This window comes from Streptopelia decaocto, assembly GCF_964273445.1.
Source record: "Streptopelia decaocto genome assembly, chromosome: 3".
Classification (NCBI taxonomy): Eukaryota; Metazoa; Chordata; class Aves; order Columbiformes; family Columbidae; genus Streptopelia; species Streptopelia decaocto.
In genome coordinates, this window is record NC_138656.1 from 67,315,221 (window position 1) to 67,387,309 (window position 72,089).

At 41.2% G+C, this 72,089-nt stretch overlaps 1 protein-coding gene across 5 annotated transcripts; it reads right to left on the reverse strand.

Annotated features, from left to right (window-relative positions):
- Positions 1–5,160: 5,160 nt before the first annotated feature.
- Positions 5,161–59,963, reverse strand: PKIB (cAMP-dependent protein kinase inhibitor beta). 5 transcript variants are annotated; one of them, XM_082047936.1, is made up of 3 exons: positions 56,283–56,329; positions 10,580–10,755; positions 5,161–6,092 (listed from the first exon to the last, which is right to left on the reverse strand). In XM_082047936.1, the coding sequence occupies exons 2-3, from the start codon at positions 10,725–10,727 to the stop codon at positions 6,007–6,009; spliced, it is 234 nt and encodes a 77-aa protein (XP_081904062.1). In that variant the 5' UTR covers positions 10,728–10,755; positions 56,283–56,329; the 3' UTR covers positions 5,161–6,006. The 5 variants fall into 5 exon arrangements, with proteins under 5 accessions (XP_081904062.1, XP_081904064.1, XP_081904063.1 ...); XM_082047938.1 differs by lacking the exon at positions 56,283–56,329 and adding an exon at positions 25,717–25,734; XM_082047937.1 differs by lacking the exon at positions 56,283–56,329 and adding an exon at positions 13,042–13,059.
- Positions 59,964–72,089: the final 12,126 nt, after the last annotated feature.

Consider the following 72,089-nt stretch of genomic DNA (forward strand, 5'->3'; position numbering starts at 1 on the left):
AGAGGCGGGGTGGCGATCCTGCGAGGAAGGCGCAGGCTCGGGCGCCATCTTGTGTCCACCGTGGGGGGCGGCTTGACTCCCTGTCGGCCTCGACGGCTGCGGAGCCCTCGGGCGAAAGCTGCTCGTCCCCGTAGAAAAAAAAAGGAGCATTATTGGAATTAGAATTTTGGAATACTGCTAGAGATTAGTAGCAGTTTACATGCTCCTTTTTTGTTTGCCCTGCTGATTTACAAACATGCCCAAGGGATCTGGAAAAAAATAAAATATGTAGGAAGGTTAAACCATTCCCTCTCAGATTGGCTTTTCTGTACATTGTATGGTAAGTACTGGATTTACAGCATGAATCGGTGCCCAACAGATTCCCAGCAATAAAGCACTAGTAAGGATTGACTAAATCCTCACATCAGGTCCCTTTATATTGCAGGTATTTGCTGAATATATGTTTAATCCAGAAAAGCTGAGAGCACCCAGCCTTTGTATCTCCAGCCAGAAAACCATTTTCCATCAAATCTAAGTTGCGGTGGTCTGGTGTTAGGACGTGGCACAGGACAGAGCTCTGGGCCCTCTTGCAATACGGACTGGCCCCCACCAGGCTGAACAGGGAAATGAACCAAAGTCATAACATAGCAGCTCTGAGCATTTATTTCTGATTAATATCCAAAGCAAAACAGCTTAATAGAAGGTGAAACTAAGCTCTTCTTTAAAAAAGAAACGTCAAAATCAGTCATCTATGGCAGTATTGACACCCTAGCCCAAATCGCAGACCCGGTATCTACAGCTGCGTAGGCTGCAAGCCAGACTTAAACACCTGTTTTATGACAGAATTTACAGGCTGAAAAGGCTTTTGGTGAGTTCACCCCTCAGTCCCAAGCCCAACATCCTTCCTTTGTCCGTGCAGTGTGGGTGAGCTTCCACCAAGAGGTCTGGGTTCCATAACCAAGGCGACTTGCTGGCGAGCTGGGCTACCTGCCCGAGGGGGTGAGCAACACAGAGCAGCAGTAAGGAGCATCATATGTCTCCGAACGGCAGCCCTGTGGGGTGGCTTCAGCTGGCAGTGCTTTCCCAAGCTGACATAAGCCATTGGAGTAGTGTTCTCAGTGACACGAGATGTCTCCTGTTTGCCATCACACAACATTCTGAACAAACACACACACACACACACACACACACACACACACACACACACACACACACACACACACAGAGACACCAAGGTACTGCACCCTTAGCAATACCCTTGGAGTGAACGTCTCAGATTAGCTGCAGACTGTTGACTTCTCACCAGGCCAGCTCACACTCTCTTTGCATTTTCTCTCTAAAGCAGCTGCCTCCCAGCTGGTTTTGAGGTCTCTTACACTGTGTCCATCCACTTATGTGCACAAACTACCTGGCAGGCTGAGAATCCCACTAGATGGCAGAACAGTTTAAGCCCTTCCTGTTTCTACCCAAACCACTTCAGAGCAAGTGCCCTGGAACTCCAGTGCGCTCAGCCCCACTGGCCTGTGCTGTGTGGACCCTGGGGAACCAATACATACCACAGTGGGTCTGGGGCTCATGTTCGCATTGCTCAGCAAACACAGCCTGTGCCAAAACAGTGGAGAAATCCATGCAGAAATCTCTGTTCAATTCATTTTCATGGGCTTTATCACACGCGGAGCACCAGCAGACAGAATCATAGAATGTCCTGAGTTGAAGGCACCCACAAGGATCATTGAATCCAACTCCTGTCCCTGCATATGAGAACTCCACAGTTCAAACCATGTGTCTGAGGGTGTTGTCCAGTCTCTCCTTGAATACTGTCAGGATTGGGCTGTGACTACTTCCCTGGGGAGAAGAGAGGGATATGAACTAGGCCTAAGTAATTTGATAATTCTTGCAGCATTCCTCTTTGTATACATGGTACATAAAGAATATCTGGAATACTGGTGGTAAAGTGTACTTTAAACATCTTCTAACCACTGCTCTGTTGTCATTTTTAACTAATGCAAGTGCAATTATATTATTTTGTATGATCACCATTGTTTGAAAATTGCACAACAGTGAAGTGTCCACTGTGGGTCAGATCGTAGGTCCATATAACTAAACGTGATATCCTGGATAGTGCAAACATATATTAAGTTTCCACTGACTAGCCTCCCTGCCTTCAACCATTTGTGTTCATGGACTTTCTGAGTTGGGATAAATTTTCTGTATGATTAGTAACTCATGACTTTAAACTAAAGTTCTATATAATTCACACTGTAGTTAGTATAAAACTAATCTTTGTCTTCAGTGACATCTAGAGCTGGCCTGTATGTTGCTGTACTATCAATTGTTAGAAAATGTCTTTTAAAATATACCACTTTGCAAACTGCTTTGCCACTCATTTCATCCATCCAAGCTCAGCCTATGCAGTATTATACCAGAATTATGGTATATGGCACAGGTGGAGATGGATGTATGAGGAATCATAGTAAATAAGCCTAATTTTTAAAAATGCTTAATTACTTATCTTAATCTCTCTAAATGTGAACATTTTTATAACCACTCAACTGCCTCAAAACCTATTTAGCCCTTTATTGCCTTCCAGATAACAAATTGAACTTTCCTGTTTTATAGCAACAAAAGATACACCTCAGCATGTTCATCTATCTCTTAAATGAAGCTTCTGATGAAGGGCTGACCCAAATAAAATTACCTTCTTAATGACGTTTGGGAAAGATTGAGGCCAATTTTCTATTTATTTAAAGTACCAAAATTGTTTTATATATGCACAATGAATTTACAAGAGTTTTTCCTGCTTTTCTTTGCCTTATTTTTATTTTTTTTAATCTGCAGAGTGGCTAAGAATGAATAATTGCTTAATTATGTTCTGAAATTTGGACACAGTAAAGTTACCTTTTTCGCTTGGTACTGAAATGAATGTCTTCATAAAAGCCCAGGATAGTGCTGTAAGCTGATGAAAAAGATGCTATTACTTGTGCCTCACTTGCTGGGATGGAAATTGGGATTAATGCATTATAATACCAGATTAGCCTTAATAGAAGTTTGCTGCAGTAATTTGTCAAGGTAATTAAGTATGTACCTAATTTTAGGCACTAAGTAGTTCTGTTGACTTCTGTGAGACTAGTCTGCATTTAAAGTTAAGTATGTTTTAAAATACTCTGCTGATTCAGGGCCATAACTTTGTTGCCCTGTGGATGAGGAGAATGCACTGTCAACAATTACAGTTGAGGGTGGTATGGCCTGGGTAATGGTTGAAACTGGATAAACTGGCTCAGTGAGAAACTGAGTATTCAGAGGCACTTCATTTGGTCTTTACAGGCTCAGCCAAATTTTATTAGGGCTATTACCCATACTCAATATAGAAGAAAATGAACCAGAGCTTTCCCAGCTTCAGCTGTGATTAAAATAGTAACCCTGCCTAAACCCCAGACTGTTGGACAGCATGGCATAGAGACTTCCAGACAGCTCTACAGGGACTAGCTAGCTCTTGTCTGGCTGAGTCAAGCATAATACACAATTAATAAATTCTGCTGGACCAAAGTTTATATGGTACAATGTCTCCCGCATCAATCAGTATTTGTGGTTGTTTATACTGATCAGAAATATGCAGCTGGCTCTGAACGGGAAAGGTTTATTTGACATTATCCAGGGCATAGCTAGATATTCCTCTTCCATGTCTGAACTAACTACAAAAGAGCTCTCTCATGCAGCCTAGACTAATAATTGTTTAGGCACAAACTGTACATGCTTGTGGCAAAGAAGTATTTCTGCATCTGTAAATTGGTTAACCTGCATCTAGACAATACACAGGCAAATGAGGACTGCGTAATATGCGACCCACATATTATAGATCAAAAATGTTCATCCTGCTTTTGAGTTGCATTTTAAATCTTCCTGTTAGTCTTATATGTTTTTTCTGTTTTTTCTGTTAAAATTCTTCTTTCCATGAAGCATTTCCTCAATGACAGGTTCATGCATCTCAGATGCAAAGTGAGCACCAATTTTCCAGTGCACTCTGACTACTTCTAAGCTGTATGTCTGTGAGCAGTTAACTAACTCCATGTATGTATACAGCTGTGGAATGGTTTTTATAGAGTTTAGCATACAAATAATTTGCTAAATTCAGATGGTTCATAATTGGTGTCTTAATAGTAAAATACTTCAAAGCATCTTAGGCTAACTAACACAATACTTAAAAAGTATCTTTTCCTCTAACCCAAATGTCAGTGTCTGTATTCTGTAAGAGACGAATCTAAATATATCCAGCGCTGCAACTGTGAAAGGGGAGAATTCAATATAGGCCATGACCCAGAAGAGCACTTCAGCATATGCTCCACTTAAAGCATATAAGGAATTTTGTTGCAGTAATACTCAACTACTTGATTTCCATGGGATCATTTTAACTTCTTAAAATTGGATAATTTTATGTCCTGTGATGCTATAAAGGAGGTTGCTATATGAGAATGGGACTGCAACCCAGAACAAGGGTGTGTACCACAAATGTAGTTAGCTCCCAGGCCCTCTCCACTGCAGTTTTCAACTCTGGCTCTCCAGTGTCAGCTAGTTCAGTCTCTCAGACTTTCCTAAACAACCCATTTTGCTCCAGTGGAGTAAGTTATTTTACCTTTCCAAACCTGAAAGTAATTCTGGGATGTTGCACCTGTTAAATTAATACAGGTAAGTGGAGGGAACCAAGTGTTTGTTCTGTTGGATGTGTGAGTCAATGCACACTAAGGATGGCCAGCGTGCAGAAAAGCCTCTTACTAGCTCTCTGACACTAATATTTTACAGATGGAATGCCGGTCAGATGTGGAATGTACCCATCAGAGATGATTCCTCTGTCTGGCTGCATCCCAGCAGAGAGGTTGTGTGGTCAAATAAAAGCATTGGATTGGCAGTGATGGTTGGTTTCAAGGAAGTACCTGAATGGCTGCTGTGCCAGGCTGCTGTAAAGGTGCATGTCTGCACCTGGATCCTAGGTTTCCTACAATAAGGGAATGAATGCTAAGTATTTTCAGGAGCATGACCTCCATAACAAGACAATTCACAGAATCACAGAATCCCTTTCAGTAGAGAAAAACCTTTGCTTAAAAATCTTTGTAAAAATCACAACGATTGAAACATTTTCATTGTCACCAAACAGTAAGGCAAAAACTAGATGAAATAAAAGAAATATGTGTTATGAAGTTCTAAGTCTTGTCATACAGGGAAAACATTAAGGAATGGACAGAAGACAGAAAAGATGATAGCTATTTAATTTCCACAGTGAGATTAAACAATTGTAATCACTTACAAACATGGGTACTTTATTTTAAATACACATGAACAGCTACAATATTCAGCCTGTAAACAGAAATGATAGAAGTGGCAATGCTTTTAAAGTGGGAGAACTGAGATGATCTACCATAATTAAATAGAGTTTAAAGAGAGTCTGAAAACAAACACTGGTGTTGAAGTAGTTTACAAAACCTCTTGGATACAGGAGGAGGAGAGAAAAAAATTGTGTTTTTTTTTTTTTTTTATTTCTCACACCATTTACATTTGCCTAATGAGAACAAAAATCTCAGGAAATAAATTACAGATAATGTCTGTAATCTAATATATACTTAGTATCATATTATGGTGGGGAGAATGAATACACCTCTGTGTTAGAGAGAAAGAAGCTATTTTGGTCAACTGAGAAACAGGATTTTTACTTTGAAGCAATCATTAGTTGGTGGTACATTTGCTAGATATATTAATTGAAACTGTCAAGATTAGTTAGGATGAATACTACAACCATAAGAAAACTCAAAACAAGAGATACATTCCTTAATTGTCTTTCCATTTGGATGTGTAGAACATTGATTTTGAAGGACAACAGTAGAAAAAACAGTAGTTCCACATCAATGTCATCTAGGTACAAGTGTGTTGCAAAATCTTGTCTGTGCTGCTAAGGTTGCTACCACACTTCAGATGGGGTGACATGGGGAAACTGGAAAGTCTGTCAGTGGGTTTCATTAATCCAGCAGTCCTTAGGTGTTAGGAATCATTGCTTTTTCCTTCTGCCTCTTGACTTTCCAGTAAGGCTTTGGATGATGGCACTTCTCCACCCTCTGCTCCTTCATCTAAAAAAAGATGGAATTAAACATTTATACAACACACATTCACACAGCTTTTTTAACACAGCCAAATATTTGGGTTCACTGATCACCTCTGGATTGGCTTTTTTATTACCACACTCATGGGTGTTTTAGAAAGAGAGATTAACTCAAAAGATAAAGAACTTGCAGAGGCATCTTCCAAAAGAAATTGCTTATTGGTGTTGATTTGCCTGTTCCTTGCACATGCTTATTAATGTGCATTTGGCTGTAGGAAGCAGATTGGAGATAACTTTTTATTATTGTTATTCTTTTTTTTTCTGGGTCATTTCCAAAGTCAAGTTAGAATATTGCATTCTTCCGAGCATTTTTTGGTTTCAGGCAGATAACATTACAGTTTATGAACATGCCAGCTATCTGGCTGACCTCCTTTGCCAAATAATACTGAGAAGAATTCACCGTCTTCACAAGATGAGAGGATTTTTTGCTACTTTGATTTAGACGTTCACTCTTCCATAGGTTAGAGTTGAACGCTTACATGACTAATACAAGTAAATGCTACCTAGCATACATGGTCATTAGATGAAGAATTCCATGCTGTTGCTTTTGATGCTCAAATTCTCTCCCTGAGAAACAGGAACCCCTCTTGCCTTCATTTCCTTGCAAAGCATAATCATTTTCACATTACCTTCCAGTCCCACATGGCATTTACCAGTACTTACAGAACAGTCTGTACGCCCAGATCTAAGACAGCCCATAGCTTTGGGGGTCAAGGAGAGGTCCTGTCAGCATATCTGGCTGCACCGTCTTCCACTTTAATAGTCGTAATCTAAGGGGTACATTTACAGCTATTTGTCCTGGAGACTTGCCGTAAAATATCACAAATAGCCAAGAGTTAAATACCTTGGTCTCGACCTATCACAACAAGCACACCCTGCTGTAGACAATTCAACAGTTAAAGCTTTTTGCAGAAACCACGTAATGTTTCAGGTCTTCTCAGAGGCTTGGAGGCTTCAGAGTTTTATACTGGTAAATTAAGAACTGAGTTAGCTGACACCTTTCAGCATGATGTGGCACAGCACTATTGAGGAAAGGGAGACAGAGCGACCTCCTCTTTTGGCTGTCTCTGGGGGGCTGGATGTGGAGTCTTGCAGACAGGGTGGAGGAAACCAGTTTGTTAGAGGAAATCTAATCTGATAGTTGGTAGCACTTAGGTGTGCAACAGGTGCTAAGCTGTTGAGTGTATGAAGATAGTTATACACAGCCACCTAGAAAAAATTCAGCAAGCAATAGAAGTTATTGGCAGAACAGTGCCCTAAAGCAGACTATCAAGTGTGAGAGGCCAGCGTAGCCTCTTTGCTCTCAAACTTCTTGCAGACTCCTTTTCAACCTCTGGATCACCAGTGACACCAATGAACTGTTTAACATGGTTCCAGTATGGCCTCCCACCACAGCACCTGGAGAAGGTCTCAGCCTTCCAAAACTTCGGCAGCATCAGAGAATGATCAGACAGGAGAGACATGGTCTCGTTTCAGAGCTAAGTTCTGAGACAAACAGGTGGTGCAAAAAATCTCTCCAGTCCATCTCATGAGAACATTAATTTGGTGCAGTTTGCAGAGTACTTGGCAATTTATATCTTAGAGCTCCAGTCCTTGTATATTCATAAATAATAAAGTCAAGTCTCTTTCTCTCTTCGAAGCCAGACAAAAGGTATTAGCACATCCTGTTCCTGACCTTCCACTATGACAGCAGCTGACAGCATTTTAGAAAGAGAGGAAACGTGTGATCCAATGAGCATTAGCTAAATTCGAAGCAAGATGGAGAGAGTCCTCCTCACCATTTCCCATAATCTTCACTGAATCTTTCAGAGTGGAAACAAATGAGGGCATGCTTTATATAGCCACATGTTCCATCTTCACCACTTTTCTCATTTACTCAACCTCTTTGTTCTGAGCTGAAAATGGCTTTCATTTTTTAACAACTTATTGTTAAAGCCAGAAACAGGCAAAAAGAGATGCCTGTGAGAGTGCCAAACATCTCACAACCAACCTGTTTCCCTGTTACAGTATTTGAATGTCCAAACTTTCTTTCAGTTTTGATGAATTCTTCTCATTTTGTGTGCTGTCTCATCCGAAGTTTAACTTACAACACAACGAGGCTGTAATTCCCGGTTGATACTTGTGGAATTCCCACCCCCAAAAAGCATCCAAACAGTCCAAACAGTCGGAGTGGACCTAACTTATCTTGTATTCATTTCCTATTATCACTTCTGCAAACTCCTGATAACAGAAACTGTTCCTCCAGGCATGCTCTGGCACAGCTGCCATCAATGACAAAAGCAAAGGATAATTCCATGTTCTTAATTGTTCTTCAAATCCTGGCAGTTCTGGTCCTTGTGTTTGTAACACAGCAACAGTACATTTTGCTACAACTAATGTAGCTATGTTTTATTTCTCCTTCTTAATGCACTGGGCACCAGGAGAGAAAGATTATTCTGTCTGGAAGGCTAAGTACTTATTTTATGCTGTGCTGTAACATTTCTTTTAACAAGACTTTCACTATTTCATGTTTATTTTTATCCATGGGGGAAAAAAATCCAAGAGAGAAATTCTGCTTGCTTTAAAAAGTATATTCTTTCCAACTGCTAAACTTTCCGGAGGCCAAAATGGAACAAATATGAGGAACTTATCTACAGCTGTTGTATTCTTTTGTGCTTTGTTTAACATGGTGCATCTCCCTCAAGGTTCACTCTTCTGAATAATACAAAGATTAGTTACACATAGTGTAGCAATGAATATTTCAGTGGGCTGGACTGGTTACCTCCATAGCTCCTGACACTAATAACAATATAAATTCCTGTCTAACTCCCCTTTGGTAAGGGAAATGTTTCTCTCCTGCTGGAGCCTGACCCCTGGTCATGGTGCATGAACTGTGCCAGGCGGAAGATCTATTTGGAACAAAAAACCCCAAAATATTTGAAAACCAAAGCACTGAATGTTAAGCAGCTGTCTGTATTTCAGAATGGATTTCCAGTGCTCCAGTCGCACACACCAGAATGAGAAAATCTGTAGGGACACACTTTTCATATTCCTAAGGAAAAATCTCTCATCAAAATAAAGGAGTTTTTACTGCACTCACAGGGCTCCCAGCTTTTCTTTGAATGTAGTCTGACACAGTGCTCACCGTCCTTCCCACCTGCTCTTCCAGATTCTCCCAGTTCCCTTTACCACCACCCTGCACCCTCAGAGTATCTGACCTTGTAGTTTTTCCCTTCTTTATTTCCACCCTCTCTCCTTCACAAATCATTGCACTTTCCTTTTGCAAAAATAATGCCTCATTCCAGCACCCATTCAGATTCTTATTTTCCTCCATTTCCCAGGTTCAAGCCACGATGTGGTCATTCATTTGGTCCCTTCTCACTCCTCCTGGAAGTGCTGTTTCTACCTGCCCTCTTCTTCACCAGCAGTCCTTCGACAGGGCCATGTTGTGTTTGGGTTACAGAACCCCAAATATATGAATATAAATTAAATCACCAAATCAAGAACAGCTTGTAATCAAAGGAATCCCCCCGATTCCAGCCTTCATGGTGCTTGAGGAGGCTGTAAATTCAACATCTTATAATTGCTTTAAGCAATGTACAAGCAAGACATGCATCCTCAGAGCCTGAACAACCTTCGTGTAACCTACTTCAGTTCAGATTCATGGACACCCCAGCACAGGCCTCCCTCCCACTGTGCTGTCCCCACACCATCACTGCTCCTGGATGTGGGACCACGGGCTGTGGTGGCGTTTGTCACAGCAGCAACAGTCATGGGCATGAGAAGAAAGCTACTTCCAAATCAGAACATAAAAAGTAGGGGTAACCCAAGCTCAGGGCCAACCTATAATTCTCACTTCATAGGCATCAGAAAACAGATTTTTCTGAATATTAAAATCCCCCTGAAAGTAAAAAGAACTCAAATGTAAAGCTGGTGTTGATTAGACCTGTGCTAAATTAACAGAGTACCTTATTAAATTAAAGGACATGACAAAATAGGACATTAGTCTCTGATAACAAAGCTAAAAGCCTACTAGCAGTAAATCACTGTAGATCCTACTCTTAATGTATATGCCTGAGTTAGGATGATACCTGTAATTGGATTAACAGTGCAGCTTGCTGTGTAGTGGGAAATTATCTCAGTGCAGGAGTAGAACTTAATTTATAGCTGGAGTGATGGTTTTCCAAGCTGCTCAGCAATGCAACTGTGTTTGCTCTTCCTTAGGGGAACTGGAATTCATTTCCCAGCACCTTTCCTCAGGCTGCTGAACACTGGGTGGATACGGCAGACAATCTGGGTTAAAATTAGTTTGTCTCATCAGAAAGTACAGGCGGTAACTGCTTTGGAAGGTTGAATTTTATCCTAATAGAAGAAAGGAATATTAGTATTGACGTCAAAACTGCATGGTGGCAGGAGACTTAAGGAGCAAAGGATGACTGCATAAAAATGTCTGTTTCTTGAATGTGCAGACATTACCTTCTGAAACGGAGAGCTCGGCCAGTTTGTGTGGCAGGTCTGAAGTCCCAGCACCAGCAGGAGAGCCCAGAATATCTGGTAAGGCGTTCCGGCGGCCTGCCCGTCCGGATGCTGCAAAATCTGTGACCACAGGCTCCACATCAGTCATTGCTGACTCCGTTTCCTCATAGCAACATCTGCATACGGAAAAAATAGAAGAAAAAACAGATGTAGCCCAGATGGATGCTAATCACCTGCTCAGCAATACAATAGCCATAGGCTTTGCCCAACGGGTCTTTTGTTATTAAAAGCCATGTATTTAAATTCTGAGCACTTAGGCTTTATTTGTGCCCCAGAAGAAGACAAAAGAATCTCTGTGCATTTCCTTATGTTGCCATTTGCGCATCAGACTAGCACAATGAGCAGCTCTGTACCTGCCAGAAACCTGTGGACAGGGCCAGCAACAGCTCTTTCTGCCAACCACTTGTGTGTCTTTTTATGATCTGATCCCTGTTTTTAAAGTGGTTTTGCCATACAACCACTCAGAAGGGAACTGAAACTCTGTTTTGTAATACTGTCTCTTATGAAGCAAAGCATGTTTTCTTTATTATGAATCTTGTTTAGATTCTTATTTAGAACCTTGTTAAAACAAACTCATTTCACAGAGGAGCAAACTATACAAAAAATACCTCTCAAAAATCAAACTAAAACTCTTCATAAAATGTCTTCATCCTGCAGATATCAGACCATTTGTTTTCCTCACCTCCTTTTTAGCTTGGTTTAACCTCAGCTTGCGCATGTGATTTTTATCTCATAAATAACTGAATTCTGGGAATAATAGAACCAACAGTGCTCTGCTCCCTTGATCCCTGTCTCAAAGCCCATTGAACTGGATGGGAAAGCTCCTCCTGACCCAAATGGTCTTTGGATCAGGCACAGAGGTGTTCAGAGGCTCATACCCCAGAGCAGCAGCTGGAGTGAGAACACCTGGAGCAGCAGGAGGCGATACTCAGCTGCAAGTGGCACACAGGGATAGTGTGTGCAAACTGCCATTAGAATCACAAAAGATGATCATATCAGAATTGTACACTATTTTTTTAATAATTAACATATTAATTTCTAATAATTTGACATGAATTGTTCAATTGAAAACAATATTTACTTGCTCTATGTGAATGCAGTTCTGTGTGCAATGTGGGAACAGGAATGTTGTCTCTTTGTGTAACTACGGTCAGTGCTTTGTGTAGGAAGGGATACAGATGGGGCTGGGGCTTTCAGTGGACAATTGACTGTATTTAGAATAAGAATTGGATAAGGAAAGTCTCAATCATTTTATCATTTCATGTTGTTCATATAAGAAGCAAAGTATCATAGTCCTCTTTCTAAAATACTGCTAGGATTGGGAAATATCATTGTTCTTATTTCATGGACAGAAAAACTGAGGAAAAGAGGGATCAAACATTACTTGCTCTGATGTGCACAAAGAGAGGGGCAGAACTTTGATTACTGATGTTGACCTGGTGTTTGTACCACAAATATGTTCCATTCCTCCTTCAAAGTGCCTTTCAGCTGTGTCACTCCAACAAGAAGAATAAATATTCTTAATCTTCTTTGTATCTCTAAATACTTCATAATAAAAGGAATGAATCCTTCTTGGCAAGAAACAAAGGCATAAGTAAAATCTGCAAGCCTGAAAGATGAACATGCAAATAAACCACCTTCTTTAACTGAAGCCAGTAACTGAAATTTCTGACCTGGAGATTTAGCGGAAAGTTCCTGTCTCGCATGAATACAGTCAGGTCAAGTCCAAATTAATCTCTTCCACAAGTAGCACAAATATAAAGACTATACGTGGACATACAAGGATGCAACTTTGAGAAAATATACAAAGTGTGTATATCAACATTCTCGGTTAGATACAGCATTATGCTATGTATTCATTAAAATGGGTGAGGTCAGCACTTGACAACAAATATCAAAATAAAGAGAACAAATCCATATTTACAGACACAGTCTCATGGCGTTTTGTGGGTGTTCATTTTTACTCAACTGTAGGTGCCCTAAATATATTTCTCTGCATGCTCACTAGAGCAAGTAAAGAGACCGTAAATTACACTTCAGAACAGAAAATACTCAGGATCTCCTTTTGCTTAGTAAAGCTGTTAAAATTTGCTCCCAATGTCAAAATATCAGTGTTGCTCCAGTTTCTGCCCATTTCTTTTCAGCCATTTAGTTGGTGAGACAGTAACACTGTTGTGAGCCGACTGCTGTTCACATAAAGATGCACAGAATGACATTAACATCAAAACACACCAAAGACTTTCTCAAACCCGTATTGTGGACTTGTTGGGTTTTTTTCTCTTTTCTCTCCTGCATGGATGTTTTGGTCCCTAAATGGTTACTTCTAAAACAGAGAGAATCTGCTCTACAACTCATGCTATATGAAACTACTCTCTTCTGTAGTACAGTTTCATCTTACCCACCTTGTGCACTTGTTTCAAATTCCTCCCTTTTCTCTCCAGCTCGTCTCTTTCTCCCCTGATGTTATCTCCCTTCATTGTATAATATGAGACAACCCAGGAAGATGATGAAGGACACAGTCTGACTCTTTTGTGTACGTGAATTTTGATTTATGTGCTTGATTAAAAAGTGTGCAGAGATAAATCTAGAACATCTGTCAGACAGAAAATCAGCTGATCATTATCCATCAGTCCAGTGGCCAGAACTCAAACGTAGCTATCTAAAAATAATAAAAGTACAACATCCTTTATATCTGTAGCAGTTACCATTATGTTTTCTTCACCTTTGTTTTTTCTATACTACACTTAAGGTATTAGAGGCTGAGAAGACTTGAGTTCAAAAGCTCAGGGCTACCCACTGCACTGGCACAGGATATTCTAAGTGTATTTGAAAGATGACGGACTACCCCAGCAGGCTTAGAACTGACATTACAAATAAAAACTTAAGTCCATTTAGGTACATATAAATCAAAACTTAAGTCTGTTTCCAAATATGACAGGCCATATTCAAACCAGATTGCTGCTGTACTTTAGATAGATGGTATTTTGTTCTTTAACATTCTAAAGATTTTGTTCAATTTCATTCTGGTGCTCTCTTACAATAGTATTTTCTAAGGCCTACATCCAAGTAAGGATGCAGAGTTTCTCCACTCTTCATCTGTTTCTATCTTTAACTTTTTTTAAGATATCCATCAGGAAATAACTATCTTTTTGGCATCTTTTTGCATCTGTTATGTGTAGCATTTTTCGTGCTTCCTTACAGAGTAAATAATCGCCGTGTGCACAGCATCTATTTTCCCAGTTCCACTCCTCCTCCCACTGACAACATCTCCTTCAGCTTCACTGATTTCACTGTAGCCTCATCCAAGTAAAAGATACTTCCATCTTGCCAATGCCTACATGCAGTTGCTTCTCTCAGCTTCCAAATTACTGTTGTCATTTTTCTCCCGTGTCACAGCTCGCCAGACTAATGATGTGCAGCTCTAAAAGAATAGTGACAGATTTCCAGAGCAGAAGGTTCTGTACTTCCCCGGCTCCCTTTTTTCCATGGCAGAAACCAGGCCTCCCAAAAGCTGAAGGTGACTGGGTGGAAAAAAAGGTTGAGCAGGGATGCCAGCTGTTTTCAGAAAAGCAGCAGTAGGAAGGCAGGTGGACCTCCCAGAAAAGCCCACCTGCTAAAATTAGAGACCGAAGGCTTTGACTGACATCCCAGCTAGTTCTCCATCAGTACTCCATGGCACCAGACTGACTTCACAGCGCCTTACAAGGCCATGAGATAGCACTAGGGGGTTTTAGGGAGTACTGGGTTAATTTTCTCATAACAAGCCAATGAAATCCCTGCAGGACCACCCGGCACGCACAATGTACCACTGAGGTGTGCAAGGGGGAAGGAAACACTAGGCTCATGAAAACTAGCTACAAGCAAAAGTAAAACTCAGTTACTGGATCTATCAGACATATAAGTAAGTGTCCTCAGACAAAGCAATCACAGGTAAACTACCAGTGGGATTTTCTCTAAGCAAGAGAGCTAGTTTGTTAATCTTTGAATCTTCCTTTGTTGGCAGCATTTCCAGCCTCTTGAGGGAAAATGAGTCACAGGAGCTGATGAGAATTTATTTAAGTAAATGACAAAGGAAAAGAACAAACAAGTCTCCTGAAACACCTCATGTTGAGAATAAAGGGAAAAAACAGTTTACGGTGCTCAGTTGTAGCAGGTGCCACAGTCCATATTAAATGTCAGGGCTGTCTCTTCCTCACCCTATCTGTTAGGAAGTAGATAAATCACCAACATATGCATTAGTGAAAGCTCTTTTTTCTTCTGATCTCTTTACTGTCTTACACAGAGACAAAATACTGGTTTTGTTCTGCTTAGAAGGACAAACTATTCCTCAGGAAATGTCAGAAGGTTCCTGACACTGCTATTGTTGCAAGTCCATGGAGGAGACTAAAATACCGAACACATCACTTCTTGCCACACAGGTGCTTGTCTCCTCTCAAAAACTTTCCTCTTAGCTCTTACAAATAGTCTTTGTCTGCAATATCAGAGAAAGCTACAGTTCCCAAACAGTGTTCATTTTGAATGCCCCTTTTGTAGGAACAATCTGGAAAGCATGAAATCCTCTCACAAACACCTGAAAAATGTAAGAGAGCCAAGTAGGACTCTTAGAGCCAGATTGATTGATTTTGTGTCTTGATCTTACTTTATTCAGAAAAAACTTTAGTCCTTTCATTTGTGTGTAGTTGGATTTTATTTACTTGTAAGTAACGAGTATTCTCTATGCATCTTTACCCCAGAAGTCTACAGATTCAGAAGCTTCTAAGTAAGGAGAACAGAAAACTTATAGTATGAAGTGGTTTGCCCTGTGCGGCTGAGATGAAAACCACATCTCCTCGCTATGCAGTTGCCATGCTTTCACATCCTCTGCTGCAGCTGCACCCTGACAGCTTTGCCTCCTCCTCCCAAAAATCGTGGAATAGGAACATTTTCATTATACGCGCTCATGTAATCCTTACGCTTTATCCTGAAGTATTACTGGACCACAGAAAAGGAGAAAAATTAGGAACATTCATGCTTTTATGGAAGACAGTCTAGAGATTATGGTGATAACTAACAGTAACCTGCATAGCAATTTCTGTGAGAAAAATTTCTGTTACACATTTTTTCTCATCAGTAACATTTGTAACACACTCATTAAGCCTCGTGCTGGGAAGCACACAGAAAAATAAGCAAGTGGTCTTTACCATACCTATATCAAACACAGGAGTCCTGATTCTGTTTGGGGTTTAGGACAAGACCACGTTTCTTAATACATGAAAGCAACATAGCCTAACTATATAGCTAACTATACGGAAGTTAGAAGTGAATCACCCTGGGGAAAAAAAAAAAAAGTAGATTTGTTAGCTTTCAGGTTTTTTAATGCATCACTAAAGTTGAAACAAGAGTTCCTTTTATTATTTCATGTCAGAAAGATTATTTGGGTTTCCCGTATCAACAGAGATGGCCTTTCTAGTGCATGTTCTCTGCAAAATTCATGAGCTGTTTTCCCATACAGGGAAACTAAATTATATCCCATCTCCGTAAATCTACAGTGCAGAAGCATGTCTGAGTCCTTCTACATCTTCTGCCTTGGTATGAATATTACAGCCGATAAAACACATGATATTTTTGGGAAGATATTTGAAAGTTTGGTACATTGCATAACATGATTTCACTTGTGGTTCTTTGCAGTGTACACAGCTGGACAGACATTAAACACCAATGTCTTGTGTGTTTTTTCCTGTCTGGATATATGACCTACTCTACACTCTTGCACTAGGGACAACATCCTTACTGATAGTGTGCAAAAATGGCTTCCATACATGATTTTCCCAGTCCTAAACTGGTCAGCCTGGGATACTAAGATTACACCATTCCTCCATCTCCTGCCTTGGTGCTCTCAGAAGCTCTGAATGAAGGGCCAAGATCTTGATCATATGGCTCAGATGCTCATCAGTTTGGGGTACAGAATCTGAAAATCTTGGCCAAAGCTATAGGATAAAGACAGGAGCTGACAGATTTTGTCCCTTGGTAAGTCAAATTTCTAGATAAATCTTGTCTATGCTTTCATAAGGCATGAGGAAATAATTTTATTAAGTATTAAGGACCATCACAAACCACATCAATCTTCAACTCCAAATGCAACACATATCTTTTGCTGTCTCCTAAAAAGCGTAAGTGCACTTGTATAGGTACTGCAGCTGAAAGGGCTGGAGTAAGCCAGGACGGCATGCCAGTGTTACCAGGTATGTATGGCATGAAATCACTTTCTATACAAATTAAATAGGATGGACTTTTTTCTTCCTCATACTGGTACTTCAAAAAATTCAGCTCAATATCCTGATCAGCTCCATAAAGCCAGTATTATACTCATGGAAAAGACAAGAGGAAAAAAAGCCACATAATTTATTAGTCATACTGTTGTTAGACTTCAGGAGAACAAACAGATACCATGGTGTGGTTCACCCTTTACAAACCTGAACAGAATAGGACAGCTTTACCGTGAGCTGTGTTTGAGTACGCAGAGTGATCTGATGTACGGAGAACACATTAAGAAGCCAATAGCAGTTCTAAGTAATGGTACAATTTTCCTATTGTGAAATAAAATAACGAAGAGAGGGGAAGGGGTCATGATACTGACCACTGAATCAGAAGTTATCTGTAGCGAGTAATAAATGAAGTGACATTGGCTGAAGGCAGTCAATACAAGCGAGCAAGGCACTTTCCAAATGTCTCTGAGTGACCAAAAGCAATGATAGACATAAGCTTTAGTTGACTTCATGGGAAACACAATTCAACAGGGAAGAAACTCTAATGCACCAGCAATGCTGGAAAGAAATCAAATGCATCCCTTACTATGGAATAAGAAAGGAAGCTCAATGGAAGCAAACCAACCAATCAACCTAATTATTTCTCTTTTATTTTGGCCGTTCATCCCTCCTAGAGTTTTAATTTCCTATTGCAAAATGTATAAACATCCCATGCCTCATATACACACAGTATGCTTTCTGAGTTCAGCCACAGAGCTCCACCCTTCCAAATCCTTCCTTAAGATTTGCATCTGGCCTGAAATCCAAGAGAAGTTTGCCCACCCACAGGAACATACCTGAGGAGTAATTTAGGAATTATTTAGTAATCATTTTGAATGCTAATTTTGCAGTAGCCCTGCAACTACAGCATTGCAGTTAACTTTGTATTTATGGTATTTCACATTGCCAAAGGCACACAAGGAAATGAGCATTCTTACTGTACCACTTAGTTCTGTTACTAGTCATACATGCACTACACCTTCCCTGCAGCCTCTCTGATCTCCTTGTTCCTCAGCCTTTGAACTGAGAATTCTTTAGGGAAGAATCAAAGGACTTTTCTCTCTGCTTTGGTACCTGCTGTCCCAGCAAATGCTTCCTGCAACACAGACAAGTCAACAGCTCCATAAGCCAGCACATGCATCTGTCAGTACTGTATTCTTTATTAGAAGCAGCAAGGGATTTGCTTCTCTGTTTGCCAGCTCTGGGGAAGAAAACTACTGACAAAACCACTGGGAAAGGCTAAGGCAGCAAACACACTGGAGTCCACTTATGCAGTGCCCTCTAGTAAAGCAATGAGCACAGTGCAACATAAAAAGCAATTGAGAGAAGATGAATTTACAATTTAGCAGAGGTATGAGAATGGGACAATCCTATGCACATAACCAACACACCTATGTACCAAAATTCTCTTACTGGATAAGGCCCCAAATCTTACTGACATGAATGAGGAATGTTGCCATGTAGTTCAGAGTCAATCAAAGGGTACTGGTACGGACAGGAGGTCCCCAGGAATGGAGATCCTCGTGGAAGTGTTTACAGAAGAGAAGGAGTTGCAGAGGAAGAGGAGTTGCCTGGTAGCTGCATGTGGGCACAAAGGGGTAAAAGGCAGGAGCACAAGGATGACAGAGAAGGAAGAGGCGTGGGGAGCCTGCAATGACGGCTTAGTACACAGAGAGAAGATTAACTGAGGGTCTGTCTGAGATAAAAAAAATGACATGGCAAGCTAAAGCGACACAGGAAGAAAGAAGCCTCCGGAACCTTACTGAGGAAAAGGAATTAAATCAATAATCTGGAGTGTCTTTGCAGGACAAGGGTTGTGGAGGCAGGGAGGAGGAGAGGCTTGGTGGGGTTTGGGGAACATTTCAGGGGACCAGGTCTGCTGGAGGATGCGCGTAGAGATACGCACTACAGAGACCCTATGGATTAGCAGCAAACTAGCCAGGTAGCAGTAAAACAGGCATTGTTTTGCTTAAAACGTTATGTGTGTAATTATTCCAATATGCCCACATGTAGAAAACCTGAAGAGTCTGTAAAAGAAATACATGGACAGTTTACTACACCAATTTTTTTTAATTATTTTTGAGGTCAATAAATTATTTTGTGACAATGAAGTGCCACAACACTTATTTAACTGAATACCTAGCTATTTGTGATGATCTTTGCAGACAGATGTTGTACAGACCCCTCAGAAAAACAAGCAACTGCAATGCAAGTTTCCACACAGACATGCCACCATGAAGCCCCGCATAACTACTTCCCCCCATAATTATTTATTTTGTCTCTTGCTTCAGTTGCGGGGTCTTCTATCCCAGAAATGATCTGCATTTCCTGAACTATTCTTCAGGCTAATCCATGAATGCTTCTGGAAAACCAATCAAAAATACTTCATGTAGCATTCTTCACTGGATAGGGTGTCGGAAAGAAAATAGTGTGTGCGCAACTCAATAAATGTTTAGTTAGTTAATAAAATATTATTTTATTAACTCAGTTCAAGGGTAGTAAAAGGTCTTTGATTTTCTAAATATAAGTGAACTATTGTAGGATAATTCTATAAAGGCTTCTCAGATGGAAGGAGAGCTGGTCTACCCAAAAATTTTTCCAATGACTGTTTTCTAACTAATAAAAGACATTTTCTCTTCCTAAAAACATGGTCTTGACTGTGTCCTTAGGTGACCACTGATGCTGGAAAGTTCTACAAAATAATTTTGGTTCAGTTTCCCCTCAGAGGAAGATGAACCAACAGAGATCACTGTACTTTTCACAATAATATGATGACTTTAAGTGAGCCCAGTCAGAAAACCGCCATTTGGGATGTGAAGTCTAATACAAACCAAATGGAGCTAAGACCCAGCTGCAAGTCACCTTGGTACACTGAAACACCGTTTAATGAGTCACTGAAGTTTCCTATTGCTGTGTTTGACATGTCAGTGACATGTCAGCATTCACAAAGATGAAAAATCAATAGGACATGTAGCTACATTTTGAGAAGTCACGTCACACAACTTTTCTGCACTGTCTTCTAAAATTGCATTTTTAATCTAGATCCTAAGTTGCCTGCTCTGTATGTTCCATTTATATTTAATTTATGCTTTAGCTTATGTCTTTGCTTCAGATACAATATTTCTTCAATATTAAATGAATAATTTTTCATTTTCGTTCAACATGATGCCTACTCTAATACAATTCCACTCAGGTCATATCCTCTAGAGCATACCTGTTCAATCTTGGCAGTAGTCCATTTTAATGACTTTAATGAAATTACAGGTAGAAAAATCCGCCCAATTCTGCAGTGACTCACCAAGAAAATAGACTGAGACTTGAGAAATGTGTCTTCTCATAGCCTTATAATTTAAGTTAAATAATTACTTTGATTCACAAGACTTCCCAATTATATTTACAATAGACTTTAACTTACTAAATTCAATCAATTACAGTTCACTGAAACATTATCTGGATAGTATAGGTTTACATTTCGATCCTGCATTTATGCATGTGCTTAACTTCATCTAATTGCAGGGCTTCTGTTCCTTCCATTGAAATTTGATAACACAGACAGGAGATGGCACTAAGTATGTGCTCATCAACGTTCAGGAGCAGGCCACTTGGTCAGATTTGTCCCACTCAGATTTGGAGATAAAGAGTCTCCAGTGGTTCACATACCTGCTGACACAGTCCCTGGTTATTTGTCTGCACCAGAGAGTCTGTGACTGCACCTCAATGGCCAGAGACTGCGTGGCATTTACATGCACACACAGGTACAATGACCAGAACAAGGCAAATCGCAGATTTACTCCTCTGATAGAAAATTTTGAGACCGGAGGAAAAACTTAACAAACAAAATTTTCCACAGAACAGGGAATATGAGAGAACAAATATATGAGAGCATCTTGTCATTAAATTTTCTGCGAATAAGCCTGCTATACCTTGCTCCAGTGAATAGCACTGATGAAACAGAATTTCAAATAAATGAAAAAAATAACCCCAAACACACAATGTCTTGGGGACTAATTATGGAAACGAACAGTCTATATCATTAGCCACAGTATACACTAAGAACTTTTTCCTTGCAGCTTATTTTGGATTAATTTTATGTGAAGGGTTTATCCACAGTACTACACTTGCTCTTGCCTTCCTGTTTTTAGATGACTCCATTTGTTGCCTCTGCATCTCTGCTGAAAGGATACGACTGATCACAGTGATTTATAAACCCCTGACTTTCATGCTATTTCAGACTGTCTCTTTTTCCTATGAGAATAGGCCTAATAGGTGAAATTCATACTAGTTATAAGCCTAAACCAGTCAGTGGAATTACACCTGGGATTCATTTAGTTTAATTTCTTTAGCCTTTCAATATAATTCTATTTTATGAAAGTATGAATCATCTCTATTACCCTCCAATGCCCTTACCCTAGGACATTAAAACAGCCTACCTGTCTTAGAGCTTCGTGGGTATAGACTAGTTTGGTAAAACAGACATATTTCGATCAAAAGTCTAGTAAAATATACTAAGGAAATTATTTTATTGTCTCCCTGAGCTTACTTGGCAATTGGGAAAAATTATTGCCTCTCAAAAAAGTAAGCCCTAAAAGCAAATCCCTACTTTCAATTATTATAGCCTATGTATTGTTTGAGAACAAACACCAAACAGTAATTTCCAAGGCATGTACTGGGCTGGCAGTCAGATAATTTCCACACAGATGAATTAATGTATTTCAAATCAATTAAAATGACCTCTAATTAAGGCAGATGGCTTTAGAAGAGTCTTTTACATTATGGTAAATGATCCTTCAGTAAACATGCCCTCCTATTGAAATACCTGGATAAAGTGCTTCAAATAAGGACCAAAAAAAGTGTATTTATATTCCAAATTATAATGAGGCAGTGAAAACACCCAGTAGATATAGGACCATTTAAAAGATGACAGAGTAGAAAGTTAACGTGTGTTTTTTATAAATGACTTGAATCAAGTACAGCTTGACCCTTAAGCTATTTTCAGTTGGAATGCCACCAGGCACAGAATTTTTATTTAACTTCCTTAGCCTACATGGGCCGTTGACACTTAAGGAAGAACAGACAGGTGGAACCCAAAATATAAGAAAGCCATCAAGTCTTGCTCCTATTTGTCATACAAACAACATTAGTTGGGAGGTCCACATACTGAATGTTTTTGTTTTAGAAGTTTAACACAGAGCTTTCTTTTTCCGTCACCTTTATTATTTTTAGTTTAACATTTAGTCTGCTATATTCTGACGGAGAGGTGGGTTTAGTTTTGATGTGTCAGACCACATCCATTCTCCCAACAAGGAGTTGCAAAAACAAGTAAGATTTGTCTGAGCAAATGCTTTTACTCTGCTTTCCTTTGGAGCAGAATTGGGTAGGATTCTCCTACTGAAAACTGTTTTCTGTTGTAAAGGAATCCACACTTCCACTGCACAAGGGTCTGTTAGAACCATGCCATTCCTGAATCAGATCAACTTTAACAGAACTTTTTACTAGGTCCAGGCAAGAGAGAGCTTGCCAGCTCTGCTGAAGAGTTACTTGGATGTGGTAAGGGGCTGGCATGGGTTGGGAGTACAGCCAGGTTGAATGGATACAGTGAGTGCTTTAATTGCGAGGCTCTTCATTACTTCTGAAGTTCCCATTTGCTGGTTATATCCCCGCAAGCACACCAACATGACCTCACAGGGCTTCCTCACCCTGGAAAGAGCCTGCGTACAGCCCTGGTGGTACAGGACACTTCCTAAAATGTTAGGAGGCCAGGAAAGCCCAGACCTTGCTTGGCTTTATCACAGGGTGGTTCCTGTGTGCTCTTATCCAGCACTGAGACCAAGACGGTCAAACCCAAGCAGCCACACAGGCCATGTAAGGAGACTGGGCATCCTGCACATCAACTCCTCCCTCCTTCACCCTGAAAGGTGCAGCACCAGCCCTGCCTCCCCTCTTCCGACCTTCCCGTGGCAGTAAATGCCTGCTCTCCTCTTTCTCTGCCCTTCTGCAGCATCAAATTCACCCCCCAGCAACACGCACCCCCAGGACACTCTCACTCCACCCAGAAAGTCCCAGTGCCCCCACCCAGCCCCACAGCACCCCAGCAAGAGCCGACCCCGTCCCCACTGAGGCTCTTCCCCGGCATCACCACGCGTAGGCTCCCCGCAGAAAGGCAGACAAAGGAGCAAAGACTCCCAGAGCGGGGGAGTCAGTCACATCTGCCATGTCACTCGCCCAGCTGGAGGCACGGTGATGCCAAGGAACGAGGTGCCCAAAAGAACCCATTTCCACTCACATAAAGAGAACTGCTCAGTGCTGGCGTTTTGTAGCCTTCAGATTTTAAATTGGAAATACCCCATCCTTGCAAGCTCCTCTTAGGATTTTGCTGCCTCCACGGCGTTTGCCCAGCTTGTGTACATACCTGTGTAACATGTTGTTTGAGTTCAGGAGCTGCTGCATGCTCAGAAACAAATTTTTCCCATCTGCTAAGCTAATGACCTCTTCTAAAATGGCTATGAGCTCTGAACATTTCCTTTTTTAGCTTTGCCAGCATAATCATATTACAGCCTCACACCTGGCAGTGTAAATTAATCTCTCTCTTTTTTTTTTTGTTTTTTCCCCATGCAAATTCCTCAGAAGTGGCTTTTTTTTCCCCCCACCACATTGTCTTATTAAGCACAGATAAGAAGAGAAGGAGGAAAACAGGCAGGCATTCATTGAGCGGGTCTTTTTGCAAACTGTTAATTCTATTTCTAGACAGATCGAAACCAACAGCAGTACTGTTCTGGAGGACACATTCTACAAAGATGAACCTTTCCCACAAACACACAGACCTAATTGCATTTCTTAATGGAAACTTCAGGGGAGTTTTGTTTGTGGAAGTGTGGAGTTAAACTTTTCAAAACAAAATCTGGAAGTGATCCTGACTGACTCCAGTTCTTTGGTGGGGTTATGCTGATGTTGTTGTACTCAAAACATTTACTCCTTGTCTTATGTACTGGCATTTACTTCTGCATTAAGAACTGTATCTTCAAAAGCTGGTCAAAAATAAGAAGGATGCTTGTAATGCTTTCCCATTGAAAACATATCCTTAGAGACGGTGGATTCCCTTTTACTAAACTTCACACAACACTGGAGGTGAGTAGAGCCTACACCTCCTCCTTAGAGTCTTGCATGAATCTGGGTGGAGAACTGCAGATGTTGCGATTTCAGGGGACTTTTTTCTGCAGATGACCTCCTGTTCTTGAAGAGCTACAAAAGACTACAGGCATCGTGGGAAACACTCTTACACTCAAATAAATCTCTGCAGATATCCCTCCACAAAAGCCCTGCTCTTTTATTCATATTGGGGGGGATCAAGATTTGTTTCCACCTTAGAAGTTTCAACACTCCTCTCTAAACTGCAAAGAGTCCACCAAATTTGTGACAACTGAGAGAAGACCTGACAGGCCAGGTCCAAGCACAAGCAGCTATTTGTGCTCAGTTCAGAGCTGTTTGTGGACAGTGCTCCATCTCAGACTCCTCCTAGTCACAGAGAGCTCCAGAAGCCTGGCTGTGATGACTCTACAGGGCAGACACGATAAAATGTGTTTGAAGGGCCACATGGATGGTGGGTTCCCCCGGTTTAGCCTGATGAATCCCTCTCCCCCTCTGAAGAAGGAAGAAAGGCACCCACAGAGAAACGGAACCCATTGCTGTACTTCTCATTAGGGAACTCCCTAAAGTACTGACTCACAGCCAAAGAACAGCATTTGAATATATAATCTAGAGTATTTTTTTTTCAATCTAACCACATTTATTATACCAAAGAAGAATCTTACTTAAGTGTTTCAGCAGAGAGCCTTGAAAGATAGAGATGACTTCTGAGGTGTGTGAAGCCCAGCAAGCAGGAGAACATCATCAAGGCTAGGAACATTTAAATAGGGAACTTTTCTGTTTGCTTAGTTTGTTCAAAGCAGTAGGAGACAAGCACAGCTCTTTAAAGTTCATTAGGAATGATAAATGCTTATGAAATGTTGTCACAATAACTTAAAAACAGCCTGAAAGAGGTAGAGAACACAAATTGTAGAATACATCTAATGAGAGCATAAGAAAAAAATCTACTTACAGGACAGCAAAAAGGGGTTGATGAATACCAGAGACACCCAGAAACAACTAGAATGTGATCTCAATGTCTGGCTTTCAGCTGACTACAGCAAAATGCCAAGGGAAAGCTGAACAGTTGCCAAGAGGGAAATGAAACTTGAATACATTTAAAATAAATACACAGACTCCAAAATCACATAAAATTACACATGCCTTACAGGCAGACTTCTGGACTTCAGTCTTTCCATTCAGGGCATTTCTGGTACAAAAATAAGTCCTTAACAACCAGATCATAAAACTAATTCTCCATCCTCCCATAAAGGAGAGCAAATCTCTCTGCGCCAGCAGTGCTGCTGTGTTCACCCCAAAAGTGGCAACAGCTGCCTGGATGCCATGTAGGAGAGCCAGCCGTGTCTGTGCGATGGCATCCTGCTGTCTGAAGCAACAACACATAACTCTGGCATAAAAATGGCTTTCACACTGTAATGAGAGAAATCATATTTTCTCACCGCATTTTCAGCAAATGTCTACAACAGAGTTAACATTTCAGTGTCTACAAACAGAGAGTTTCACAGCAGACAAGAAAGCTACTTGGAAATAACCATACTGCTTTATTTTCTATTAGCTGTCAGACGATTTGCATAGAGAAACAACCAGGGGGTCGTCTAGTATGGTCAGCTGGCCAATCTGCCCTGTTCTGCTCCCAAAAACGCCAAGTACCTTAAAGTTCACCATTCAGGTATGCCTGCAGCCCCACAGCATCGTCCTTCTTGGAGAGTGGCTGGGTGTGAGCTGCAGAAGAAAGCCACCGCTCGAGCTGTGGGCAGTCATGGAGAGGAACAACCAGGAAGGTGCCAGCAGCTCTGGCTTCCACTGTCTCCTCAAAAATAACCTGCCCTCACACAACTATCAGTGAAGTAAATCAACACTGGAAAAAACAACCAGAAAGGTTTGAAGCTATACAAATAAAAAAAGCTGTTCGTGTGGTGAGTACGTCAGCAGGGGAAAAAAAAAAAAAAAGGAAAGGAACACTGAGGAAGAATTAACTTCTCAGTTGAGGAAATGACTCAACATTTTGTAGAAAGTCAAGATAGTCTCCGCCTGACATTTTTCAGGGTCAGTCACCCACTGGTAGGGAGCTCCAGGGAAGGTGGGGTTTTATTACCACTGGATAGGTTTCTTCCATCATAGAGGACCCAAGCTGAGTAAAACTCAACTGCTGCAAATGCAGAGCAATCAGGGTCTTACCACATATTCTTCACATCAGCCAATTACTTATTTACTAAAGTACTGTGTCATCTCTGTTCCAAATGTTTAACCTATAAATAAAGATTAAAAAAGGAAACAATTTGCTTAAATGGTTATATTAAGTTAGCCTTCAAATCAGTTATGTATTTATTTGGGTACAGTATGAAACCACATTAAAGTCTACACTGATCTATTCCACAATTCAGCACTTGCCAAGTATAACATTTTCTTCCCCGTATTCTCTCTCAGATTAACATTCTTCCCTCTGCACTTTCATATTAAGTGATAATACTTCATGAAACCCAGCACAAACTTTGCGAAGGGGTCAGAGAACCCCGGCCTGTTCCACAGGTACTAGTTAGAAAAAATGCTGCTCCAGAAAGTTATTAGAATAATAATACAAAGATCAGCATTTTGAAGTTGGTAGGGGTTCATCATGGTGAAATTACTGGATTTCAAAACACTGCAAAATAAACTACACCAATTCTCAACCTCCACCTCAACATTTCTGCAATGTTAACTGGTATAATAAAGAAAGCAAAAATTTACAGGAAAAACTGCAATCCTCACTGAAGCTTTTATCACTCTGTAAAATTAGTTTTCCTCTTGTAGTTGTCGATTATGGCTATTTTATTGGTTTCACTTAATTAACTATCCAGAAGAAACTTCAATGAGTTAACTGTCCTTGGCCATTGGTTACAAGATACGCTTCATTTATTTTACAAGAATAGTTGGCAAGGCAAAGCAAGAACGGGTTTCTAATTAAGAACCAGGATCTGAAGAGACTAGTGTGAATAAAGGGAAACAAAAAACATTATCGGGGTCACAGCTGCAGTAGCCACCATGCTGATGCACACACACACCCCCCAGCTGGGGTGATGCAATGGCTAGAGCCCCATTAACCCTCTTTCCAACCTATCTTCTCTCCTTCTATTCCCCCTCCCTTCAATAAATCATGCCTGGAATCAGCCAGAAAGCACATTATCTCAAGTTAACATTATATCTTCTTCCAAATCTGTTGCTCACCTGAAGACCAAAACCTGTGTTTTTACTTCAGCTGATATATTAGTGAACAAACCACTGGTACAGTCAGAGCTCTGAACCACATGCTTAGCCTGAAATGCTTTCTTTGCACATATGCCCTTTCAAACCTGGCATTTTCTGTGTTGATTTTCGCTGCTTTATAGTTACCTACATGCTGAGGAGAGAAATAAGACAACAAGCACATAACAGAAGGTCTGTTGATGGGTTCTCTCTTTTCTATTTGAAAGTGAAGAAGCATATATATTGTACATCTTTGCAGCTCTTCAGGATTTCTACCAGCTAAAGGACATTTTTTCTGAACCGTTACTGCAGCTTGCAAAGCTGTGACTCAGCAACAACACTTGCACACTCAGAAGTTTGACAAGTGGCTTGGTAACAGATAAACTAATGAACTTACAGCTTCCTAATATGCAGCAGGAACTTTTAATGAAAGTATGCCCACTACATATGTAAGGATAGATTATTTGCTGTAAACTAAGAAAAACCTTTTTGGGCTTGCAGTGCTGACAGTATTCAGAATCTCCCAAACAACATAATGTTTGGGTTGTGGAAAGTCTATTCTGGCATATCATCACTTATCAAGAAATAACTTTCACATTTCTCATTTGAAGATGTTTATTTGCCAAATAATATTGCTCAGACCTTTATTTGCTGACTTTTCCTACAATAAGAAGAGCTGTTTATTAATTTCTTGACAGATTAAGAAAGTCTTATCAACTGAAGTTCAGTGCATTTGAGAAGCAGTCAAGTCTGAACCATTCCTTTTACAGACCAAGTTTTCTTGTATGAAGTTTTTAAAGAAATGAAAACCAGACCATGAGATACATCATTGGCTTAATGTCCAGAATGCTCTTAGATTTCTAAATAAAATGCTTACCTTATAAAGGCATTTCAGGTTATTTGTAATTTGCATTTGTTTTGTATTATTATGTATGGATACCTCCACATTTCCTACACTAAGTCTAGAGACACATGTCACCCAAATTCTTTTTTCTCTAAATGCTGTTTGTCATAGCCGTTAAGGTAAGATGACTTCACTGGCTATGGAACTGTTCAGACTCACACCAGCACTGGTAGAAAACCAACTTTCTCTCTAAAGTAAATAAAGACGGAGTCAAGCCTACTGCAGACATATGCGAAGTCAAGCTTTTTGTAGACTGTCATGATGAAGGCCCATTACTGTCCCTGGACCTCATCTAGCCTCTTTTCTTGTTTCACACACCACAATTCTTCATAGCATCTAGGAATGGATTTTTCTTAGTTTTTCAGCCAAGAGTGGATGTATATATGAGAGGTGCCATAATACCTTTGCTTGAGGTACCAGACCTGCAAAGCAGAAAGAAGCTAAACTGCAGAACTGAATGCCAAAGTTTCCTCTACCAAGTTGGATGCTTCAGAAAACTGCTTCCACCTGCAAAACTCATTGATGACAGGAGAGCCCCCTGGAAGTAACCAACAGGTAACCCCTGGGAGAAGGGCAAGCCCAGGGATCTCTGCCTTGCTCTGGGTTGCCAGGCAGCACTCACATTACTCACTGCTCGCTTCAGCTGATGAAGAAATCATCACCTCTGCAATGACTCCTTCAAAACACCAGGCAGGGTTCATTCCTCCTTTGGAAAACATGCCCAGAGGAGAATACCTAGTGATTTGAAGGAAAACTGCCTTGAGCCTCTGTCTCTTGGGTGAATTGTTTGATCCCTGGGGAGGAGATCAAGTTCAGCAATAGCACTTTCCACTGTGCACAAGCGTTGTAACTGAAATTCTGCTCTTCTGATGTCAATGCAAGTTTTGCCCTAGTCTTTACACCTTAACCTCTAATACAATGCTCTCTTTGAGGGGAAAAAAAGCATATCACAGAAGCTGGTGGTCAGGACTGACATTCATCAGGCCACCGCTTGAAACACAGAGGAAAAATATTATGCTTGAAACCTACAGACTGCTTCTGTAATTTATGCACTAAATATTTCTTATACAAGAGGAAAGACGTCTTGGAGTCAGTCTAACATTCACAACTTCCACATTTCCAGATGAGTGCCATAATGATTGTGCTCATTTTGTTGTCCCCACAAACCATGAATTCTTACCTGTCCTCATCTCTAATGAGCTCCCAACTGGCTGGAAAAAAAAAAAGTGTCTGCAGCACTGAGCTGTTAGAAAGGGGTTAAACCAAACATGAGTAAAAGCAAAACAAAATTAAACCAAAACACTGCATGTTTATTTAAATAAGGCTTGACACTGAAAACATTGGCCATGCTGCAAGGAACTACTGAGTATTTCTCTGAAATAATATTTTCCTTGCATTGCCAGTATTACATTAGCAAAATACTGTTAAAGAGGACCCCAACAAGAAGCTGTTCTCTTAGAGACAACAGTTGCCAAACATCTTATGACATTTACATTCTTTTTTGTAACTGAAAGTAAATGAGATGAATCACAACACAGGCCTGCTAATTTGATGACAGGGCAGTTGTAATTGCCTCTGTTGCTATGTGCTATGTTGACTCACTGCAACTAATAGTTTGACTTCTCTTATCTCCCTCCAGGTATGGTTATTAGAATTTGTCCTTGCTATAGTGAGGAGTTAGCACACCTACAAAGAAAGGAACACGATGAAAAGAAAGTTGAAGGGTCAGTTTTTAATTATATGTATTATTTGCCTGTACTCAAATCAAACAGTGATTATTTACTCTGGAAAATTTTTTAGACAGTTTTAATACAACTAAACTCAGGAAAAAAATATGGCTCTTGCCAGCCTTTAGTGAAGTTTAAATGCATTCCATACATTAGTTTGTCAGTAATACTGGAGATAGAGTCCTGAAAAAGGTAAAGGAGGTCTGTGTAAGCAGTTAGACACAAAGTTCTTGAGAAAAACAGACCACTAACAGGTCCAAAATAAATATAAGATAATTATGTGATTATTTTGGAAACTTGTAAGCATCAGAGCTTCTGCGTTTATAATCTTAACATCATCTGTGTGTCTACTACTACTACCACTTCAATCCTGAATACTGACAAGCTGCACTGAGTTCAAGAGCTGGTCCATCACATAGTGAAGTCTGAACTGATGCCAACACATACTTCATACATCAGAAAAGGCCCCTGGTTTGGTTCTTCTCATCAAATAGAAAGCCTGTTTACCCAAGTTCTGCAAAAGCTTGTTTGCATTGCTTTTTTTGGAGGTAAGTTCTCAGGCACATCCTGAGTTAATCACTGAATTTGCAGTTGTTGAACTCAGCAACTGCTAAGAAAACACTGATGACCTGTTGTCAAGGCAGCATAACTGGATGAAATGAAGTGACTTTTGACAGACAAACTGATGATCCTACCTTGCTGTCAACCCAAGGCTTTGTGTTTTCTCAGACAGACTCTTTGCTCTCCTTGTTGTCAGCCAGTCGAGCAAATCTCAGTTCCAAAAGTAAGACTTTGGGGGAAAAGATGTAATAACAAACCTTCAATAGTGGCCCAAAAAGAAAGTGTCCTTCTTATACACTTTATCACAATTTTAGAAACTTGGCATGTCACTAATCCACATGAGATATCTGACCTTTGAGTCCCTTTAATTTTAGGAAAGAAAACAAGTTCTGCAGTTTCCCTAACTTCATTTCACATTTATTACTAAGTCATTATTTCAGACCATTCATGGGCACATTTGAGATGATGTCTTTGTATCTGCCCATTATGTATGGATTTTAACTATGCTGCTGAAGAAAAGCACGAGCTTTCTGAGTTTTTCTCAAAGTCAGCTGAGGGGAAGGGAACAAGTGATGTAATTAGGAAGAGTACAAACATATTCTGTCTAGTCTTCTAAAAAAAGAGTTCTGCATATGAAAATGAATTAGGGTCACTGCTTTTGGGACAACTAAAACACCTAATTAAATCAAAGCAAGGAATCCTACTTGACTTCGTTGAGTACTTTACGGACAGATGGGATGCATGAGACATGAAGAAAGGTCTGGAGGGAGGCAGATTCTGGTGGCTTCTCAGAGGCCACAGTCCGCTTGATGCTTCCTTCAGAATATCAAACACAAGTAAATTTAGGGATACCCTAAAATGTCAGTCTCCTGAAAGAACAGGAGCAATCACCTCTTTCGCAGTGAAAACAAAGTTCTTCTGTTCAGATGGGAGTAAATGGCTGAGGCAGCCAGGTGGAAATCACTGACTTACACTTCCAGCGTTGGTCAGAACGGTCTTCCTCAACAAGCAGATTTACAAGGCCACAGGGATGCACTGGCACACGTTTGAACTCCGGTACAGAATAAGTCAACATGATGACTGGGTGTGAAACACATTTTACACTTCCCTGATGAAGTCACTAAGTCTCTTGCCAATGACTACTGTTTTGCTGTATGGGGCTTAAGGGATTTTTTTTTTCCATCTGTTTTTGCCTAAATGAACATGTATCCACTGTCTTGGGCTCATTGCCTGCTTTTGCACCGAGAAACAGCTCCACTTTATTTTGGACCCTGAATACAAGTTCTCTGAACTTATTTGAGGCTAGAACACTAGACATTATTATTTCTTCATTTGCTGAAGCAGAAATAAAACTTCATTTTTGTTATGCTAAACTACCTCAGCTAAGTGTTTGTTGGAAAGCTGTTCTGCCTTCCTGCTAATTATTGCTATGGCTTCTTGCCAGCCATCATTTTGAGAAGTTAAATACTAGCTTCCAGATGAGCAGCAATGCTAAAGACAACAGAACATCATTCTAAAGAAAATAGATGGCAGCAGGAAAGGAAAGCAAACACTTTCCTGCCAAGACAGTTGCCTACAAGTCCTGGCTAAGCGTCTGGCTTATGAAGACAAGGTAGGGTTTTGTCGAAATAGGAGTTTGTCAACATCTCAAAACCAGCACACTTTTAATCATGTCAAGGCTCACTTGGTAGAGAATAGCAGTAATATCTTGCATTGCTTGTAGGCCTCTGAGAGTGGGACAGGCTATGCAGCCAGGAGGAGATATCTGGGACAGAGCCAGAAGTAGAGGATAAAGCAAGGCTGAAAACTCGATGATAAAAAAAATCATAGAATAATTCAGGATGGAAGTGACCTCAGAAGGTCATCTGCTCCAACCTCCCACTCAAAGCAGTAATGAATTTAGATCACGGTACTCAGGGATTTGTCGAGTCAGCTTTTGAGTATCTCCAAGGATGGAGACTCCACAACTTCACTGGGCAACCTGTGCCAGGGCTTGACTGTCTTCATGAAGAAAAAGCTTTTTCTTAGCTCAAGTCCAAATCAGCCGTGTTCTAGTTCATGACCATGATCTCGTTTCCCTCCTGCACAACTCAGTAAAAAGCCTGGCTGCATCTTCTCAGTAACACCTTATACATATGGGAAGGCTGCTCTTAGGTCACCCCAAAGTCTTCTCCAAGCTGAACAAGCCGCCATCCTTCAGTCTCTCCTCACAGGGCAAGTGTTCCTTCCCTGACCAACCTGGTGATGTCCTACTCCAGTTTATCAACACCCTTTTGGTAAGTCAGGAGCAAACCTGGGTGGTCTTCCATATGTGGTCTAACGAGTGCAGCCTTGTATGTCATTACACCTTCCTTGGTGAGTAATGTTAAACTTGCTGTAGGGAACACACAAAGCAGGATAAGACGGCTGCAGTTACCAAGAGTTTTCTGGTTGAGCAGCTCACCCTGACAGGTGTGCAAAAGATGGGGAACTACCACTGTAAGGGCTTCCAACTTTTGGAAATTGGGCACAGTGGCAGCTTTGCAGTTCGGCTGTGAGACATGCAGAGCAGAGCATGCGGTACTCCAAATCAGGCATCAAAAATCAGCTTTCTTTATTCTGAATGGGGCTGGCACTGTCTGGTTTCCAGATGGTTTTCTGTTGTTTCTGTCGCTCAGAGGAACACAGCAAAATCAGAAAAGAAAGCCCTTCCCCACAGAGAAGCAAGAAATCAGGGAAAGAGAAGTAAAAATGTGAAGAATAAGGCAATAATTACTGAGTTAAGTTGCTTCCTCTGCCACAGTTTTCTTAAGTAAGGAACCAGCTGTGGAAGCTTTCACTTTCATGCCAAACAATTCAGCATTTGACTCTCCTGTCTGTCTGTAGTGTCTTTGGTTGGAATTTTCCAGTCTTATTTATATAGTTAGATGCAAAGCAGCCAATTAACACGCTTGTTATTTCTTTATTAACAAACATGGTCTTTGAAAGGACAGATGCTCTTGTTTACCATCCCTTCAGATTTCAGTCAGTCTCAATATTGGTGTTTGAGCCCTATGCTATATGAAGTCTGACTTCTTTCGCTCTGTATCTGCTTTTGATATTCAGTTTTTCGAACTGCTCAATGCCTGTATTAGGGTCTGGTTTATTTTTTGTCATATTTGGAACTGTTCCTTACAGTTCATTGATCTCAAATTCATTCATGAATATCATTAAAGTCAATGGGAAAATTCAGTTTAAGAGTTTGACCCCTGGATTAACTCTGGCTTCTAAAATACTCCCAGCACAGCTGAAGGGCACAGACTTAATACAGTGGGGACATGACAAAGTTAACTTAAAGGACTGCTAACTACACTCACCTTTAATTATTTGACTATGTTCCATTTATTTATTGTATTAGAGCCCACTTATTACCTAGCAAAAGACAACTCAAACACAGTACAGGGTAATGTCAAATCAATAAACTGAAGTGCAATACACAATCAAATCCTACTTTAACTCCAAGCTGTAGCACCATACACCATTGTACTGCATAGCTTCAGTACATAGGAGCACTCAAGTGTTTAATTTTTGCAGTTGCATGCTTAAAAACACATGCTTAAGCACTATGTACAACTGAGGCCATAATCACTTACTTTGTCTTACTTTCTAATTTTTTCTTTCAAAATAGCAGCTGCAGGCTTAAGAGAGACCACCAGGACACATCAGGTGCAAACAGTCACCCTTCTAGCATTAACTTTGGAGAGTGCTGAGTGTGCTAGACTTTTACCAATATTGGGGAGAGCTGAAGTTATTTAGCAACTTAAAGGATCAAGCCTTATTAAAATTGCAGGAATGTGCAAGACTTCATCAGAAAGGTTTCTTTCATCACTAAACTCCAGGGAAATTTTCTTTTCTAATGGTAGAACTTTCCATGACATCCGATCTCCTGTAACAGTCTGATACACCAACACACGTTCTCGTAGGTCTGTTGTGCTGCAGTGGTGTAGGGCCCAGCCCTCCAAGGAGACCAAAAGAGCAAAGATGCAGCAAGTCATGGAAAAAAAGATTCCCTTGGCTGCTCATACGACCCTGCCTAAGGGCAACCATAGGAGGCTGAGCCTGGAGCTCCTTGCTGCTGCGGAGCAGCAGTAGCTGGGATGGAGGAATCGAGGCAGGGCAGCATGTCACCCTCTAACTCCACTGCTCCTTCAGCCCTTGCCTCACCCTTGAACCCACACCATACTTTCCTCACTGCTTACCAACTTTTCCTTTCATCCTACTGATGCAGAACTCAGGCTAATAAGTTGTGTGAGCTTATTACTTTTCATGTCAACTACAACTTCTTTGGCTTGAAGCAGAAACCCAAGAATCTACAGGCTTTGGCAGCCAAAAGGTCAAACTACCTGTGTACAGACATCAGGAGTGTAAAGTCAGAGAGGCCAATTAACCTGTGCCCCTAACCCTGCAGAAGTTAATGACCAAGTGTTACATTACTACCAGCTGCACTGTAAAAAGGCAAACACGTGGCTGCAGCATTAGGACCCATGAAATATTAATACAAAGGGTGAGCATGCAGCATTTTGAAGGTAATTTAATTTTAATCACCGGCCAGAGCTATGCAGAAGGCAGAGAAGGCATTTTGGGCTTGGCACTGTCTACAGTACAACCAGGCAGATGGCAGTATGGCAGTAAAGCACCTTTTTTCACATGCCCTAGCAGAAGGTGGGCACAAACGGAGCCACATGGATGGACATCAGCAGAGCACTGACCTGGCTTATTTGCAAGCCTGAGATGCAGAAAGAGCTGCAGACTCAAAAGGGGCTAAGGAGGGATGGTGATCAAAAGGATTTAGTCTTTCCTCTTATAGTGTAGAGCAAATCCTGCCTGTTCATTACACAGGAAAGGAGAGGGGAGAAAAATCTCCCCCAAACATCAGCATGCAATCTTTGGCAGCTTTCAGTCACAAATCAGCAAATTCACACAGACAGACCCAAGTCTGAGTGAGGCTACAGCTTATTTCCGTGCAGGTTATCATACTGTGCCCAGGATTTTCTAAGTGCAATTATAGTCTCTGACATTCTATCCAAAAGTGGTCACCATAGTAACGCCTGAATCACATGGTACTGCACACCTGATACCAATCAATCTTGAAAACATCTTTTTAAAGAAACAGACTCCTGGAAAACTGCAGATGGAGGCTTCTTATTGAGTCTAAGACAATGCTGTCTGACAACAAAAATGGAAATTGCACCTTATAACCTTCTCATTTGACTCGCTCTCCATGCAGTCACATTCTCTATCAGCTTACAAAGGTGACAGAAAATGAAAAAGGGCAACAGTTCTATGTTGAGAGGAGTGACAAACTACAAAGTACAGCTGGCATATAAATGATGTGTTGCATTTTCCCCCCCAGAGCATTAAGTGTGACTTCTGAGAATATAGCCATGCTCTGCCTGCTGAAGCAAAACATGTCCACCACAGTGACTTTCCACCTTCTCAGTATACCAGATTTCCCCTCAAATGTTAAAAACGAGAAATTTCATCAGCTTCTTTCTCCCTTTTTGCTTTCCCAGTCTGAAATTCAATATAAGTGTTTAGAGTTGTGTTCCTCTGTGTGGGTAAAAGAAGAACAACATGTTTAAGGAAATGATGTTTGCATTTAGCTGGGCATTGTGGCTTTCTGAAGTGCATTCTGCCAGCAGCCCTCCAGGCATACCCAGCAGCCAAAGAGCTGATGAAGATGCTGATGCCTTTGGGGTTTCTGGTGGGTTGCTTTGTTTGTACAGCTCAGGTCCACCCGAGCAGCCTTTGGGCTGTGAGTGCTGTGCCTGCTCCTCAGCCTGCTCCAACAGCCTGCTACCTCTCGTCATCCCAGCAAGAACACTGCTACATGTTCATGAAAATAATCCCAGCAAATGACTCATGCACAAAGTTCAACCAGCCTCAGCAGTATTTCCAAGATAGACTTGATATTTCCTATTTGATTCTATCCCAAATTACTGCCATTTTCATTATTTGAAAGTCTACCACTTCTAATTTTCATTCGAAAAAGACTGCTCCAGTTCTGATGGCTTCCATCTTTGTCATCTTCCATTCCATCTATATTTTATTTTTCAAATAAGTCACAGCTATAACCATTTATTCTGACAGCGCCTCTCCTTTATTCAATGTGATTTCAGAACAGTCGAGTAGAGCCACTGAATTTGTGAATGCCACTGACTGACCAGAGCTGCCAAAATGCCAGTAACAAATCTACTTAGAAATTCTTTCTGCATCCTGGAGATGAGTGTAAAAACAACAGGAGTAGACACTGTATGAGTCTAAGGAGGTAATGAGACATCCTTTACTAAGCTCGCTGAAGTCACTAGAACCTGCCCCCCCTCTGCCATGCCCTCATCGCTGACCCACCAGAACAGATTATGTGCACATGAACTGCTATTACAGGATGTTTGAGTTTATATGGATGACTGTACACTAAAACTGATTATGAAAATGCTCCCACAGCTCACTCCCAGCTAGATAGTCATATCCAGGACTGACCAACTACTTATATCTTTAGATGACCTCCTTAGAAAAAAGTTGAAACTGCTGCTCTTCAAGAACAGTGCTATTAAGATTTTTGTAATAAAGAAAGTGCAGTGATTGGATGGTTATGATGTATATGTCACTTCACATGTATCACAGCTGAAATGTCAAATTGTACTTGTTTTGCTTAGGTAGGAAAAAATTGCAGTTGTCTCTAATTTTAGTGTCATATTGGCCTCTGTCCTACAGGTGTGTTGCAGGAGCAAAGCAAGGAGCAGAGACAGAACGAATGCATGTTGTTTTGAAGCTAGAAAAATAAAGGAAATTGATTATATGTAAACATTTGTGGCAGATGTTGCCTGCCCCCAATACGTTGTCATGTAATACAGATCCCTCCTAACAGCTCTAACAGGTATTTGTGCTATTCATAACACTTTAGAAGTCAGCACTGGAGGAGTCCTATTATACAGAAGGAAGCCGGCCCTTAAATCTACTTTCACAGTGTAGATGTTATTCAGCTATTCAGTTATTATTTATTCAGCTGCACTTCTGCTGTGTGTCTCACAGTAAATGGCATTATTGTTCAACAGGGCAACAGACCCCAACAGATAAAAATGCAATGTTTCAAAATCAAAATTAAGAAGCCACTAACAGTCTATTGAGTTTTAAGCTATGCCAGGGCCCAGTTACAGTTTTCAAACTGCACAGGAATCGATAGCAGAATGGATCCATTGATTTTGGCAAGGGTCACTGACCATTATTAAATTATTTTAGGTGTCTTTTGCAAAGGTAAATGGCAATGGAAGATCAGGAAAGAGCAAGTGAGTTGTTATGAGCTATTGAGAAAGCTGCCTGTGGCCTCCTGTGCTTTAGCAACCTGTCGGAAAGAACTCAAAACCTGCCCTTCCCAAATCCTTGGTTTAAACACAACAACATAATCCATGCAGTGAAACACAAAACCAGCCTACTGAAAAACAAAACACAAAACCCTGAAAGACCTTTGTTGTAAATAACTAATTAACCATGTAGTGAAGCCTGAGAGGCATTTGGACAAAGGCACGCAGCAAAAACACGGTTAAGGAACAGAACACGTTATACTTGCTACCAGAAAATTATGATTCATTTGTTTTCCATATCCATTCATAATTTAAGGGTCAGGAAAAAAAGAAAAAAGAAAAAAAAAAGGCAGTGAGAGTCAAAAACGTCACAAATATTTTCATTACCTTCCCTATCAGGTCTTCATATGCTCTTGCTGATAGTAAGATCACAAATCTTTCACCCTTATGCCGCTGACTCAGCAATGCTGTAGAAGCTGTCAGTACTGCAAGTTTTGAAATGTATGCTAAACTGATGCTTTCTGTTAAGGTTGCCTGCCTTTACTACTGTCCTTGCCTGTATCAACTTCAAATACCAAATAACAGACTATGGACAGGGATGTGCCTTTTAGGCTGGGTTTTTTTTTTTTTAGTGTTCCCTTGGGAATACAATTTTTATGTAAGCACATCTATATTGTGACTGTTTTTTATCTCCTGATGCTTTGCAGTAGAAATAACTAATACATAGCTTGCTAAAGAGTTAATTTATACAAATACAAACACAAAACTATTAAATTTGATAACATATTTTCTTTTTATACTAGTGTAAAATTGTAATGAAATAAAACCATCATGATAAAAATTTGGCCTGTAAAATGCAAACACAATCAGAACAGCAGAACAAGCAAGCAAAATGAGTAAAAAAGTCTGTCTCCTGAGTTCTCCTTTCAGATTGAAACTTGCACCCCTTGCACCTATAGCCCAGTTTTAACTTCTGACTCTTGATACTATCACCTAACCTAGGAGCATTTGATAGGTCTTTTCCTTTCCTCTTTCTGTGTGTCAGAGAAGAGTAAAAAGCAAAGATAAAGCCTGGATTCTCTGACAGGATTTGTCTTCATCCCGTGATTGATGAGGCTGATGCTGTACTGAATTTAAACCTGAAAATGTCAAAAACATAATGCCCCTTGGGAGCAGAGGAAAAAGGGCCCATTGCTGCACGTAGCACAGACTGAAGCTGCTTGAATTGGGCTCATTAGACATTTGAAGACAGAGACATGCCTCCTATAAGAGGATTTCTGATATCAGTTTACCCAGAATTTGGACTGAATGACTGCTGGTTTCTAGCTGTGGAATGTAAAAAGGAATTGCCACCTGCTGCAGCTCAGCACTCCCCTTCTCCAGCTGCATCAGGGAAGGGTTCCAGCCACACGTCCCCAACGAGAGCCACCTCCCCCAGCCACCTCCCCCAGTGAACAGGAGAGGGACAAGTCTCCGGAGGGGACGCTCCCTGCCAACCCGCACACAAAGCTCCTTTGTCCCTCGGGACTCCAGTTAAGAGGATGTGTGCACTTTACCATCACTACTGATTGCTCCCCATCCGTGGAACACACAAACAGGAGCATTGTGCAGAAACCTCTAGATAGCTGGATGGTGAAACAAGAGTGATGTCCAGCCCACACAGGGCAGGGAGAGGCATGCATCCCTTCCTGTAGGGTCTGAGCCTTTAGATCTTTAATGTACACCATTTAGGAGTCCACCTCCCCACCCTATCCTCAGTTATGTCTGTGCTCTAATAATTTGACCTGTCAGAGTAAAATGAAACTTCTGGGGGATTTGAACGTGATTTTTACTGAGAGCTGTTAAATGACAATACTTTTGAGCACGGCCTTCAGGACCCAGATGTCTGATTTATGAACCACAGAAAGTCAGGACAAATACCAGTGCACTCTCCAGACGCTCACCTGTCACTGTTTTCCCAATATAGCCATACCTTTCTCAATCATTCTCAAGATAAAAATGTAAAAGAAGACTAGCACCTCAACAGAGAAGAAAGAAATGGCATCTTATAGCTACTCTCTTGATTTTTGTCCACGTTCTGTTTCCAGTAAAGGCATAATCACCTGTAACTCCTGCTTCTTTCGGAATGAGGGGTGAAGGCACCTCCAAACACTTACCACCCAAGTGCATCTGGTCCTTGTCCATGCCATGGACTGGAGAAAGGTAACCCAAGGCAGACATGTGTCTATGTCCCATCACACAGAAAGAGGCAGCTTATAAACACTGCTAAAGAAGTGCTTATTATACATGGAGGCCCTCCCAATTAGGCTCTTGGTGTACTTACCAGTTGTCTCATTCTCGTTCAGGTGAGTTTGCATCTTTGTTAGGAACAGCCTCCAAAGTGCTGACCTCTGCTGAAAGGCATTTTTTGCCAACTATTGACATCCCCAGGCTTACGGGCCAAGTACAGCCCTGCAGAGGGGAGGGACCAGAACTTCAGCCTATGGACAAACTCTTCTCCTTAGGCTTCCTACCTATTCCCATGACTGCAATTACAGCATCGCTTTGGCCATAAGAGGCCAACTTGTTCCTTCTTCTGAAATACATAAGCATGCCATCAGTTTAGAATGTGCAGTGCTTTCATAAGGCATCTTTAATGTGCAAGCAAAGCAGCTTTGGAGGTCCCACCATCCTTTCATCCTTTTTGTGGCTTATACATGGTCTCTCCAATGCAAGAATCCTTTATCACAATTCCTGGATGAGTGTTCCCCACTTCAGCGTGGTGCCTACACAGACTTTGGAGGCTTAGAAACAAACAAACAAAAAAGGTGTCTGTATTAAAGAAATAAAGATGTGAAGTTAACACGGACTGAATACTCAATCCAACTAATGCTGAAATCTGGGGGAGCATTTCCAGGATCTTAGGTGCAGGACGGGGCTCATATAGAGGTATTTTATGTAGGCTTGGAGTAGCAGTGAGGAATTCTGCCTTCTGTGAAGCATCTTTGAACCCTGAGAGGATGCACAATGACTTAATCCTCCTCATACAGCCTATGCTGAACATGAAAGATATTGGCAGGCATGATTTCCACATTGTAAACTCACATTTGAGTTTATCTTTCAAAAATGGATGTAGCTTATTGATTCGCACATTTTTACCATTCCCTGACACAGAGATATGTGGGCTCTACACCTGAAAAGATAAAGGAGGTCAATTTAATTTCTGATCCCATGTTGTGAACTATTAAGCTACATAACTTGCATCATGTGCAGTGAAAATATATATATAAAAAAAAAATTCATGAGTTCTTTTATCAAGTTGAAAAAAATGTCTATAGCTGATCCATAGGTTTATCGTATGTTTAAACCACATCTACTTACAGTTGTAGCTCTATCCTCTACCAGTAACTTGCATAAGCAAGGGCATTCTAGTACTTCCAAAAGAAATTTCACAGATGCAGAGAAAAAAAATCTTTTCTATACCCAGTGTTACTGCTACTTATTGATAAGCATTTTAAACTCAGTATCTATTCTAAACATTCAGGAATGAGCGCCTCAAAGAAGCTTGTTTTCAGCAACAGGAAAACTTTTGTTCAAAAACAGGTCCATCTATATTAATGAGGCCTAATTAAGCATCTTTTCTTTAACAATCCTGGCTGCAAGTACCGACTGAACTACTTACTGTTTTGCAGAGCCACTGAATATCTGCACTTATCATGTGGGGGCTCTAAGAACTTAGGTTGAATGGTGCAGTGTAAAAATAATCTTCTGTAATTAGGCTTTAGTTTTAACTACACAACTTCAGATGTTTTTGTTAACATATATTTTCTTCAGATCTTCAAATACAATATTAAGGAGCTCTGCACTCCTTCTAAACAGGATCTTAAAAACTAGCAGGACTGGTTCTTTTTCTTGCAGAGCTGTGACTAGTTCCTGTTTCATTCTCTTCTGGGACATCTCAGTGTCTACCTTCTGAAAGCAAAACAGGAGGTAAATGATCTGAAGGGTGTTCACTACACATAACACCTTTTCTCACCTTAGTATTTCTTTGTGTGCTGAGAGGCACATGAGCAATGCTTCTGCCTTCGAAACTGCTAACCCTGCAAAGCACTGGCAACAACCCTACGTGCCTGAAGTGGACAAGAAAGCAATGGCTGCAGCTGGGGTAGGGACAAGGAGACAATTCCACCAGCTGGCAGAGGATGATGAGGAGGCACCAGTGACATCCAAAAGAAAGTGGCAGCGCTGAGGCTTGGCTTTGAGAAGACTGGGGCTGTCATTCTGGATGTCCTGCACCTTGGCCAGGACCTCTGCCAGAAACCAACACTCTGGAAATTCCTGCACCTCCACATATTTATGGTTTCCTTTTGATTGCACATGATCTTAGTATTTGAAATATCCACAGAATCAATAAGCAGCAAATCTCAGTTGTTTCCAAGACAGAACTTCCTTGATCTCAAGCAGGGGGCTTCAGGGAGCAATTTCTGGATGTCTAAGGCAAATATATCCTGGATCTGAAAACTAGGTTCAATCTAAAGAGATGACTGAGAGGTCCTGGAAGTAATCAACAATGTTGAGAAGGTTATTAAAAAAAAATTAAGAAAGTGAAATCTATCAACAGCCATTAAACACAAAGATACTGCGTCTGGCTCAACTAACCCATAAGCTGCTGAGCACTGGACACATGGAGAATATACAGGGGAAAGTATCTTCCTGTGTTCATAGTGCCTTTCCTAGGCACTTATTTTTGACCTCTCTTGGCAGCAAGACACTCTGCACTAGACAGCTGTTTGATCTGAATCAGTTCAAATGTTCTTACGCTCTGGAGGAAAATATAATAATAAAAATTAATTACCTACAAATGACATCGCCATAGTGTCACTTCAAATCGAAAACTTCCTTCCCCTTCCATACCAAAACATAGTTCAAGTCATTTAACAAAACCCATTCTGTTCTGGACACCCAAGCGGTGGAGCAGCACAGAACACGGAGGTTTGTAGTCCAGTGTTTGCTGCCCAGTGCTGTGGCAAGGCAGAACAGCAAGTTTCTATTGAAGACCACAGAAAAACATTTTCAGTTTTGACTTCCACCCTGAGAAGCTGGTGTGTGAGAGCACCTCCAACTAGACCCACAGCAATCCCCCACAGAGGGAAAGGGCTCATCCCTTCTGTGGCAAGAAGTCAAATGTGTCTGCTGATTCTGTAGAGGTAAAAAGCAGAATCTAAAAGTGGAAAATTACACAGGTATTTTGGGCTAATAAGACATTACAGCTTTCCAATGAAAATGGGAAAGGATCCTATTAAGTGTTCATTCAGTTTAGTTTTTTTAATTTCAAAGAAGCATTACAGAATGAAAAAGCACTCTAAAGACTGAAAGAGCTCAATCAGAAAAGAACATAAGGTTATCAACTTTGTCTTCATAGTGAAACTGTGTAACCTCTCCACTGGCGCTGAACTCTGCTTGAATGGTAAAATGGGAAGTTTCACCATGCACAAAGAGATGAACACACAGGTTCTTCCATAAGGCCCATCCCTGGAGCCCTGCAGCCCTGCGGTGTTGCAGGTTGCCCTTCTGACAGGGCAGCAACAGGAGCAATCAGTTCCCGAAGCGGTGCTCTTTAGAGCAAGGTGATACTGGGGAAATTTGAAAGTCAAATGCCCCAAAGAAACACCACCTGCTCTCCTGTCTACAGAGACATCCCTGACATTGGGCAGTCAGGACAAGAGAATTTATGTGCTGTATCTGCCGTAAAGAAAGCCATTGGCATAGATGTGAGAGCTGAATAAGCAGTTCCAAAACTAAATCCCTCTTTAAAAAAATGATGATTAGAAAGACAAGGGTATCAGAAGCCCAGACCCACCTAAGCAGCAGCTTGTGGTCACTTGCCAATGTTCAGCTGAAGCAATCTGCTGGCACACGAGGGCTCGCCAAAGGCTGAATGGCATTTGGAGGTTAGAAGTGGGTCCCTGAGAAAGATCATAAATCTCATCTCATCCCCAAAGAGGTGGAGAGGGACAGCAGAAGTGGAAAAGGTTTTCTTCAGTTTTTTTTTTCTTGCACTGTGCAGACTAGACACAGCTGCAGTCCAAGGGGATCCCTGAGGATTAGGACTGCACCTCTTAGCTCTCCCTGGAACAACAGCATTTCTGCAAAGAGCAGGAAAAGGAAAGCTGGAATCATTCAGCCCCAGCCCAAACCTCTGCATACTCCATTATAGCTTTCTCACTCAGTCTGGATTTTTACAAGTGCTTTGGATTCCCCCCTGCAAGCCTCCTTGGTGCTGTCAGTAGAGGAATGCAATTTTACACATCATGAAAGCACAGTATTTATATTTTCATGTAGGAAATAACAAAAAAAAAAAGATGTGTAACTGATGTCAATGGCAGAGGGACGATAAGTCTTAAACCTTGATGACAAGCCTGCAAAGAAGAAACGCGTTTAAAAAATACTGTCCTATTTTCAGAGTCACTGCTGAATCAACCATTCATTTTCCCCAATACCAATTTCAAGTCACTTTATCATTGCACTTTCTCCATCCCCAAAAAAAACCTGTTCTGCACAAGAACTATTGCTTTTGTTAGTACAAGGTTCTCCATCATGCAGGCTCTATAATCACATTTGCTAACATTTCTTTTAACCCAACAGGCTGTGACTGACCACATGTTATTTCATGTCTGGCATCACTGAGATCAAACCTGAAACACAACAACGGAAGGCAGCCTTGGCACACTGTGCATCCAAGGATGTCAGGTTGATAAGTGAAGGTCACCTCCGATTCAGTGTGCTGTGAAACCAAACCTCAGGCAAGGTGGTGGTGTTCTTGCTCTTCTCTCTGCTATGTAAACTACTTAAATGATGGGAGACTACTTATGCAGCTTTTAGCAGCCTGTAACTGAACATAATTCTGATGTTAATTCACCAGGTATTATTCCTGGTCTACCTCTCCTTCAGGTATGCACAGCAACAGCATTCCCGCTGCTCATTCCAGGACCGAAATCTTCCCTTTACCCATATTTGGGAAAAGGACGAATGCGCTGGCTTATTCTGGCCGCAGTTCACATGTCAATGCTCTACACAAGGATATGTTTGGGCCACACATCAATCAACCATGCAGCTTTACAGCCACAAGCACACAGATCTATAGATTTTTTTAATCGCCCTTGGTATGGAGGACATCACCAAAGAAAAAGCAGAGCCAGTGTCCCACTGTGCTGCAGAGATCCATCTGAGAGACTAACATCACCAGGCACAGTTTATATTCTGAATTTTGTCGGAAGCCAAATTTGCCCTCATTCACCCTCAAGCTCAGCAAGGCAGACAGGCACCAATACAAGACTCTACCTTTCAAGTCCTGGGTGGTCCATTCCTTAGGCCTTAATGAGCTGTGGGTCTACGCTGGCTAAAAGTACTTCTTGAGGGAGGAAACTCTTCTTGAAAGAGCTGCTAAAAACAACTTCTAATGATGCACTGCCTCCAAAGAAATGCATAAAAAGCATTAGAAATAGGGTAGGATACATCTCATAGAAATGAAGTGACACATCACATAGACCTCAAGATTTTGTTCTGCCAAGTTCCTTTCGGGCTTTTATTCAAAATCAGAAAAATAGCACTCAAGCATACCCATTCCCACTAAAGGATGTCCAAGCTTTACAGCCAGCTTCTCATACAATGCTCTGAGTTTTCTCTCACTATTTGTCCTTAGTGAATTTTTGCTCCTCTGAAGAATTCTCAGGGCAGCATGAAGGAGAAGAGACAACAGGTATTTAGCAGTACTATCATGTCTGTTAAAAGCACAAAAGCTACCCTGCCATGCAAACCATTCGTCAGGGGCTTGTGCCTAATGCTCAGGCCCTTCCTACCACGCATTCTTCTTAGGATGCATCAGTCAGCCAGTCCTACACTGTCCTCTCAGTTTTCATGCTCACTGAGTTTCATGAGCTAGTATTTGATTCTTCAGAGATGTACATTTTGAACACATTTGATTTTCAAAATACTCAGCATATATATGAAAATTACATCTAGATGAAGAAAAAGGAAGGAACATCTACAAATAAACTACTCTCCTGGAACTGTGGTCTTTCAACTACAGAACTGGAGGCTGAAAAATGGGTACCAGATATCAAAAACTAACACAGACAAAATAACTTGGTCAAAGAACAATGAGCTTCAACTTTAGACCAAGTCCTTTACCAGTCCAAGTGGAAATTTTCTTTGAAACCGTAAATGACTATAAAAAGAAAAATCAAAGTCAGGATATACCAATAGCCTTTCTAAGATTTCATGTAGCAGAAAATATGCTGAATGTACATATCCAGGAAAGCTGTATTTAGCAGAGTGTGGTTTCAGGTTGCTTACTAAGTGATCTGAAATAGCTTGATGGAACTGGAATAGTTCGGTGGCTGTAGAGAAAAATAAATCAAGTGAAACAACAGTGCCCAGTTGGTGCAATGGTAGAACACTTGTGTTGTGCAGCATGTTTTACATACATGCCAGTACATGTTTCGTCATCAACATTTTCACAATTTCCATTATCACCTGCTTGACACAACTGAATCTGGAGTATGTCACTCATTTGCCTCATTAGAAGAACGTAAATTCTTCAGTCTTTCAAGAAACTTCTCTGGTGCCACGGTTCTTTGTGCTGTGTTTTGAAGGCTTCATTTCACAATTCAGAAAGTAACATTTTCCCATTTTATTCTCAGGGGTGTCATGGACTGGAGAAAAAGCAACATTTATTGGAGAGCACATCCCTGTTCTAGTGGCCTGCTTTAGAGGCACTGTGAGTGCTGCAAATGCTCTTTCTTGAGACTGAAACCAGTACTGCTGGCCTCTGTGCTTTCCTTCCCCAGCATTAAAAACAAAGAGGGGGAAAAAAGCTGTTTTGAGGCAAACAGGTGAATGTGAAAGAGATGGGTGCAAATCTCCAGATGTTGCAGAGGCAGCAAGAAAATCCATGTGATAATCCACCCCTACCTCACAGATCCCCAGCCATAGGGGAACATTTCCTATGCAGGATGCTCCATAACCAAATGGCAGAAGCCTCACTGCCAAATCATGGCATGAAGGGACCTGTGGGGTGCCACAATCTAAACCTCGGCATGGATCAGCTCTGACAGCCAGATGTGGCTCATCAGCAGGCTGGACAAAAATGCCAAATAATGGTGCAGCTGCTGAAGCAAGTACCACAAATGGCCATGAAACCACCAAGCTAAGGAGGAACCATGAGGCTGAAGCCAATGGTGTGAATACTCAGTAGATGCAATACAACAAAGCAGAAGACAAACAGGTACAGGCCGTTCTCCCCTTCCTCAAGTCCCACACTCTTGGATGTGGGGAAGGAGGTATTTCCAGCACTGCTGGGAGGTACTGCTGTTCCACACATCAGCATCTGGGATCTGTTGAAGCCCATTCTGGATTAATTGGATAGCTGCCCTCACTACTCAATCCCAAAGAAACAAACACATATAAAAAAATCAGGGTTACATGATAAAAACTGCCTTTCTAAAACCAGGTTATGAAAGATAAAGGTTTAAATTAATTTCTGAATGAGAAGTAATTACTTTGGTGGTGTAGTAGAAAAGCTCTTTTGATCGGTTTTCTTTGTTTTTTGTTAATCTGAACCATCCCTCAATCTAAAGCTCCATATAATTCCTACATTATCTAAGCAGGCACTGCTGATTCAAAGCAAGGATTAGTAACGAATCTGTGCCACCCCAGAGCAAGTCAGTGGATGGGAAAAGGGCAGATGCATCTGACAACGAAAATGACCTTTCCTACAGATCTCCTGTTTGATTCTTAGTATCATTTCTGGTTATACAGATCCACTGGTTCACTGTAACATCAGAGCTCTTCCTGAATTGTGGAGACAGGAGTCTTTACCACCAGAAGAGGAGAAGCCTCATACAGTGCAATTCAGTACTGCATAAACAGTGAAATATAGGGCAAAACCACCGTTAAAAATTCATTCTTCTGAACCTAAGCATCAGTACCAGTCTCAGCATTAAACTGTTGAATACGGAGCAATCTTTCCATGGGAAATTTATGACAGGAGGAAATGTTCTAGCCTCGGTATTTTTATAGCATACATTCATTTTTCAATGGAGGAGGGGAAAATCCAACATTTCAAAGGCTATTCAAAGCCTCCTCTACCTTGATGAAGGAAAGTAATCAGCATCGGGACACCTGCCACAGCTCCCAAAATACCAGATGACAACTGGGTACAAGTGCTGTCACCAAGGCACCATCATTTAGTGAGCCACCATCCTCTTCAATAGCCTAGGAGAGCATTTGCAAAGTCTCATTAGATTCATCCTGCCCACTTTGGTTATAAAACCAAACCATCCCGACCTCTCATCTCACTCCTCTGCCCAGTATTATCATCGCCCATTGTCAATGCCACGGCGCACAGTCCCAAGGCCAAATGCCACACAACATGGGGTCTCCCTGCCCCTTCCAGGCACCCCAAACCTTGCTCCCTGTCACCCCAGCTCTGTCCCCTCCCATGGGCGGCTGCCTTTCCCAGGACGTTCAAGTGAACATCCTACAAACTCAGCCTCCAAGATGAGAAACGCAGACAGTTCACGAGATATTTTCCGGCGACATATTACCAAAACCAGCACGATCTGAGAAAAAAAGAATTAAAATAATTAACTGTTATTTTTGTTCCTCTGATTTAGAAAATGAGGGTGCAATTTCTTCCAGAAAGCAGACACCACAGGATAAGTGGTAGGGTTTTCCTGGTATTTTGTTCACAATCTAAACATTCAGATTGGAGTCTCAGTAACTGTTTGTTGAATGTTTAGCACAGTTAAGCTCTATTTTTATCCACAGAAGTATCATTTCAGATGTCACAGTTCACCAACAAAAGCTGAGCACCATGGTCATGCAGGGTGGCATTTCTCCTAGAAACTACAACTCCAGAGCTGTTACTGGTAATGCTGCCTTATGAGCAGTAGCTTTTCCCCAAAACATAATTAACAATATAACACATCACTGCAGCTCCTCTGCAGTTTCCATTTGCAAACAAACTGCTGCTAATCTCTGTCAGATCCTATTATAGCATTGCTGTCTCCTCAGCTTCTCTTCTTCCTCACCCTCCCTCTCTAAATTCAGAGGCACAAATCTACACGAAAATATGTGAAGATGTTTTCTGAAGAGATGTAAAATTGAGAACAGAGTGTCTGCTATGTTCCTCACTCAAAATAAGCCTATGTGCCTTTTAAACAGTCCATATGCTTATTTTCTTAACAATTTTTGAAACTCCCATACTGATACCAGACGTGACTGTGCTGTGATATTCCTTCCTCAGCTTCAGGCCTTTTTTTCAGGTTCTATCTCCCAAAGGATTCACTCCTCTGAACAAACCCAGAACAGCTCCAGCCTCCACCAAGTCAGGGACTGGCTGTGCTGGCACTATGCAAGCACAGCTCCAGAACTACCGAGCTGTTTTTAGCTCCCATGCTGCTGGAGGCTGAGCATCTCCTGCCTCCCTCATCACATCCCATTTATTGATGAGCCATCTATCCTCTTGCTTTTGAACCCTAAGCTCTCAGAAGATCGAGCCTTAAAAAGGTCTCCACCAAAAGATCATGTTTCCGTGCGTGCTCCTATCAAGGCTTTTGCCCCAAAACATAAGGGATAACAACACAGATGCCAGAAAATCAGAATTAGGTCTTATCCTGCGCCTATTTTGTTCAGCTGTCTAGATTAATTCAGACTGGCAGGGGAGGTGTGGAGCCAGATCCCCCTGCCAGTTCCTGGTAAGACATCTGAAGAGACAGTCCCATTTTGGGAAAAGTTTAATTTCAAACAGTAATTACGTCCCACCTTTGGTGGGCTCCTGCTCTTCTAAAGCCTAAACTGCTGGGCTGCCTTGCTTGTTAGCAACACAACTAACGCATCCGCTGCCGGTTATACATCACATATGACTCCCATCAGATGGTGGTTCGGGCTGCCAACCCCACTTTTCTTCCTCTATGAAATACTGACGTTGGAAAGTCTTAACAAAGAAACTGGGACTGGGGGAAACTTCCTTCCCTCCCAGGACGGCAGTGCTGGCTGTTATCTCTGCTCACTAGTTCTCAACCAGGAACAGAGCATTCATTCCTAGCCTGAATGGCAGCTCTACAGAAAGGTCAGCACTGGAAATCACAGCCCTTTGGCAGCTTTAATCAAATGGAACCAAGGCAGAGAATTGGACTGGGGAGGAGGGGGTGGTTCGCCATCCAGAAATTAAATTGACCTTTTTTAATCTGCTTTGATTCACCTTTAATCTTACACACTTTTTCCTAAGTTCTGAAACGGTACAGAAAGGAGGCCAAAATACAAAAATAAATAAGTAAATTACCATTTAATTTTAAAATACATGCTTAGAAAACTGACAGTTAAAATATTTACAGTAAGAGCTGATTAAGTATACTTAAAAAGTTTTCTTTTTTTAAAAAAGTACATATTTGAATCTCATCTCTTAATTCTTCCAGAGTATAAATTTTAATTTAATTTTAAGCAATAAAGCTTCAGGTTCTATGCTTTGCAGAAATATAAAGATCTTTTAAGATCATTATGGTGTTAAGTTTTATTTTTTTGGTAGTCAGAATCAAGAGGCAGAATCGCTCCATGTGGACTTGCAAAATAGGTCATCTGGGTAAATTTGTTCAGCTTTCTTCTACGCTCGTTAGACACCTCGCCAACTACTTCTTTCTAAAGAGGCCTCCAAATTCATTTGTTCTCTCATTATATACCTAACTGTCTACAAAGGCTGGCTTATTAACCAGTCACTTAACTAACACAGTGAATATACAGTTGAATGTATTATTATATCTCTTCAAGACAGTGAAGTTTCTGTAATAACATCCAATTTCCATGGCAAGATGCATGAATTGTTATAGTTCACTCAAAACAAGAAATTCTCTCTCCTTAAATGTGTTTCCATTTGGAATTATTTTAATAATCAGTAAAGGTGAATGAATTAGTATTATGAAATTGTATTTATTTCTTTTATGTCAAAACTTGGTAGAACAGAAACAACACACTGACTCCATTGGGAAATCTGTCTGAGAAACACACAGTCCCATTTATTCTGTTTTACTTTGAGGTGCTACTTCCAACTACCTGTAAGTAATGAGAATCTGGAGGAGAAACAGTACATAAAAGTGAGTTAGCCCATTAATTAGAAGAACTGTGTGCACAGCACGTACAGTCTCTTCAAACTGTAAGTAATAAAAAACTACAAATTCTGAACAGAAAAGGCTAGCATTGCTTTTTCAGTAAGTCGTCTTCCTAAAGGCATCATGCTTTGGCTCTCTGCTATATGCCTTCCACAATCAAGTGGAGAGCTTCCAACCACAGCAATAACAGGATGTTTCCATTAGTAATCAGCTGAGATTTATTTTTATTCAGTTCAATTCCTTCCACAACTCTAGCTTTTCCAGCAAACAAATGAAAGTTCAAGGGGAAAGAAAACAAATATTCCTCCAGCCCTCACACACTCATCTTCTTAAGCTTTTTTAAGCTCTCAGAGATAAACAGCAAGTACTTCTAGCGACGGTTTCTGAGTAATGACGGGGAAGTGCGAGGAGGTGGTTGAAAGCACCACTGGCTTCTTAATGCAAACTCTTTTATACTACTCAGGGAACACATGTTCAATCATTGCTTATGAAACACCTTTGACAACACAGAGAGGAGCTTTTTGCTTCATGTTTGTTTAAGTGAGACTATGTTTTAGAAGCAATTGCTTTTATTTTGCCTTTTTTTTTTTACTTTTTTTTTTTTCTTAAACAGAAGCAACCCACAGACTTAATAACAGATTAGTGAGTGGCTGTCTTCTCTGGAGACTTCATTATCATGAAGTTTCACTGCACTCCAGCTCCTCTGAGAAGACATCTAAAGAGAACATAAAAAGGGTGGTGTAGAATTTCTGGTACCTGAGCTTCCCAAGAAGAAAAACAAGTGAGAAATACTAGAAGAGTCCTATTCCCACTGAGGGACCTTTCTTTAAAACCTCAAAATCATGCCATTACAATTGATGCTTACTGTCAAAAAAGCAATAGGATAAGTATTTCATTTTTGAACACAGAACATAAATACTATGTTAACACTTTAGCAAAACGTGTTTACAGAAACCCCTGCATATTTATGACACTCTATTGTGCCTTGGAGAAAGCTTTTCTTAGGTGAACAAAAGCAGCAGTAAACTGAATCAGACTTAAAGCCTGAAACAGAGCACATACTGCAAACTTAGAAATCATTTTACATCATTGAATTTAACCATATTTAAGACAGATTATATTACCAAGATATTTAAGGCAGGGACTGCAAACAACTATGCTGTTATAAGCATCTCTTTGTTATTTCTTATTAAAGTTATTGTCACTGGCGATCTTTTAGTCTGGGAAATACGGGTCCCTCTTCCCTGCTATATTTTTCATGCGGAGATGGTAATGAGAACTTCACAGCAGCTTTTCAGACGCTCAGCTTTGAACTTGGGATGACAGGGTCACAGCACAGCTTGGGCTGGATGGCAGCTGGGAAGGTCCCTGTTCCTGCAGCAGCCAGCTCAGCGCTGGCTCAGACCGGGCTGCTCAGGGCTGTGTCCTCTCACGGATGGAAACCCAAGGATGGAGCCGGCACAGCCTCCCCAGGCAGCCTGTGCCTCTGACCCACTGGCCTTCTGCTTGTCACCATCTGAACCTCTCTTGCTTGGTCCAGCCAATGCCCCTTGTCTCTCTGGCCCCCTCAACCACCTCTGTGCCGGTACAGGGGGCAGCTGTCAGCCCCCAGAGCCACCTCCGACCTCGGCTGAGCCAGCCCCGTCCTCTCCTCATGGGGCAGCTGCTCCAGCCATGACCATCATGCTTTTGATACTCTAGAAAACGGCTCCTTTCCCAGAGGAAAGGGCACTCTGTTTTACAGGAAAACAGATCAAGGTGAATCGTGCTGGCAGCCCTTGTCAACCCCACCGCATCATCTGACTCCTTGCGTCAGGGTTGGTTCCTGTGTCCAAGCCCGGCTCTGCTCCCGGCAGGATTGCAGCTAAACCAGTGTCTCATCTTCCAGTGACAAGTTCTCTCCATAAGAGCATCCCCTTCACACTCTGGAAGAGGCAACAGTAACACAGAGCTCTGCTGTGCTCCTCAGTTCCAGCGTGGCTCCCCTGATTTGCAGGACAGTTTATAAAGCAAATCCAAATTTTTATTCATACAGCAGAAGAAAAGCTCCAGCACTCCCACTATGTTCTGGATTTCAATTAAGATGAAGTTCCATGTGATTGTTTAACACCTTATGTATCATCTGCCAAAGCTAACAATGCCTTTCTGAACTGGCTACACCCTGAGAAATGTAGATATACTTCAGGTATTAGGCAAACCACACCCTTCCACTTGGTATCGTAGGGGGAAATTCTGGTTACATTTCATGTTCACTCAGAGACTGAATTTCTGGACATCATTTTCCTGCCTTCTGCTTCATTTAGTCTTCTTATCTAACCAAACCCTATCCAAAACAGACAGAAGAGACCTTCCAAGTCTTCCATATAAATACTTACAGGACAAATCTTACCACCACTATTTAATGGAAACTCTCTTAATTGAAGACTGTAAAATCCACCTGTGTAGGTACTAATCACTTATGAACAAAGCACACCACATGCTGCCCAAGAATTAGAGGTATTTTTGTGAGGTAGAGGGAGGGCGTAGACCACCTTAATGATAATCTCTTTGGCATCACAAGTGATACCTCACAAAGTACTTTCTTTAGTTAGTATGAAATATGTAACAGCTGTCAGTGCTTCTGCTTCTGTCTGAGCAGAAGCAAGATCCCTTGTAATAAAGAAATTATAAATATTGATGGGGGAAGTGCTCAGTAGTGTATACAAATGACACAGGATTCAAAACTAGGCAAAACAAAACTTAAAGGAGGTGTTAACCCTGAGCAAAAGCTAATACTTTAACCAGACAGAATACATAGGAACATTAATTTTATTAATGCCTCTCTGGTATCTCAGCCTCAGTCACTAGACATTGTACAGAGATCATTAAATACCACAGTTCAGGTGTTTTCTGTAGTATACATGAATATACACACACCTACAGAGCTTCCAGGTAACCACTCCCTAGGACACAGGACAACTCCAAGATGTTTCCTAATCAGAATATATTATGTCATGGGAAAAAATGTGCATGCTTTAATGGAATAACGTGCATAAATTAAGAAGAAGTACCACTATTAAAAGCTCTGGGCACATGAACTGAAACTTCCTTCCTCCCTGGTTTTCATTACTTTCAGTTTTGTTGGTTCCTTTTCTTCTAAGGCCTATCACACAGGTGCTGCTAACCATTTTGTATTCACAACTAACTCAAAATACTGTGGTATCTCACTGACGTTACCCTTCACCAAATCAGCCTGCTCCACCAGGAATAATAACAACAAAGACCATACCCAGAGATCTGAAGGCGTTTAGGTTTGTCTTGTAAAAAGACCTTGCACAGTCTCATAATGTTCACTTTAACGCTTGTTTTTATTGACCTGCTGGCTTCTTTTTACGCAAAGAGACGAGTTGCAGGATGTCAGCCAATTCCAGGTTGACTCCGAAGGAGGAAGCCGTCTCTACCCAAGAGATGTTGAATGCAGCTCATCTTCAAGGACATTGCAACACTCAGCAGCTGCATCACTGAATACAGTTACAGTTTACTCAGGACCCTATGGACAAACTTGTGGGTTCCCCGCAGAATTTTGTAAACCAGTTTCAAAGGTAATTGAAAAAGGCTAAAATAAAAGGCTGCCCATTTGCCCATGAAGGCTGGAAAGCAGCATAAATTATTCCCCTGTCCTGCATTAGCAGGCATTGAGATCTGCAAACACAAACAGTACTGTGTGCTGCAAACCCACTTCACCTTCCTCTGTCGTATGGAGTATGTAGACAGGATGAGGAAAGCCTAAAGAGAGGAAAATTATGTGTTGCTCTCATTACTTATGCAGCAAATACCGCTTAATCTGGATTAAAGAAGAAAAAAGCAAGAAGCGCTCCCTGATCTGCAATTGCTTCTCTGGGATCTTCCTAAGGACACCACAGCAAAATGGAAGGTTTTTATTTAAGAGCTGCATCCTTGCAGCACAACCTGGCACAGAAGTGCCCCCGCCACTGGGGTCAGCACAGGAACGTGTGTGCTACATACCAAAGCAAGGACATGAGGAAAAGCTGCTGTTGTGAGCTATATTCAGTGTTCACTGTGCTTTGGCAAGCTAGCTGAACACCTCCTGCCCAAACGCCTCAGCCTGGGTGCACCTGACACAGCTTCACGCTCAAAGGCTGCTCAAGGTGCACATCTTCCCACGTGCAGTGCAAACCTGACCCAGCTGCTAAAATCATCATCTCCCTTCACTGGCACTGTTTTGGTTTTTTGGGGGGCTGTAGTCAGATGTGCTGCCTCGGCTGCAGCTGAACCATGTTCAGGGCTCCTGGGGTCAGCCCCGCTGCGGCTTGCCCAGCCCAGCCCATCCCCCTGGCCTCGGGGCAGGGGCCATGTCAGCTCCCATCTCCCACCTGCCAAGGTGAGGGCATGGGCTTGCACAGCCTACCCAACCTGTCACTGCGGTTCATGTTTAACACTTCTTCTGGCAGGGTTTTAAAGATCCCTTGGATGCATCTTAACCGAAACAGACTGGGTAGCACCTACATATGCTGCCACATCCTGCATTTCTGGGAGCGATGCAAGTGCAGTTGAGGGGTCGGGGGTGAGACACCACTGTGGGATTTGCCTCTTAAACCAGCTAGGAGCTGGTGGCAGCTCCCCGGGCATGGGGAGAGCGTGTGGGCTGCCAGGAGGGGCCAGATCCGTGTGGCGGGGGAGGAAGGATGCTTGGCTCTGCCAAAGTGCAAGAAGATGAGGCAGGGCAAGATGTTACATAAGCATATGTGCTTGTTCCCAGCGAAAAAGACGTTCCTGTGCACCTCATTCCTCCTCTGGCTAATATAAACCCAGAGAATAAAGTCAAATGTAAAAGCACAGAACTCTGCCTTTAGAGTGGAATGTGGGCTTTAATAATATATAAACAATTCCTAAAAGATGTAAAGGAGAGCTTAGTGCAACTTGAATGTAGATGGATATTTTAAAAGAAATTCATGTCATTTGCTAAGCATTTACTAAATTGCTTTCAATTATATAGGTATGTCCATGCCCAGACAGCAAGTCCAGTTGATATGATTTCTACAATAGGAAAAAACCTAGCAAATCAACTCATTATACTATTAAAGGTTTCTAAAAAGCAAAACAAAAAACCACCCAGAGCAATTTTTTAGGGAGGTGATGACAGAGAGAAGAAAATCAAGTATTGTGATGGTATTAATGTTGGAAAGGTAAGGAAGGAGAAAATGGGGCAATTATCCATAAATACAGCTCTTAACTTTAGTTATATAACAGAACAAATAAACAGAACAATAACCACCACTTAGAAGTCAATACAAGCCTCATTTGTTTATAAAGGTCTTTCCAGATAAACTCACAATACCTCTTCACATTTCTTCTCCATTATCCTTCTCCTGTCATGACACAGGGAGAGTGCTACAGCATCCCGCTATGCAGAGAAAGCAGAAGAGCACATTCAGATGCAGCCGTAACCAGAAGACACAGCAGTAACAGGCAAATTAAAGTCTAATCAAAAACTTGTAAGCAATTCAGAGAAACTGGTTGTGGAAGAAAAGAGGTTTTACTGTGGCCACGGTAATCGAGTGTTTGCACTCAGTCGGGGTAACAAAAGAAAATTACTGCACTGTCAGTTATCAACCCTGTAGCGGGGAGTATTAAATTATGAGCTAGGAAAGCAACAGGTCAGTTTTCGAAGTTGAGGAACAACAACATTTATATATATTATTACCACAAACATCTTGGACAAATAGAGCTTATTTTGAGCTGACTGTGGAGGACAAAAAGCATGGTCAAAACTTTCAAGACTGTGCACTCCCAAGGAGCAGAGAAATTGAAAAATATAATCACCAAACCTTAGAGTAGCGGAAGCAATGAAGCTCAGCATCCTATGGAGCACTCACATGCATTTTCTGATGTCTAATCAGCTGAATGCTTGCTACATCTCTTCCCTCAGTGGGGGCATCAACTTCATCTCTCTCATCTCCCTGGTCACCAGCAGTCTTGAAGTTTGTAGTAATTTCGTCACTTTGAAATCTCTACTCTTCTATTTATATTCCTTGAAATTGATCCCCAGGGGTAAAAAATTACTCTGGGGCAATGAGAGAAGCTACCAGTCAGACAGCATTATTTTTATTTTAGCTTCATCTCCTTAGGAAACCAGGTTGAAGAGAATATAGGCAGCACAGAGGGGATGAAATAACAAACAGAAATCTCAAATGGGAAGAACTTCTAAAACCAGAATTATTAAGTTAAGCACAGAAGACATTATTTCATGTGAGGAAAGCCAGATTTAGGAGCTTTTCACAAACAGATCACCATTCCTGACTTTCTAGGATTTCTGCTAAGCCACACTCTTAGGATGCAATGAAAATCTGGATGATCCTCTTGTAAAAAGGTAAATGCCAGAATCTTAATCCATTCTAACACAGATGTTTGACTGTCCAAATACTTCTACCAGACAAGATCACTGGGGTTTATTTTTGTAATTCTCCCCTTTCAGTGCTGGTGGCAATCCCATGGGTCTGAGTGGCCAGCATGGATGCCACAGAGTAGAACAAATCAAGCCATCAATCCTAAATCCTGCGTTGTCTCACTGCCTGCAAAACTGTTTGATAGAAGAAGGTGCCTGCTAAGGAGACACTGCAGTGAATGAAGACTCTTTGGCCGCCAAGATATGGAAAAACCACAGAAATTTCGCTCCCTTTTCCCCCAAAGCCAGTCAGGGGGAAGCCATGCCCAGAGAAGTGGGCAAGGTTCTGGAGCATCCTCACCTGAAACAGGAATCAATGAAGTCCAGCACAAAGCCCAGCAGGAGTTCAGAGAATGTACAGTCAGTCTCCCACTAGAGTGATCTTTAGCTGACAGAAAACCACACATATGATTCCTCACCGATTTTCATCCCAAGTTTTAGAAATCAAAGGAAGCTGGTACATCTTGAATGGTTCATTAAAAACACTCATCATTGCACTAACAGAAAATATTGTTTTAACATAATCGATCAATAAATGGACACTGGCACTAGCACATCCAGACAAATTAAGAACATGACCTGAGTTTCTCTCTCTCTGCGCTTCATGATTTGCACTAATATTTTTTATATTTGTCATTATTTTGAAAGTCATATATATTTTTATGGCATGTTGAAATATCTTATGCTATTTTGCTTAAGTTTGTTACTGTCATGACATGTGTAAGACAAAATAGACTGGCTTCTATTCCAACAGGGTGTATTTCAAAATCAATCTATAATATGAATTAAACCTTCACTCTAATGGTAAAGTGATTGCTTTTACAAGTTATTTGGATATTTCTAGTGAATTTTCAATGTATATTACTTCCATATAAGTAGTTTTATCAACACACTGTAACATTTCACAAACATCATAAGAGAAACGTAAATTCAGCATTTCAAAGGGAATATTAATAATTGAAAAAAAATACACAAAAAAACCCAAACAAACAGAAAAAACCCAACACTTCTTCAGTGAGGAAATGTAACAAAGTCATGGTCTTTCCTTCAAGGTCTCTGTCCTGATCAAATGTTTCATCCAAACTGCTTTTTGCTGGCTACAAAAAGTGATTAAGTTATACTGGGTAATTCAACACACTGTATATATTTTCACATACATCAATGTGCCCCCAAAGACAGTTAGGATTTTCTTAGAATAACCAAAGTCTCATTATATTTAAAAGTTCAAACTTTTAAGAATCGGGTGTATCTGTACCAACCAAACAGTATGCTGTGGCTTATTTTATCTATCGCCTCAGGAGTATTTTGAATACTCTTCTTCATTCTTCCTTCACTAAAAGCACTTGCCTGCTCTCCAAAGTCCACAAATAACTTTTTAACAAATGCAGAGAAGCATCCATCATAACTGAATCAAGAAAAATTTCTCTTACTGCCAACATTTTGTTGCAATCAGAAAGAAAAATTCCTGTCTTGTGAGTAATCAAAGTACAAGGACATTCCTTGCAATCACGGAAAGATGAAAGTCACTGATATATTTTAACTGATTTTCTAGGGACATCTTTTGCATCAACAAACTGCATGTTAGTTGTTCATGACCTTGTCCACGTGACTTTAATTATGGACTTCACGTACAAAGGTTATTTTTCAGAGATGTATTTTAATATAACTAGAAGTGCCATTATGTAAATAAAGCTGATATTTTTACTCTCTACTCTTCATGGTCTTACTACTGATTAGTTTGACCATACAAACATAATTTCAGAAAGGAGATGATGTAGATAAAAATTGTGCCTGAAGCACTTTTCATTACTTTTCTGCCAGAGGAAAAGTCATTTTAGTTTCCTTCCTGATGACAGGCAGCCTATTCATTACACCTATTATCAGTTTCCCTAAGCACTTCCCTAAAGGTTAATACCTAACCTTAATAAAGAGTAAACCCGGTCGGTCAATCGTAGGGAAGCATCTAGGTCAGCGAGGCACAGAGAGATGATCCGTGACTTATCCGCGGTCACGCAGAACCCCTGGGACACGGTGGGACATGGGACCTCACGTCCCCAGGAGCACCCTGAGCAGCTGCTTTCTCTCTCCTCTCCCGCAGCACCCGGGCTCCCCGTCCCTTTCCCACGGGGGTCACGGCGGTGTCCAAAGCAAACGGCCGCTGCAGGGCCCCGGGTCGCTGAGGGTGCGGAACCGCGAGGGACGCGCCCGTTACCTGGACACTCCGCCCGGCCGGGGTTCGGCCACCCGGGAACGCTCCGTCCCCTCCCGCGGCCCCGCCGCCCGGCACTGCCGCCGCCACAGCCCCTACAGGGTGTCCCCTGCCGGCATCCGGACCCGACGACCGAGCCACTGGCGCCGGCCACCGCCCGGACGGCAGCGGGACCCCGCCCTGCGCCGCTCCCCCTCCGCCCGACCCCCAACTTTCCCCGCGGCCGCCACCCCCCGCACTCACCCGGCGCCGGAGCTGCCGCGGCCGGCGGGTGTCTGCCCTGGGCCCGCTTTGCGCCGGGCGCCGCTGCCGTGCCGGGAGGCGGCGGGCTGCCGTGCCCGCCCTGCGGCCGCACCGCCCCCCCGTGCGCCCGTCCCGGCACGGAGCGGAGCGGCGCGGCGCGGGGGGGCCGGGGCTGCCCCCGGAGCGCATAAAGTGGCCGCAGCGGGGCAGCCCGGGGGGTGCCCATGCTGACCCTCGGCGCTGGCATGGGGCAGCGCTCCCCAAAATACCGGGTGTGGGGCGGCCCAGTTTGGTGCCCCCCAGCTTGCCTCTGCAGCCGGGAGAGGGGACCTGGCCGGAGAACCCCCCAACCACCGTCACCAAGCGTGGAGGGACATGGCTCCCGATGGTCCCTTCCCCGCCGTGGCCCTCCCAGGGGCAAAGAGCTGTCGCTCTGCAAACTGATGGGGCGAAGAGAGCAGGTCCCCGTTGCCTGGTCACCCAAAACCAGCGGGGAAAAATACAGCTCTTACCTGGAGCTTGCTCATTTTAGTCTCAGTTCTTCGGGTTACACTTTTTTTTTGGCTACAATCCCTGAAACTGCACCAGTAAAATGACACAGGCCATCCTCCCGCTCCTGCCCGATGCAAGCAAGAATTTGTCTGACAAATTCTCGTGTGAAAACAATGCAAAAAGTTGTCACCTGGATGCAGCCATTTGTGACCCTTTTTGGCTGCAAGTTTTATTATACCTGGCGGTGAGGCCGTGGTGCAGCTGCACTGCTCTGTCATGAGACTTCTGGCCTCTGGGACGTGTCTTTATGCAGGAGCTTGGAAAAAATGCAATCTGGGCCTGAAATCAGCAGTATTTGCATTTATCCTCTTGAAATGTTGCCCTGTGAATAATATACCAAGTTCTGTGTCTTAATTATTGTGTTTCAGTGGGAACACAAAAGTTAACATCTGGCATTTTAGAGTCTATCAAGGCACGGTCACATTCCCTACAGCTGGATGTGTAAGGCCATATTATACCAGACTGGGTCTAAAAGTTTTTTAAAAGAACTATACTTCTTTGGCATTCGGTTTTAATATAGCTTTTCCATGTTGCACCAAAAAGGACGCTCAAGTAGCTATTTTGAAATCCCTTTAAACTGTTTGGAAAATCTCACTACAGCAAATCCATATTTATCTGAGCCATTTCCATATATCCAGTCATAGCCACATGACAAGGGAACACAGGTTTTTCCGTTTATACCTGATATTCTGAAAACTGGACAGATTCAGATAAAGATGGGAATCATCATACCTGGGTTTTTCAGTGCTTACACTACAAACTACATCAAGATTTTCTATAATGTTTATTTATGATAACAAATAAAAGGAGCACAAGGTTAAAATTTTATTTTCTTTCAAACTGAAGTTGGAATTCCTGAACCTAAAATCCCTTGGGTTTACTTTTTACATTTTTCTGGTATGACCTAGAATACTTAGGATCTATCGTCAAGACTATTTAAGCCGTATTATTACAGCAATTCAATTTACAATGGGAACTTTAAAATTCTAATAACTCAGGTGATGACTTAGAATTGGTTGATTATCTTGCATTTTTATTAGATCCTTCCAAATGTCCTCTTAAAGTTTAAGAGCTCTAGTTTGGAGTCATGCCAACTCCCTCTAAAATATTTTTCTTAGAATACAATTTACTGTATCTCCTTTAATTATTAGTCTCTTTGTCATTTATTTTATTATTTGGGCAGATGTTTTGATTTCTCAAAAAAACCCACCTCCTTACGACTACTATTTTTAGCTTAATGACAAAAATTAATGGCAGATGTCTTAAATTTTGTGGGTTATAAGAAAGGTTTATTCACAAGAATGAACCAGCAGTTACTCTCCCATGAAGCTAGTATTTATACTATAGATTTACATTCAGCAGCTTATTTTTCCTGCAGAAACTGGAATTCGGCATGCTGATCACCTACGGGGCATGATTTGTGTGAGGACACATGGAAAGAAGAACACACTGAACGACCATACTTATCACCATTACTTCTATTAGTGCCAAAATACAGTCCTGGACTTAGCTTGGTCACATTGTGTAAAGGCCTTGACATCTTTGTAGCCCACCTGGATGTCAAAACCCAACCTGCGTCTTCCTTCAGGCTGATGTAGTGGTCATAATTCTGAGGTAGCAAGAGCTGCTGCTCACCTTTCCTCATGCAGCCGGTGTCTGACGTGTACAGGTAGGATTTCATGTGTGGTGTTTGGTGGGGAGCACTTCAGACATCTGTTCTGAATTAGACCTAACACGGATGTTTGCAAGAACCTCAGATGCCAATAAGTGAGATGTTTACTTTATGGCAAGAAGTTCTTCTTCAGACTTGTGCAGGTTCCCACTGTGGCACTGAGAAAAATCATTTCTGCAAGCCTTTCACAAGGTACATTGGTGATGTTCAGTAGTGGAAAGCTGTTTTGAAGCAGCTGGGATTGACGGGTTTTCTGCTGTGAGTGTGCCTTGACAGAAACATGGAACATCCTACTTAGAGTCAAAAGAGGTTTTCTATTCCCTTTCTTTATTATAAACTACTATTTCTTTGATTTATTTTAAGTTTTCCCTTCTTGTAGCAAAACCAATGTCACTTGAAAAGCACATTTTATATCCATAAGACTTGCTGAGAAACTTTTCATGTTGTAGTTCTGTGCAGTTTATATATTTTTAGACATCTGGAGTCAGCCAAATAGAAGGTACTAAATGTTGAAAAGGGCTCTGGAGGGTGTTTGTATTTGAGGCAATCCACTTCAAAATATCCTAAAGAATAGTATCAGTTGGCACATGAACAACTCTGAACTAACAGGGAAGCATCAACCTACCTTATGTGGAAGGAAGCCCTGCCTCCTTGCCATCTGTTGAAGGCTTCATCAAACTCCATCATATGTAAATGATCCGCTCTATACGGTTGCTTTTAAATACCATTAATGCTTCTGTCAAGATCTTTTAGGAAAGACCTATGACAAGCTTTATAAAGAAACTCAGCTATCTTGAGACTAAAAGGGTGAATAACTACTCAAGGGCCCATCATGGGATATTAAAGAAAATGGTCCAGATGCAACTTCTGTCTCACAACACAAGAGGCACTGAATGAAATCCTCAGAAGGTGGGTTTGAAACAAATAAAAGGAAGTACTTGTTCCACATGGCACATTATGAAATGACACTTTGCCCACATAATCAGAGAATAATGTAGAGACAAAAATCATAAATGGGTAAAAAAATGCAAATTATGGAAGAATTATCCATCAGGTGCAATTAAACGCAAAAATTCAGATTTCCAGTTCTATATATGTGTAAGGCCTCTAATAAATGACCAAAAGGATAAGACTTATAACAGGCTACAGAACCAGAAAGCAAGTGCATCATCTGCGTCTCAGCTCCCTGCAGCTTTAGCACCTGCAGTCTTCGTGCTCACCCAGGGAAAGCTCAGGCTCAGAAGACATTCAGAAATCTTCTTGAGGAGAATGTTAGTCAGAAAAGATATTTCAGTAGGAACACTAGAATTTTTATTTCTTTATTTACCAGGGGTTTTTTTTTGTTAAAATACTGACAGCATTGTGTGGAGCCCCTTCTAGTTTGCTTAGCACAATTACTGTAAGTGGTAACGTCTTTTTCTTGTACCCTCATGTTGGTCAAAACCAGGAGAGGGCATCCAACATATTGGCCTCAAGCAAGCAGCCTCTAAATTAGTACGAAGAAAGAGCTAACTCCACAGAAGCTGAAAGAAAGTATGAAGCAAAAATCGAGCTTCTGGTTCATGAGGTTACATGTATGGATGCAAATAGACACAAACTTCCACATGCAAGTGTTCTGTCTTCTGTGACACAGCACCAGGCTTCATATCTCACTGTGACCTAGAGCAGAACTGGCAGATACACATGGGCTTTGAAGTAAAGCTCTCTAAGGAGAAGGGAGGAGATTGCATTGCCTAGATTCGGAAATGTCTACCCAGAGGATCTGCAGCTGAAATGTGTGCTCATATCAGAATGACAAAGCCAGGGTTTGAACAGAGATTATGCTTTTTCAGCTTGGAGTTGGGACTGACAGGTTGCATGTGAGATGTGCCCTGCAGACATCCAGCTCTTGCTTCCTACCCTTCTTCATCTCCAGGCTCCCACACACATTAATAAAGGGATTAGAGCATTCAAATAGCCTGGTTACAAAATTCTATTGAAACATAGATACTGATGCAAATTGTACAGCCTGTTGGCACTGTATGAATCATGCTGGGCCTAGAATGAGTCTACATTAATTCCAAGTGTGCTGTATTTCCATTTCCAAACTAGTTCTCTTTTGATATTCATATTGCGAGTTGCCTTCATCTAGCTTCTTTTTCGTTTTGCAATTTTCCTTTCATCTATTAATGCTCTTGCCAAGTCACTGTATACACAACTAATATCCAAAGCTTCCCTCATGGTCCTCTGTGTTTGATCACGAGTTCTTCCAAAGGAATGTAAACAATGGCAATCAGAAATCAAATAAAAAAAGAGGCATCTCTTGTGCTAGTGTTACAGACAAACCCTTATTAGAAATAGAACTAAAAGACTCAGGAAAGGGTCCATTCCCACTGTAAAGTTGCGTTTTTGCATCCTGGATAAACATACAGTTGTCTTGCATCCTACCATTTTGGTCATTGTCACTTCTTTCGTATCAAAAGCCTGTGCTACCCTTTGAAGCCTATTCCTGCTTTCTAAGGGAAAACAAGCTGTTTCCATGTCATCTCCATGGAGAACACAGGCCCACGTGTAGCCTCACCTATAGCACACACAACATGCCATCAGCAGCAGTCTTCTCTCCAAAGATCAAAGAAGGCAGACAAGTCAGGCTGGTGATACTGCCACTGAGGAGGCTGCTCGCTGTGGTGGCTGCTGTGATGAACAGCCATATTCAGGTGATACATTTGAGAGTGGCTATGCATTTATCAAGTCAGATGTAACTTTGGTTAATCTAGTACCTATGGGGATTAACAGGAAAAATACATGAAACCCTACATGCTGCAGCAGCTATCACAAAATCTCTACATTTTTGTTTGATCGTTGCTACCAAAAATTACAAAACCACTTGTAACAAATACAGTTGATCATAAATCCCTGGCATAGCCTGCTGGGTGTAAAGTTCATTAAAAGTCATATTCATTTAACAAATTACTGTCATCGCCAGATGTGTATATCCTGAGGTGCAGTTTAATGTATGTCAGATACAGCCAAAATGACAGGATAAATGGTGATTAATGCTTAGCTGACTATTTCACAAAGCATCACACTAAGTAAAGGAATACCTCTGAAATAAACAGCCTAAGCTGTGTAACTTAAGCTAACTAGGGTGAAAATATGAAATAAGGGAGAAAAAAAAAATTGTTCAAAAAATACAGAGAATTGCAATGTGTTTGCAGTCATTCCCCAGGCTATGTTTCCATGTTTCACCCAGCTGGGGAGATCCTTTTCAGATCAACAAATAGACAAACATTTTGTTCTGAAGTGATAAACCACAGCAACAGAGCTCCAAGTCCATTCCCAAAAAGACAATGGAGGCAAGGCAGAGTCTCAAACATGACTTGCCGGACTTCTGAAGAGAAACAGAATTGCGTATAGGCTCAGAAGACCCGAAGTGGTGGTGTTCCTGAGCCTTTCCAGAGCCTTGTGGAGTGTCTTCCAGGCCTAACACATATTACTGTGATGCTACAACTGAATTACAGGCAGCTGAGACTGTGTTTTCATTATATGAGTGTGCTGGCAGCAACACTGAGTTAAGGAGTTCTTCTGCCCCCAACACCTACTTCACAGAAGGTCAATTTTAGCTCTGTGAAATGGTGCAGCATCTTCTCAGCTGTCCTGGGCAACTGGCTGTGGAGTCATACTGTAAACTGGGGCAGCAAACAGGGCATAGGGCAGGCCACAGACACTAATGAATATTGCCAGAGTACTGTCACAAAGCATGGTCTCCACTCATGCTCTTCTATACTGCAGCCACCTACATGTGCTTAACTTGTCAGGTGGGTCTTCAAGAACTGGGTAGACTATGCAGAGCTTTGCATTAGGGGATGGAGTGTGCTTGGATATTGCCCTTTGCTGGGGTGAAATGTCCAGTTTACGCACTAGCATTTAAAGAGAAGATACTGATTCGTTTCATCACACAACTCTAAGTTCCTAGCACAACAGGAGCAGTGCAGAAAAGCTACCAGGCCATTACCCATCTTCTAAGATTTGAGTTTTGCAGTGTGAGGCACAGGAAAGGTACAATGCAGGCACTGGAAAATTGCCGCCTGGCTGCTTTACAGCAGTGAGAAAAACAATGCAAATTGCTTTTGTTTTGTGAAATAGTTTATTAACACTCTTTGGTGTGCATGATTTCATCTTGTCTACTCAGTGACCCCAGCCTCCCTGGTAAGAGAAATGATTTAGCAAGTTAGCCATCTATTAATTTGTCATTAGTTATCATTTTAATTTGGTATCTGAGTCATCGGGACAGAAAAGTTCCAAATAAAGAATACACTTAATGCAAGTAATTTGGAATAAAAAATTCAGAGAACAGGATGGACTTGAATCTGAGTTCCCACTTCAGATGTAGATATCATTAAGTCAGGGATGATGTAAGCAGTAATAACTTGTCTTTCTGGGGGGTACCCATTTCATGGCTGGCTCAGAGAAGTCTCCAAGGAGAGAGTACATGTATACTGAAAAGCAGCAAAAAACAGATCTGAAGAGGGTTGAAAGGACATTTTGTCTTAGGGAAAAAAAAAAAAGCCAAGAGAAGATGTTGTATGAAAGAACCTCTCAGAATGAATCAGCTCTTCGGAGTGCATCAAGTTACCTTTACAAAACAGACTGTTTCTGTGTATTCACCATTCAGAAACCTTCAGTGAATCATTGAATTAATTTATTTTGTGAAGTTTCTCAGAAATGCCTCACCGTCATTACTGAAGAATTAATCTTTATAATTCAGCTGTCAAGCAGTGTGACTGATCACCTATAGTCTCATTCTTACTCTCTCATTAAATAGTCTTTGCTTTAAAAAGATTTTTTCCCCTGGAAAAAAAGAAATCCTCACCTAGTAACAAAATTAATCTAAAATTTAAGCAGCCTTGAAGATCAAAGTTTTTAACTTTGTATTTATTAGTCTCAATCAGAATTACAATTATCTCAAAATAGTAGGAAAGCAAAAGTTTTGTTCTGTAGAAAGCTCAGGGGGAGAACATAACTAGGGCATAGAACATGGATTTGAAGATACAGGCTGACCCTCTTAATAAACTTGTACAAGACTCTCTAGGCTTCTGTAAAATGGGAATATGAATAATTCAGAAAATCATTAGGAGAATGATCACTGTGGATTTGGAGGTCCAAAACATTATACCAGGTAATAAGACTGTAGGGGAAGAAGTTAAGGATGGACATATCTGAAATTTCATCAGTTCTGAGAGAAGCAGTTTGAGCAAGATTCTAGCTGACATAAAGACTGGCAGCAATGGGCTGGGAAGAAAGATGAGCTTTTAGAAAGCAGAACTGAAATATTTCTCCCCCAATGGTAATTAAAATGTGGAATGTCCACTCAAAACCACCAAAACAGTTGCAACAAAAAAATCATACTCCAATAAAAGTCAGGTGTAGTCAGATGGTACCAGTCTGAAATCATATCTTCATCCAGAACCAACAAATGGGTGTATCTCCAGTTTACTCATATGTTATTAGGGTGCCACAGCAGTGCTTCTGCAGACTTTCCTTGATTGTGAGAATAACTGTAATGATGTTTCACACAAAAGTTTGATGACTACAGAAATGGTGCATGTGGTCTTTCTGTAATTCAAACTTACTATGAAGTTCCTGCTGTGACAATTTAGCAACAATAAAGAGTTTGGTTATTGCAGAATGCAAAATTTTCAAATCATCACTATGTAGAAGACACACAGCCTAATTTTTTTTTCCACTCTCATAATCCCTGAAATACATGTTTCTTCTATTTATCCAGTAGAAAACATTATTTCCTTTTCAGAGTTCTAGACATACCGTGGGATAGTTCACAATACTGAGAGATGGCTCGTCTTATAAATTATTACATTATAATAAACCGCATGATTTGGGGAGGCCATCACTGGAAAGTCCATTTGCTATATTGTTTAAAGTCTATGCAATGTTTATGCACTTGAATGTGCTGCAAAATTGAATGGAGCAGCTCTCAAGTGAGATTTTACCTCTTTACCTAGAAGACAAAGTGGTCCCTGCTATATAGGAAGTGCTAAATATTGATTTACATTCTTTCTGTTTTGGTTTCATGCAACGCAACAGAACATGAATTTCCTCTACTACACTACATATGTGAAATATATAAATATATAGGAAAAAGATGATTGCCAATAAGAAAAAAAAATTTTTAGGCTTTTTTTTTTTAGTTTAGTTTATTTAGGTCAATTCAACTTGATCACAAAAGAATAATATTTGGAACCAGAAAGTGACATGAACAAAGACCACAAAGACCACATGAACAAATACTGCAACAGCCTGGTACTGTAATGTTGAAATACGGTTTTGGGTGTAAACTAACACTAGCACATCATTCACAGAATCATGGAACAGCCCAGCTTGGAAGTCACCTCAAAAGATCATCTGGTCCAACTTTTCATTGGAAAGGAATTCATCAATTACAACCAGTTACGTGATGAACCCTTTTCTAATTTTCCATATATGGTACGAAACATAAACAGTGAAAACAATGTGAAGCTAGCTTAGGCTGGGTTGCTCCAATACACATTTTTGTTATAGGTGGTTCTCCTCCATAATTATTATATATTCCTATTTCATCTGGGTTTCCTTTCCCTCCTAGATCATACAGTGCAAATTAAGGAGGCATTGGTGCCCTGAGGCTCCCTTCCATGAAATCTCCTATGAGATGGTCACTGATGTGCCAGCGTAGGAGTATAAAAGATCTATACTTTGCTCCCTCTTTTAATTCACCGGCACATGAAAGTTTCTGGGACTGACCTTTTTCCTTTCCTGCAGTCAGCTTTAAAAAGCACTTCTTCTGCTAATGGCATGTTGAGTCTTGACAGGAGAAGTCTTGCCACTGTGATCTATAAAATTGTTCCCAGCCTCCTAAGCTTGACTGTCTGTGGCCCTTTCTTTAGAAAAATGTGTGTAAACACTTCTATAAACATGAGTTTCAGCAACAATCAGCATTTATACTGCTTGGATATGAAGATACTTGATACTAAACAGAATGCTAGGGATGTTACCTGAGGTCCAGGAGGACATCTGTCACTAGCTAAGCTGATAAGGATAAAAACATAACACTGTGAATTCAATTTATAAACATGGTATAAAAGTATTAATCATGGACATAATGTATTTCTTTTGCACTAATGTCTGTGTTTTATATATAGATACACTGCATATTTATATGCCCAAACCACACCCCACATGCTGCGACACCAGATTGCACCTGCTTGGATGTGCAAGTCTAGATTCACCCCAGGTGATCATTGCTCTTGCAGGCTGCTCTTCACCTTCATTCTCCATCATCCGGGTTAGGATATACATGCAGGAAGGAGCTCATCTACCTCCTGAAACATGTCTCCAGTCCTGAGGCTTGGAGCCCTGTCACCAAGATGCCAGAGTCCAAAGCCCTCTCGCCATAGACTCCATGCTTAGATCAATGAGAAAAATAGCCGTGGGCTGACAATAGTCCACTTGCTGGCTACATGGGGAAACTTGGGGAACCAGATGTTGATTTGGGGCACATCACTTAAGAAAGCATTAAGAAAACTTTAAAGTGGTCTTCAATTTGGCATATTGCAAGAGATAGATGAGGGGATTTCTGGGCCTCTAATTTAATCAGGGTGATGGTGACTAGATAGTGACCTTTAATCCATCTCTACCACCACTTGGACCTTTCTCTTTCAGCATCCATATTGTCCTGAAACCACAACTGACCTCCTTCAGACCTGTTATCTCACCTGCTTCACTTGACACACGGCTGTCACAGATTTTACAACCCCTGGAAGAAGACAAACTACATTTTATTCTTTTTCTTGGAGCACTGAAATGAAAATCTGCCTCTTGTTGAGCAGCATGGAGCTGGCTTTTCTTACCTGGATACCAGGTGGGTAGACAAGAACAACATCTTCGGCCCCAGGCTCTGATTCACTGTTTGGAGCTGGCAGAAAATCTCATTGCTTGTTTTATGAGACCTTGCATGCCCATCTGAAATAGGTTTACTGCATGAAAACAGGCAAATGCTATTTGTGACTTGGTTAGCTTTCACAAAATTACTTTGCCCAGAAACAAAGCTGGTCTGGGGACATTTCAGAAATGGTGGGAAGCTGCTGAAAACTGTAGTGCAAATCACCACCAGGAGACAGCACAACCCAGGGTTGCCCTGGCTTGAGCCCTTGAGTCAAAATTGGAGTTAATCTAGTTCAGCATTGAAAGGTTCATGTTGGGGTAGGTGCTAAACAGTCTGGGTGCTCAGGACAAGCTGTGGTAAGACATAAGATGAGAGAGCAATTGAGGAATTGAAGGAATCTGCCCTGATCATGCTGCTGACTACTGCAGGTTCTGGAGAGCCAGAGGAGCTGCTGGAGCCCTGACAGTCCAGAGAAGGAGGGAAGTCAGGTAGCATTTCCTTTAGATGAACACTTTTTGTCTATATTTGTCACACACTGCTCATGGCACATGTTGTCATTGAAGACAGATGTTTTCTAGTATGAAAGTTAAGTTGCCATGAAAGTCAAGAGACAAGATAAGAAAACTATTTTTCAGTATCTGAAAGGATATCCATATAAAGTAACTTATATATGTAAAATATAGATAATATATCAAGGAAATTTGCTATAATAATATGCTGGGAAAGCCTGAAAACCTAAGAAAGCAAACCTAGACCAGCTAACATTTATATAATAGATCATCAATTACTTCTAAAATCAATATTTGCAATTCACTTAAGTGAGACAGATGAAACAGCAAAAATCCAGTTGCACTAGTCTGAAAAAAGTACAAAATCTTTTCGTTGGTAGAGAAACAAAAGTTACAGTGACTCCTTTTCCTGCCTTAGATTACAATAAACCAGTCTGCAACTGGGATCAAGAAGAAATCAATAAGCTACTAGTAATGAACAAGATGTATTGCCTTATTTGTGGCAGCAGACTAGATAGACCCCGTCTGAGCTCTTGCACAGTTAAATAACCCCCCTTTTTTTAGAATTTTAATATATAGGATATGGACCCTATAGAGGATACTGAATTCACAGCAGACTACATAAATATTTCCTGACACCATTATCATTGCATGATATTTGACCAGTGTCCCTCCTTGTCATAAAAGCTTCAAGAAGAATAATTTTTCATAGTTAGAGAAACTAACGCAGGTAAAATGACAGTCTAAGGACAAAACTTAAAACTGTTTAAAAAATGAGAAAAAGAAGTGCTAGTTCCCTCCAAAAAAGCCTTCTTGTTGCTAGGTTGTATCTCTGAAGCCATGTTAATTGGACAGAATATTATCTCTCAACAGCACTTAAACACCTTGAAATAATTTGTGACTCTGTTGATAGAAAGTCTCAAATAAATAAAGAAGATTACTGAGATTCTTGTGTTTTTCATAACAAACTTCCATATGCCATGTACTGATCCAGATGTATGCAAAAAAAACCCTTGCTGCACTTGGGTAAATTCATATGCATAAAGAGGAAACCAGCGCTGAATGTATTCCAAAGCAGTCATAGAAACACCACTGCTTCTGAATGCTTCCTCTTGCCTATGGCTCTTCCATCACTATTATAAAGCAACTGCTCTAATACCACTACTCCAGTGCAGAATACCATGAATGATGAAGCTCAGATTTAGCAGTGAAAAAACACTGTTCTGTAAACCAACCTGTCAAGCCAGAGAAGAAAAATGGCAGATGGATGTTTATGTTGTACAGTGTGTTTTTTTCTTCAATGGTATGAAGTCAGTTTAATGTTGGTTTTTGCAAAATAAGGTGCCCATTGTCACAAATAAGCAATTGTTAAAAATTAATTCTGGCTCTAAGCATTGTCTCAAGGTTTTGTTTTTGTTTTTGTTTTTAATAGGAACCTAAAATCAGGCATGATTTCTGGGTGGCCTGAATGGTCCGCTCACTGGAGGTTCAAAGAATCAGCAAGTTTGGCTGAAATTAATGGGACTGCAGAGGACGTATTTACACATTAATTTAGGCATTCATCTCTGAAAACATTGATTCTTTTTCTGTTTAAAAA

Coding starts and splice junctions, on each gene's coding strand:
- PKIB (XM_082047936.1), bottom strand. CDS start 10,727: ATGACTGATGTGGAGCCTGTGGTCACAGATTTTGCAGCATCCGGACGG. Junction 6,093..10,579: donor CGAGCTCTCCGTTTCAGAAG/GTAATGTCTGCA, acceptor ATCTTTTTTTAG/ATGAAGGAGCAGAGGGTGGA.